The sequence below is a fragment of the Nuphar pumila genome, chromosome 11 (genome assembly GCF_984573655.1).
Source record: "Nuphar pumila chromosome 11, dmNupPumi1.hap1.1, whole genome shotgun sequence".
Taxonomy (NCBI): domain Eukaryota; kingdom Viridiplantae; phylum Streptophyta; class Magnoliopsida; order Nymphaeales; family Nymphaeaceae; genus Nuphar; species Nuphar pumila.
This window is the reverse complement of record NC_143259.1, coordinates 3,415,979-3,488,067: the sequence shown is the minus strand read 5'-3', so window position 1 is coordinate 3,488,067 and position 72,089 is coordinate 3,415,979. Positions and strand designations below refer to the sequence as shown.

General features: G+C 38.3%; 3 protein-coding genes across 5 annotated transcripts in view; 2 read left to right on the top strand and 1 right to left on the bottom strand.

The window, feature by feature from the left end:
* Positions 1–487, bottom strand: part of LOC149821657 (type III polyketide synthase A-like) — a 2,739-nt gene extending 2,252 nt beyond the window's left edge. Inside the window, exon 1 of the mRNA XM_089981113.1 lies at positions 358–487. Coding sequence (XP_089837239.1) covers positions 358–475 — 118 coding nt within the window. The 5' untranslated portion in view covers positions 476–487. The remainder of the gene's footprint in view (positions 1–357) is intronic.
* A 3,065-nt stretch (positions 488–3,552) lies between these two features.
* Positions 3,553–12,418, top strand: LOC149821656 (uncharacterized). Its single transcript, XM_089981049.1, has 12 exons — positions 3,553–3,576; positions 3,676–4,075; positions 5,030–5,095; positions 7,010–7,142; positions 7,649–7,720; positions 8,127–8,207; positions 8,293–8,385; positions 10,663–10,741; positions 10,843–10,892; positions 10,992–11,086; positions 11,177–11,461; positions 11,860–12,418. Exons 2-12 carry the CDS (start codon positions 3,995–3,997, stop codon positions 12,346–12,348), a joined length of 1,524 nt encoding a protein of 507 aa, XP_089837175.1. The 5' UTR covers positions 3,553–3,576; positions 3,676–3,994; the 3' UTR covers positions 12,349–12,418.
* A 3,833-nt stretch (positions 12,419–16,251) lies between these two features.
* On the top strand, positions 16,252–57,474 carry LOC149821655 (E3 ubiquitin-protein ligase BRE1-like 1). Of its 3 annotated transcripts, XM_089980863.1 has the most exons (19): positions 16,252–16,659; positions 19,158–19,319; positions 19,407–19,467; positions 20,499–20,726; positions 20,845–21,012; positions 21,306–21,499; positions 21,584–21,667; positions 21,868–21,987; positions 22,099–22,285; positions 22,397–22,557; positions 22,695–22,766; positions 24,956–25,032; positions 27,167–27,361; positions 27,533–27,605; positions 27,707–27,793; positions 55,184–55,321; positions 55,402–55,604; positions 55,786–55,954; positions 56,880–57,474. In XM_089980863.1, the coding sequence occupies exons 1-19, from the start codon at positions 16,555–16,557 to the stop codon at positions 57,009–57,011; spliced, it is 2,616 nt and encodes an 871-aa protein (XP_089836989.1). In that variant the 5' UTR covers positions 16,252–16,554; the 3' UTR covers positions 57,012–57,474. The 3 variants fall into 3 exon arrangements, with proteins under 3 accessions (XP_089836989.1, XP_089836988.1, XP_089836990.1); XM_089980862.1 differs by lacking the exon at positions 56,880–57,474 and having other exon boundaries at positions 55,786–56,141; XM_089980864.1 differs by lacking the exons at positions 16,252–16,659; positions 19,158–19,319; positions 19,407–19,467; positions 56,880–57,474 and adding an exon at positions 19,652–19,790 and having other exon boundaries at positions 55,786–56,141.
* The last annotated feature ends 14,615 nt before the right edge of the window (positions 57,475–72,089 follow it).

The window sequence follows — 72,089 nt, the reverse complement described above, 5'->3', positions numbered from 1 at the left end:
ACTACCTCGAGATTGGCTCAACCAGACACAAAATGAGCCGAGCTTGAATACCTCATGTTCGGTTCATTCAGCTGGTTCACCAGCCCAAGCTATGACTTCTCACTTACAAGCATGCAGCTCAATCAACCTAACAAATAGCTTTTGGCATAAATGTTCATAAACACATATGCTTGTCTTAATGAACCTACATGAGCCAAGCCAAGCCAAGCCAAGCCAAGCACCTCTTATCCATGTTTAGCCTGTTTATACTAAATAAGCTGATCATGGTTCGGCTGGCCAAACTTACTTGACGAGCCTAAACAAGCTTTATGAACCAAGCCATGATCAGCTAGCCCCACACTAGTGATCTACACTTACATAGCCTCTCTAGCTTCTCCTTCATTGCTGCATCTTCACATTTGGTGTCGCGGAAATAGCCCTCGACCAGGCATTCCTGAGGGATCAGTTGGCTTGGGAACGCCTTGCCCAGTGCCATGATTTTTGCAGTCCGTGGCCTTTGACCATTTGTGCTCGGGACAGAAAATTGAGTCTCATTGATGTCGGTCCCCATCATACTAGATAAAACTAAGGCCCAGGAAGACTAGTAAGACTTCTTTATTTTTGAGGAACACACATCTCATTGCCTTAGAGACCTTGATTTAATATGGTGGTATATTGCTGTTTTTGGAAGGAATTTGGTCTAAAGAATCATATGCATGAAGAAACAAAAAGCTTATTTTAAGAGTGTGGTTGGTGTATATCTTGGTGGTACATTTCATGCTTGTGAGCCATGGTGATGAGATTGGTACAACAGCTCTAAGCATACATTTAGCAGATGAAACCTAACTTTGAACAGGTTCTAGGAAACCATGCTTTTAGTGATGAGCACTTTCGGTTGTCACCACAATTATCACATAATATATGTTTTTTTTTTGTGTGTGACGAGGAACCGTGGCCGAGAAGTGAACCACTTAATGAACCCGCCCCCTACCGATGCAAACCCCGGGCAGGGCTCACAATCACCCTGCCTTCATCTACCCTCTAAGATATGAAATATATGTAAGATATATGTATTACGGCCTATAGGGGTTCCACACATCTGGCTAGGTGGATCAACCTAGGACATTCAGCTTGGTCCAAGGCGAGTGGGTTTTGAGCCATTTTTCGATTGGACAATGACTGGCCCGAGCCTAGGCCCAACTTGCTAGATGCTCAGGCAAGCTAATTACCGATTAAATGAAGGTTGATTCAGACCTTTTTTGGGGGGGCTACCTTCCAACCAACTTCCTTTATCAAACTAAAGTATTTATGCGTATCACAGGCCACTCACTCAACCAAAGGTCCAAAATGAAGCACTTTACCATCCAAGCTCATTTCAAGCAGTAAGCCCAAATCCAAAGTAAACCCAACGAATTGAAATTGAGAATCCAAATCCGAATTTGATAGCATGATACTGGATCCACTATATAAGCCTGAAAATGTGTGTGTGTTTTTTTTTTTTGGATAATCCAAGGGAACCCCCCCACCCCAAAAAAAACAAATCACCGGCTGTAGATATGGCAGTGGACCGGGGGTAAAAACGGGGCCCTGCCCTGCTTAGCTCTGTTTGGACAAGGACATGAAACGGGGATGGTGGCGAGGATGGAGGTTAAAATCAAAACCCATGTAGGGATGGACTTACGCTTTTCCCCGCCCCACCCCATCCCTGTCCTCGATCTCTGCCTTGCCCCGCTCCGCCCCATCCCCGATCCTTCTTTACAGATGGCAGTAGACCGAGGGGAAACGAGGGCCCGCCTCGCTCCGCTTGGACCAGGGATGGAGGACACGAAACGGGGATGGAGGTTAAAATCAAAACCCGTGTAGGGATAGACATGGGGATGGCGGGTAGGATTTTAAGACGGGGTGGGGGTGGAGACCTTGTCCCCCACCCATGCCCCTGTCCACTGCCATCCCTAGTGGGCTGGCAAAACCTTTGAGGTCGTCCCCCCTTGCCCACAGGGGACAGAGGAGTACACCTAGCTTCAACGTTGAGGCAAGGGACACCACCCTTGGGTTTCGAACTTGTGACGTCCCCACCAGATGAGCAGAAGCACAAAATTGATATTCTGTCATCTGCAAAAGCCGATATTAAAAAACGTGATATTTTTCAAACTATCGCTTACTTTGCAGATATCATGTTTTTATCGTGATTCACTTTTTGCATAGGTTTTGTATTCATTCATTTTCTTTTTCCATTTATATATACCAATACTTCCCAAATATTTTCCAAAAAAAACTTTATTTTTTAAAATATCATGAAATCTCCCCGCTGATATTTCCCGTCAACTTGGTGACATTCACAAGTCGAGAAGCACAAAATTGATTTTATTGTGACATCTGTAAAAGCCGATATTAAACAAAAAAACGTGGTATTTTTCAAAATATCGCCTACTTTGCAGATATCAAGTTTTTATGGCCATACACTTTTTGCATAGTTTTTATATTCATTCGTTTTCTTTTTCCATTTATATATACAAATACTTCCCAACGATTTTTTGCGAGAAAAACTGTATTTTTGAAAATATCGTGAGATTTCCTCGCTGATATTTTCCAGGCTATTCGTGACTTAAGGTAAAGTATGCAAGATTCATGTCCAACAAGGGGTGCAAACAGATCTGACTCGGTCGGACCTGAGATACTTGTCTTGGACATGGGTCTTAAATTGGATTGGACTTATGTGGTCAGAAAAATTTTAATCAGATTTGGATCTGAAACAATACTTTCTATCAAATCTATATCTGGATCTGGATTAAGTTAGATACATTCATAATTCTTGCATAAGATTCTTGTTTCCAGCTGGGGTGCAAATGGGACAATGTCGGGCCTCTGATCCAAATTCAACACATTAAGCAAGGAGATGGATCTTAAAACAAGATTTTGATGCACATTTGGACCAACATTGTGACTTATGTTATTGGACTCTTTATATTAGGATTTGGATTTGGATTGGTACTTTTTCAGGATCAGATTCAATGTGGATCAAATAAAATTAATTGGCGCTTTCTACATGTAAAACCCTTGTTTTCGACCTTTTCTTATCGGATCTTTTATTACCATTTAAAGTTCTCACCTGGATTCTTATGTTACATCACATGACCCAGCATCATCACATAAAATTAGGACACGTGTTCAATCTAACATCATCAGATCTTGTTTGGATCCGAATTTGGAATCGGATATATTTCTCGGGAGTTCGGGTTCGAAAGATTGATGACCCGCTTAGTTCATTATCCCGGGTTTGGGGAGATCTCGGCCCGAACCGAACCTATCGCAGTCGTGGGCCCCACACTTTCGGTTCCCACCCAATCATATACTTCCTCGCGAAGGAAACGTCGGTTCCCTAATATTCTACTTTTACCCCTACATAAAAACAAAATCTCGTGCCGTGCTAAACATCAGCAACGTGGAATTATGTTGCATTTAGCGGGTGAGGCAGTAATTTAGCGGTCTTTGTATTTGATCCACAAGGGCGTCTCCTTCTCCTCCTCGATCTTTCCATTATTATCGCGAAGTTGTGATTAATGAGATCCCTGCAATTTGCTGTCATCGATCGCCAATGTGAGAGTTTAATCACTTTTTTTTTTAATTTCTGCTCTCTTTTTTAATCTCAGAAGCATTGTTTGGGTTAGTTTTGAACGATTCTCTTTGAATTTTTAGGGTTAGGGTTTGTGTTAATTGTTGTTTTGATCGAAGAATCGCCTCAGTATTTATCAAATTTGGCTGGAAAATTGATATCGGAAGGGTTATTTCCTTGGAAATTGGGGTTGTCTTTTCGTTTTGATCGGATTGAAGATGGTGTTGTGAAAATCTTATTCCTATTGGGGTCATTATCGGCGAATTCGGAGTGTTGGAATTTGAGTTTCTGCGGGGAACTAGCCGTCGGCAGAACCGCTACTTCACGGAGTTGGTGGTTTGACAATGCCTAGTTTTGGAAGAGTTGTTTTTTGCCGCTGAATTGGCGGAGTTGGTGGAACCCATGAATCCCGTGTTTTCGTTGACGCCTCGGGCTCAATTATGCCGGATTCCGGTTAGCGGGGCATGCCGGAATCCTAAACGGGTTGGTACTCGATCGCAGTCGGTTTATCAATCCAGTTGTCGAGATTTGTTCTTTAATTGTTGGTTTGGTTGTTTTGGGAACCATTGGTCATTTTGGAAATCGGTTTAAAACTGTGGCTAAGGAAGAAAGAAAATACTATTTTCTTCATTTCTGCTTTTGTATATGCATGTGTTCAAGGCCTGTGTTGAACATTAACCGCAATGAAATGGTTAAGGGAAACAATGTTGTGGTTTGGATTGCAATATAGAAGAACTGTGGAATATATGGTTGGTTATTCTGAACGCATTAGGAGCACACTGTACCATTCTGACTTGCTTTTCTGCTCAATCTGCTATGGTGACTTCAGTGTTCTTTGTTGGGGTATTTCTTTTATTTGTGTCTATCCAATGCAATACAGACGATGTCGGTAATCATTATTTACATTTACAAAGCTTTCTTTTCCAAAAATCCAGAGGATCCATTTATCAATGAACGCACTGGGCACCTTGTGTTTTTAGAAAGAAAAGTTTGAGAGTTGTTCTGTGAATTTTGGTCTGAAAGATCATTTAATATGAAAGGGGCTTCCAGGAAGAAAAAGAATTCTTATAGAAAATTTGAGAAAAAAGAAAAAGAGTTGGAAAAAGAAACCGTATACCAAGCTATGTTCTTTATTTATTTGATTGAATCTCATATCTCTTCAGAATTGTTTCATATGCTGCTTTTTTGCTAAATGGAGTCATCCACACCTTACAAATAGGGCCATGCTGTTACAGCATTCTTGTCCAACTTGCAGATTTATGAATTCTCGGTGCAGCAGATGATTTGTCTTTATCTTTCTTATAAATATGTAAACATAGATATCTCTTGTATAATGTAGATACCAATCTTCATTATTGTAAATAATGCATTGTGTTATCTCCTATTTCTTCAAGCATATTTGTCCCAAAACTGATTATCTCTTCTTGGATTCACTAGAATATTCTTGTTGGGGGAATGGAAGGCACATCTGCTGGCAAGCGAGGCTCTACCACTGGTCCTGCTGTAAGAATTGCATACATATATGGGGTCGTAGGAATTTCCAGATAAATGACTTTATCATAGTAGTTTATTTTTATTAGTTTCTTGCTTTCATCTGTCTGATCGTTAGCCTGATGATTTAGGCTCTATTTGTGAATTTGGCATCAGAAGGAATTGAGTATTTGGAAAAAGTGAAAGCCCTTCAATTCCTGGAATTGGTGGTATTTGCCAACTCTGCTTTTGGGTGCAAATACAAAGGAGTAAACAAGTACCTCCTGAATTCCTGAAATGCTTTTTTGGTGCCTTTCTCCAAACAACCATTGCCGTGTTTGACAAAATTCTAACCCCATTCCTAAACTTCTAGACCACCAATGACCCACTCCAGACAGTGCTTGTGAGCTTTATTTGAGTTTTACGCCGCTAAGTTAGTCTCTACTTATTCATGTTCTGTATTCTGAGGAAAACATCCACAACTTTGGTTTATTCTGCCAGTTGATTACAAAAAGTTGTTGAGCATAAAGAATTGCCTTGGAAGACATAAGATTATGTTTCTATACATACTCCTAAGGTTGGGCATCGGGTCAGGTACCTGAGCCAAGATAGGCCAGGTTTGCCCGCCTACTACAGCATGAGACCGATAAGAATTGGACCAGACCCGGCTCAACTAGTAACAGGCTGGGCTTGAGTAGGGACAAAATAAGATCTCATTGGAACCCAACCTGACCTACCTAGGCCTCAGGGTGGTAAGAGCCAGGCCCAGCCCAAACCTGACGAGAGTTAGGTCAGCTTCGGCAGGCCTGGGTCTGGGTTTGGTGTCAGGTTGGATCGGGCTGGGCCAGTCTGGTGCACACCTTTGCATATTCCATCTTGTTAATGGTACATAGTCCAATTCAAGTTGAATAAATGGTATTTCTCAGCAAGTCAAGCAGTCAGTGCTAAGACTATGATGCTTGGTATGCAACATCCATGAGAAGCTTTTGTAGCTTCTACCACTGATTTGCTCTGTAATTTCAAATATTCCAACAGACAATGCGTTACATGCAGAATGATTGTTGATGCTTAAGCACATGTATTTACATGTCTTTGTTTTCCTTTTCACTGTGCCTCTTTAATTTTGTTCCAAATTGGGAAGGAAACTAGAAATTTGGCTAATGTTGGTCTACTGTGACTGTCGTAATGCTAGACATTCAACCTTTCTATTTCATATATAACTTGCACCATGATTTTCACATCTTTCCCTTTTCATTTGGGTTTACTTCACTATCAGCAAAACATATGAACAAGGGTTTCTGGTCTAAAATTTCCTCTGTATTTCATCTTTAAGAAAATAGTAGTATATGTTTGACCTCTTTTAGGCAAAGCTGAACTGGTAAATTATTGGAGTTATTCAAAGTAAATATATACATGCAATGCAATAATAACTTGCATTGAAATGGGATATCCAATTTGACGGTGAACGTGCATATGTACAATCAAGCAGGCACATAAATGCAGTAGTGGCTATGCTGATGCTAATCCATGGTACCTATTATTATTTGGCTTACATTGATCTAGTCACCATGATATGAATCCGACCTATAACCAGTAAGGTACAATATTCATTTTTATAGAGTACAAGAAATTGGATATTTATAGCACTTCAACAGAACCATTATCAAAATAATGGCTTGAATATTATTGAACTCGACCTTCCTATATAAAAACGTCTAATAGGTTATGGAAAACATATTCCAGAGTTTAGCTTTGGTTGTTGGTGTTTGGATCTTTATGATAGGAAGAATGCATCACCATATGCTTCATGCTTCAGAAGCATTGCACATACATGTGTGCATCATCATCACATGATCACATTGACATACATATGGGGATCTCATTTCTGAAAATCTATGTTAATTATTTTATTAACCTTTTTGACTTTGAGATTATGTGATACATTAGGTCCACAACAATGAGTTGGTGAATGAAAGGCTCATCCCTCAGCTATTTGCTTCTGTTCCATCCATCAGTGAAGCTTCTTCATACCTTGCACAAACAAGTTCCTATTTAAGCCGCCGTTTCTGCAATTTTGCTGGTGTGGAACATTAAAAGTAGCACTTCTTCCTTCATTATTATGTTATCATGCGATTTAACAGATTTAACTAGGCATGAATCTTGGATGAAACAAGATATGGATGTAGTACCCTTCTTTTCTTTTCTTTTCTTTTTCTGCGTGTGTGTGTTTTCTTGCACCATCTCTTTATTTGTTTTTGTTGCTCAAATTTCTGCTAATGTGCAAACAGCTTTTATAGGTTGTTTTTTGTTGTAAATACATGCTTAAATTACAGAGGACATTTAATAACATGTTTTTCAGGCAGCTACTTTACTATTTTTAGCTTTTCTTCTTCTCTTTCTCTTCTCCAATTTGTATAACTTGATCTATGCTGCATCAAGGATTAGCTTTAAGCCCATGCCATTGTTTCAATATTTCTCTTTTATTTCTTTGATTATTAGTTTCTATAAGGAAAAGAATGCTAGAGATGATATGCTATTTCATTTTTGTTTATCTCAAGGAATTTAAGCATGTTCTTGACATCACAGGAGAAAGACACCTATATCATGGAGGTTCCATCCAACCAATTTCATGTATAGAAATGGCACGCCTGAGACAAGGTCATGCCTTTCATGTACTTGCTTCCTTTACCTTCTAGTGATTCACTGCCTAATGTAAGGATGTGAGGGTTGCACTAGTTTTAGCTTACCAAGATTTGGGCTGAATAGGGCTGCCCTAACTCCTACCAGTTGGTATTCTTATAAAAAGTTATCGAGTAAATATCGACTGTAGCAATTCATGCAATCTTGTAAAGTTGGTTTGGTCTAGTCACTTCACTACTTTATACAGGTGTTACTTGCACTAAGCATATACTTATTGCAATCAGTTTAGTTATGGTGCTTTGGCCTACAAAATGCTTTGAATAGCATGACGTGTCATTTCCATACCCATTTCTGCACTATGCTGCATATGTGTTAATTAGTACAAGCAATTCCACAATATTCATAAGTGAGTTGTGTTTATCAGATGATGGCATGTTAAGTGATGATTGGGGTGAACAAGAATTGCTTGCCATATCTCCTGGACAACAGAGAACAAACCTTTCAGGTGATTTTCAATCTACAAGTAATGGTTGTTCTACATCTGGGCCTTCTTTTGGATTTAGCAATGCTTTTTCCAAGTTTGATAGAAGGGAGAGGACACATACTGGAACATCTTCTAGAGATACAGCAGCAGTTGTGGTTGCAGCTCAGAGAAATGGTACCAGAACGTCCATATTTCAAAGGTATGATTGTTGAAAATGGAATTTTTTAGAAAGTGTTGGTTATTCTTAAAGTGAATTCATCATGAGAATGACGTTATAAAAAAATAGGCTACTGAAAGGTGCCCCAATCAGTTTTTTGCATGTCTCCTTTATGTTTGTAGCATGAATTGCCAAGTAGGTTTTAATAACTATCATGTTTTTTAGAAGCTTTTACATGGAATAGTTGTTCTGTTGAGTCAAAGTATTTCCTTTTCTGTTCGGCTGATTGCTTGTGCCTGAGATCCTCTGGATGTTCATGTTTGTGTGCACAAAGAGAGTTACAGTTTTTTTGTCTACCCTGATGTAACATGTGAGATGAGGAGAAAGCCACAGACAACACTTTTGAAACTTAAGCATCAATATTTTGGATAGTGTTCTGCAATGTTAGATTTTAAACCTGTACCATTTGGTATATGTGTGGGGTTTCAAGTAGTCATTGTTGATGATATTGTCCAGCAAAAAAGAAGGATAACACAAACTGAACAAAAAATAAAAGTTGAAACTGCAGTTTTATATGCTTTAAATTGATACATGTGAAGCCACAAGATGAGATGTTGTTGGAGTTACAAACATCTTTTGAGTTTATTGTCACTCTTAGTAAGAGCTTATCTAAACCAAAGTAGCCATTCTCTTTGTATAAGAAATGGGTCTAATTTGGCACATAGTTATAAGAAGCCTCAATATTAGCTTTACAACCTTGCTTCCTGAGCTCTATACCTAGTGCATCCTATCATTAGTTTTTCACTCCAGATGATAGTTTTCATATGTTTTTTCTTTCTTTATCCACTTAAACATTTGTTTAGAAACCAAAACTCAAAGTGCTCCTCGGATGGAAAGGCTTGCTGCAATTTTCTCTCACCTCTGTCTTAAAGTGGTCTTATTCTGCCTTATCACGTTTTTATATGAGTTGATTTAACTTTGAGTCTGATCAAGTTCATCATTTCTAAGCTATCTAGTAGACATGCTTCCCATCCATCAACATCCTATTGACTGATAAATCCACTCCTCATGTTGCCACTTGCATCATCATATGACCTACGAAATGCATTGGTCCTGTGTGATCCATGTTGCATTTCAGAAAGCAGTTGGAGCAGGGTGATATTTCTCATGTAAATCCTTTCATCACTTTTCACATCCTCTGTTTGCTTTATCAGTTAAATAACTTAAATGTGATGGACAAATAGTTAGCATTTTTGCATCTAAATCAACTTGGGTTTACAAACATTTGCCAACAAAATAAAAAGGTTCAACCAACCTAATTAATGCAACTTGGGTTGTATGAACTGTCGCTACTATATTCTAATTGACTTGAATTGCAAGTTTTTCTTGCCATGCTGTTTCAAGCCAACCTTTGCTTTTGGCATACGTTCCGGAGACGTGATAATGATTTGTTCTCTTGTTTCCACACACACGCATGAATACTTGCACCTCATGAACCATAAAGATGATCTTTGTACCTGTCAACTATGTTCTGAATCCATTAGTCTGCCTATGAAATTGGTCTCCTATGCAGCTTTGTGTAAATAGCAAATGGTAAATTCCGTCAGAGATTGAAAAGAAAAAATTTGTTAAATAATCACACTCACTGTATTGAGACCCCATTTAATGTTTATAACTTTATATACTTCATTGAAACCCTCTATGAATGTTTGACTGCTTCTCAAACCAAAACATCTGTTAGATATAGTTATGACTAGATTCTAGCGTCTGCTTGATGCATTATTAAGAACTAGTGTCTATGTGATGTATTATTAAGAACCAAACCATGTTGCACCTTTCTGTCGGCAGTCCATTATGATATTAAAACTCAAGATTGTCATAGAAATATTCAGGTTTGTGGACAAATCTCAAAATCAATGTCTAACTTTTGTGGAACTTTTTTGGTTCAGCCTTGGTAATGTGCATACTGCTTGAAGAGCATTAAGAAAATTTAATTGCAATCTGCTTGCTTCCCTGATTTTTTTTATTATTTATTGACAACCATATTTTTATCCTTCCACCCGAGAGAAGAGCGGATGTCTTTCATTTGTAAATTACTCTGAAACCTACCAGTTCTAACTTTTGGGGAATTTTTATAGATATGTGTTCCATATAGTAGATAAGATGGCCCCTTTTGCTTTTTAACCTTGTCTTTATCCATAATAGTTTAGACCATCTTTATGGGTTTTCTTTATTTAAGAATGACAAATATTTACCTTTGGACCGGCAGTCTAATTTCACTTGTGCAAAAGACTCTACGCTGATCTTCTGAGGATATAGGTTGGCTACAGCGTGAACCTGGGATGACACCAGTTGAGGATGGTACGGGGAGATTCATGGAATTGCTTAAGGGTATAAGGTAGTATTTTATGATATACTCAGATCTTCTATTTCAGTGTCATATAAGTTTTATTCCTATTGTTCTTCTATCTCCTTGGTTTAACTTGTCCTCACTTTCAGAAAAGGTGAACACAAACTACCAAACACTATGGTCTATTTGCTTATTCCAGGTAATGTTTTATAAACTTTCCTTTCCAAGGTTCTGTTGAGATTATTAGTAAAATTTTCAATTATACTGATTTCACTATAGTTCTTTTCTACTCTTACAGGCCTTTTTAGCAATCACGGCCCCTTTATTTTGTTAATACAAAAGTTTCCTTTTCAAAAATGGGACTGGCTTGTCACATTACTAAGATTCAGTGAGGTCAGAACTCATTTCCTGTTTGTAGACTTGTAGATCTGTGCTTCTTGATTTTATTATTTGCATCTCACAACTTCAGGTCTAAAATGCCAGGCTTCAGTTGAGAAAAATGCCAGTGAAATAAAATCATACATTGAGGAGATTTATTGGGGAGCCAAGAAGCGTGTCCTAATTCTTGGACACAGCAAGGGCGGAGTAGATGCAGCAGCAGCACTGTCCTTATACTGGTCGGACTTGAAGGACAAAGTTTCTGGTCTGGCTTTAGCACAAAGCCCATATGGTGGTAGCCCAGTCGCTTCAGATATATTACGAGAAGGCCAGTTGGCAGATACCGAAACACGGAAACTTTTGGAGCTGCTGATTTGCAAAGTCATCAAGGTAAATGCTTGTGACTGAAGCCATTTGATCGGCCATGAAAGATAAAATAAAAAGTTAAAATGACCATCTGTGCATTTCCAGATGCTAGCTTCAGGATGTTCTCATCTTTAAATCCACCTAGATCTTGATTGTAAGGCGTTGAGTTTATATCATGAACATCTATCTTTCTATCGAATCTTTCAAGGATTTGACAGTTCTAATTGGCCCGAGGTCAATCTATGTCTGTATCACCTCAACCTGTGCCCCAACCATCATGTCTAACTGGCCTCAAGTCCATTTAGAACCCTACTTTCCATGAGTCTGTAGTCAGGTCTGCATTTTAAGCATTGCGAAGTCTAGCTTAAACTCCTGTTCACTTTCTTATTTATTAATGGTGGCTCTTATTTCATATTCTACAGGGTGATATGCAGGCATTGGAGGTTTTAACCTATGAGAAAAGAAGAGATTTCTTACGTAAACACAAATTGCCAGCAGAATTGCCCGTGGTTTCGTTCCATACAGAAGCTAGTATTGCTCCCAGTGTCCTTGTTACATTGTCACATGTTGCACATGCAGAGCTTCCTCGCTCCCCTTTGCCTGTTTTCAGAGCAGAAGCAGCAGCTGGTGGTCAATATGCAAAGCTACCAGTAATCTTTCCCCTTGCTGATGCTATGGCTGCTTGTGCACTGCAACTTCAGCTAAGATATGGTGGGAAGAGTGATGGACTTGTAACACGGAAAGATGTGGTCCGACCTGAGAAGAAAATGGACCATGGTTGGATGGTTTACTCTTCCTTGAATGATGACCCTAATGAAGCTAGCGCTTCTCAGGTGTGTGAAGCTTTACTTGCATTGCTTGTGGAAATTGGACAGAAGAGAAGACATGAATGTGCAGCTAAAGATGATTGAATGCTATTCTTATATAGTGCTTTGAGCAATTCTTTCCTGGGTCACTAAATAAAAGTGCATGATTCAAGTGGTAGTCAATGCTAGCGTGCTGTTTCTCTCAATGGCCGGCTGGGGGATAGCCCCTCGGGGTGGGGTGGGGGGGTGGCGCGTCCAAACCTAAGTCCCATCGTTAAGATAATGCAACTCTTTTGTGGTTAATCTTGCTATAATGCTGCTTGTGCTAGTCATGATTATAAAAACTTTGTTGCAATTGAAAAAAGGGTAGAAATCAACAGGCAATTGGCATCGCCAATGGGCTCCAATTAAGAGAATTAAGAGTTCAGTGATTGGAAAAGTCTAATTTCATCAGGAAATACTCCTAAATTAGATTATTTCAAGCATCCCCTTTAGTGAATTTAGTGACATACACTTGGTTATTGGCAAAGGGCAACCGAAGATGATATGATGAGTTTGAAGAGAAACACGATAATTAAAATCCTGTGTCCACATTGACTTGCTGCGGCTTACTATCAAGGTGGAGCATGTGAGAGTTACAGCACTTGATACCATTGAGGAGAAATCCTTCTCCCCTTGTTGGTTTGCAATCAAAATGTATTTCATGTCTCTCTTGGACATCTAACCTTTAAAGTGACAACCAATCAAGTCTATGTTCTGTGGTTAAAACTTATTCGATAGCATGAAGATCTACATATACAAAATTGGCTGGCCATCTATTTACATTCATTTTGTCCCTTCCTTTTCTCCCTCTGTTTTTTTGATAGAAAAACTGTGGGATCCCCCACTATGTGACTTTTAATGGGCTTCCTTGTCAAGATTCTGCAACTTTACCCTGTATAACAGGATCCATTCATCATATACTTTGTAATAACGAATGGTACGGTGAGATAAAGGTTGGCATTTGCTATATAGCTCCACAAAACAAGCGCTTCTCTTATGTTTATCTGTTTGAACTTTACAGTAAACATAAGTTATTTTCTCTCTTCAAAAAAATTTATGTTATTTTTAGTTTATCAGTAAGAACTATATTGTACAAAACTTTGATTTTTTCCCTATTTTTCTTTTTCTTTCTTTTAGGTTGTTCGGTGTCACGTAGAATTTTTTAGCCACCTGTTAGATTTTATTAACTTTGAGTAACAGATGCCTGCTGATGGGAAGATGAGAGAAAGGTAAGAACTGACAAATGTGACATAATGTGATGGAAAGCCATAGTAAATTGTAAGCAAATTCTTTTGATGGTTTGCTTCCTTACCCAGTGATCGACAGGAGGCGGCTTTATATGTGTGTTGTAAATGCCCACGTAGATATGGATATGGACATGGGTGCTGCAGATACTAGTCAAATCTAATTTCAACCCATACATGTAATTTGTCTATATTTTACGAAGATTAAAAACAAAATAAAGGTGCAAAGCACAAGTGGGCTGCTTATAAGTGGATATGGTGACCTAGGTATAACCTAGACAGATAGTTGGGCTGAGTGAGAGTGTTTAAGCTACCGTTTGGATGACAGGGGCTCAACAACCCAGGTTTTCCTACAAACCGGGTTTTTGGCAATCCAGGTTTGGAACTGTTTGAATGACCAATTTATCTCGAAAAGAAAAAACTGTTTGGATGACCAAAAACCTAAAAAACCTAAAAAAACAGGTTTTTGGTCACCAAAAACTAAAAAAATGGGCTGGCCATTTTCCGGCCGGCTACCAGATGGAAAATGGCCGGCCGGTGTGCTGATTTATGAAAACGCAGGTGGGACTCAAATAAAGAATGTAGGATATGTTTGGAAGTGTTGTTACACTGGGTAGTGGCGGACTCTAACCCAGATTAAGTTGAATCCATACCCAGATGTGACTTTGTAACAACTGACTGAACCAGCTCCAGTCAAGGACTCTTTTAGGTGAGCTTGGATCTCTGCATAGAGGGGTAAAAACAAATGGAGGCTTATAAAAAAATAAAAAAAGGTATAAAACCTTTCTTTTTTCTTCTGGAGGGCAACAGATGAAAAGTTCAAGCCTTAATCGGTTCTCGGTTAAAGTCAGGTTTAGGTGAATCAAAATAATTGGCCCTTCTGGATCTGAGCCAATTAGATTGTGAAACCTGTTACTGCAGGTCCAGGTTTAATTAGTATTAGTTTGGTTCGGGTACGGTTGGGACCAGTTCCAAATGTCTATGTGCGGGCATGTCGTCCAATGTTGGCAAGATCAAGATACAGTTCGACAGAATATTTTGGGTATTATACCTAAGTTGTCCAAGGAACAATTAAAATATTGATATTAACCTGTGCTAAACTGGGAGTCACTATCCTCAACTTAAGGCATGTTGTGTTTTTCTTTGAAAGGCAAGCTGAGGTTAGGCAGACTCTACCAGTTATACAACTATACCATTGGATTTTGAACCTGCAAAGTCCCAAAACAAGATGACGTGCACAAACTGCTCCTGCCAGACAAGGAGGGGGCCCTTGGTAAGGTAGGTTGTGCTTGGCACACAAGGACTGCCTTTTTTGGCTAAGGGCTCATGACAATTGGGGGTGATCACCATTGGAAAAATGCGAGATGCCACAAGGTCGGAGCTGGGTGTACTTTTTGATGGGCAAAGGTCCTGCCAATGCAGCATTGGATGATGGGGTTTTTTCAGGGGTGTCAACTGGTTGGGTTTACGGAGACTCGACCCATATTAAACCCCATAGGGTCCAGGTATGGTGATAAATAAGAAGACCCGATTAAGACTAGGGTCTAGACCCAAAGGTCCTATTAATACATGATGCCTGATATAGTTTGTGAAATTTTATACCAGCTTGACCCGAGCCAAAATTTCAATGTAAGTAAAAATGATAAAAAAATATTATTTTATCTTGTAGGGCTAGGGTTTGGTTCATGTAATTCTTATCGGGTTTGAGTATGGTTTCTCTTATGATAGATCCGATTGAACCCGGGTACAGACCCAATACCATACTTAAAAATTGGGGCCAGGTCTGGTTTCACCTGGGTTCGAACCCAACTCGAACTGTTGATACCCCTAGTTTTTTCTCTTGTCCTACCTCCCCCTTAAAGAGAGAGAGAGAGAGAGAGAGAGAGAGAGAGAGAAAGGGTAAGTTGTGCTTGGCTTTCATGCTTTTTTTACAAAAGAGACTCTCTTTTCTAGGGGTGGCAATGGGGTCGGGTTGGCGGGTCAGAATACCTCAACACGAACACATCCCGTTTATTAAACGGGTCGGATGTGGCAAACACGAACACGACCCATTTATTAAACGGGTAACCCAACACGACACGGTTAACCCGCGGGTTGAGTCGACACAACATAATTACTCGACACGACAACCCGTTTATTAAACGGGTCGACTCGATAACATAGACACGATAACTGCACAAGCGCACACCACCACTGGAGAGGAGAGGTCTCAGGTTCTCGACTGCGACTGGGTAGGGAGGAGTCAGGTGGGTGACTAAAGTGTAAAGTTAGGAGTTAGGGTTAGATAAGTTTTTATATATATATATATATATATATATATATATATATATATATATATATATATAAACGGGTTGCAGGTTCACGGGTTTGTATAAACAGGTTGATCTCTGCCCACCTAACCTGTTTATTAAATGGGTTGAAGACCCGTTTAATAAAAGGGTTAGGCAGGTCAACCCGTTTACAACAGGAACCCGTTTAAGCCAAACCCTAACCCGGCTAAGAAGCGGGTTGGAGGGTGCCACCCCTACTCTTTTCTCATTGCTGGCTTTGCCTTAAAGTAAACTAAAGAGTATAAATATCGCTGATTAAATATAGGAGAAGAGTTCCTGTCTTTGAGCAGTAACTCCTATAGTTTTTTTTAAGTTCCAGACCCCCTCTCTCTCTCTCTCTCTAAAAAAATCGAGACTATAAAAGCACAGTTGATTCCTAATTTCCCATTGTCTCTCTTGCCTCCCACAGTCCCACTTCTCCGAACTCCAACTTCTTCTTCCCTCCCCCCTCACACACTTCCACGTTCCCACTTTCTCATAAAACCATCGTCTCCCGTCCTCTCCTTCTCTCCCTTTGTCCTCTTCCCAAACTCTCTTTTCGCATTGCTCGCTCTCTTCCGTTACGGTTTTGAGCGACGGAACCGAGCCCTAAGGCCCCAGAGAAAGTAAGGCAACAAGCGGGGGAGACCGATTCCCTGTTTGATTCTCCTTATTTTCTCTCTAATGAGAATTGGGTACTGATAGCCAGGGGCGTCATGGGTAGCGCCGGCGAGCCCGACCGGAAAAGGCGCCACTTCAACGCTCTCTCGCCCACCTCCACCAAGAAGCACCCCATCCTCTCCTTGTCCGAGGACAAAAAGGCACGTTTTTTTTTTCTTTCTCTCTATTTCGTTGACCATTTCTCGGTTCTCATCTTAGTTCGTCGTTTGCTCGATTCACCTCTTGTTTCTGTCTTCCCATTGATTCGTTGGGTTCGATTTAGTTACGGTTTGAGACTCTAGGGTTTGCCGACTGACTCCAAAAATTTCAGGTTTCGTTTCGTTCTCTGGCGGTGCGGCGTATTCGATTATGTATTGTCTGTGGCACTTGTGGTTGTTGGCTATGTGCATGTTGATTGTGGGATTCATTAGAGTTTCTTGTCTCAAATTAGAGTTTTGTGTGCTATTTTTAGTGTTTCTGGCCATGAGATTGTTTGATTTCGTACTGTTTGCGCAACAAATATTTGGTTCGCGTGCACAGATTCTAGTGTCAGACTTTGCCAGGGTTTTTAGTTGTTCTCTTTTCAGAAATAGGTCTTTCACACTTCTGTTTTTTTACTGCTCTTGGGATGCGGCACGCTTTGTTTTTTGTATCTCCTGTGTCATGAACGTTTTTCGTATGCAAAATCTGTTAGGGTTTGGTTGCTCCTATTTAAAAGTTGATTTTTCACCTGTTTTTGCTTTTTCTGGCGTGGGTGTGTTCCACAAAATTTTATTAGTTTTGGAGGAACACTTTTAGAGAGTCTACTTTCTCTTTTGTTTTCTTTTATGTTCTCTGTTTTTTCTGAACTTTCGGATGAGGGATGTATGCATGTTGGTATCCGAACTTTTTGGGCTTCTTGTTCTGTTTTTCTTATTTACGTATTTCTCTGCCTCTCATTTGCTTTAGATATTGCGCCTGTTGGATCTCATGTTTTAGGGCATGGCTGTTATTTTGTGCATATGATTTTGTAGTGGAATTTGTAGGGGGTTGAATTGCTCTCTTTTGGAACTCTTGTTCTTTTTTTCCATCTTTGGCAGTGCAAACTCGTTTTAATTTTGGGTTTTCGTAGCAGACGAGTTTTCTTTGGGCATATCTATCTTGTCAATGGCAAGTGTTAGTGTTTGGTAGTTCAGTTGTTGAGCTTGTCTGTTTATCTTAGCCTTCGTGTTTTTTTCTAAATGCAACTGTACTTTCTTGGCAGAGCTTATTAAGGTTTGTTGCATCTTTTACTGAATTAGGTGCTCTGTCTTTTCTGATTTCATTTTTGTGCTGTTGCACTGGTTTGATTTTGTATCTTTTGCAGCCTTGCTGTTTGTTTAGTTTATAGTTGTTAGGGATTTTTTTTTTGTATCTTTTTCATAAGGTTGATCTAATTGTTTTGTGGTGATTGTTGTTCCTCATTAAACTAGTTCCAGTTTTATTGTTTCTTGTTGTCAAAGTATTGGCAATATTTTATGATAATATTTGTTCAGATGTTCATCCTTATAACGTTGTTATGTACTTTTTTCCCAAAGATATGCAAGGAATGTTATTTCGAGGAGCTTGTTTTGAAGGAATTTGTTGATTGTTTTCAGAAAATAAATTTTCTATGTAGGACTTTAGCATGCTAAGAAAACAGAGATGTACGGAAATTCTTTTCAAGGGTTGGTATAATTTCAGGATATTTTTATGATTATACATATGTATGTATTTATTTTTGTGTGTGTGTGTCTCAAGAGTTGGGACTGAAAACAAGTGGGTTTACACTTGAAAAATTATGCTTGTTTTGAAATTTGAATAGAAGTTTTTTTTTTGAAAATCTCAGGAAAATATTGTGATATTATCATGATAGGTTCAATTTTTAATTTATTAGGATATTTTGCAATTTTTGGTTTTTCAGGGTTTTTTTTGAGAAAACAATAAACTGAATGAAATCATTTTGGTGAGTGCACACACATGCATAAGTATGGTGGGTAGTATCATAATCGACACAGGCACCTGGCATTAAAGATGCTACAGATTGATCTGGCTCTGAGAAGCATATTTGATGCCATAAGTGGTTGTCGCTTATATGTTAGCTAATGGGCTTCAGTTGTTTGTTTCATGCACCTTTCATTTATTTGTGGTTTTTGTCGAGAGTTTTATGGTCATTCGAAGCCTTTCAGTATGTTTCTCTGCATGATAAATAGGTTGCTAGGATCCCTTTAAAAGAATAATGGATACTAATTGCCTGGGAAATTGATTGTGCCCGTACAAGTGTAAATCTTTCAATATTTGCTGGTTACGTAATTCACTTCTCCCTAGTTATGAAAGAAAAATAATTTCCTTATAGGCAACAGTTCATTAGTAGTTGGTTATTTTCTGTTCACAGTTTCCAGATGCCATCTGGCCGTTGGATTGCTCTGTGCAGCACAGAAAGAGACCTAGAACAATCCAACAGCCAACTCCATCTAATCATGAATCTTGTAACATGGTTGAAGTCCTTCCCACTCGAATCCTTTGACATAGAATATGATTGACGGGGAGCTGCATTAGATGTCATCTTATCTCCAATATTTTCTTAACACCATTTTTAGTTTATTATTTCGCTTGTTCCTTCTTCTTTACTTAATATCACTTGCTGATTACTTGTTTCCAGCTTGATGCTGCTGTACTTGAATATCAAAATCAAAAGCTTGTCCAGCAACTAGAAGCTCAGAAATCTGAGTTTTCTGTGCTTGAGAATAAATTCAGTCAGCTGAAGGAAAAACAACAAGATCATGACAGTACATTGCTTGTTGTAAATAAAGCTTGGGAGCAGGTCTGCATCCTTTTGAATATTCTCTTCCCCTTTTTCTCTCATTCCTCTCTTTGATGATAATTTATTACTAATGCACTCTTCTGGCAGCTGGTAGATGATTTGGAATCTATATCTATCCGTGCAAGAGGAGCATCAAATGGTGCCCATGGTATGAAATCCTCATGGATCTTAGATTGTAAGCCATATTTATGATACTTAGTATCCTGTTTATTCAGTTTTTTTTCCTTACATTACAGCGCATATTGCTTAGGAGTTCAACAAAAAAAACTATCAGGAACATGATGACGATGTTGATGAGGACAAGTAGTATTCAGTATTCTAATGGATGGTTGGTGGATTGTTTTGGTGTCTTTGTTTGACATTATGTCCTTAATTGTGATGGCTGAAATGAGTGCATAGTTTGTACATTGGACAACCTGAAGCATGGTATATTGAAGAGTGACTGGCCCAGAGTTATCAAAAGCTTCTTAGGTAGGGGGAAGTGTGCTTCCCGGAAACTCACTTCGGAAGCATGATACTCTTCTCTTCCGAAACTTGATGGGAATCTCAATTACCCTACGCCTCCACATGCATTGTCCATGCTTCGCTACATGCTTTCTATATGCTTTTCTTACATTTCTATTCATGTTTTCCATGTCTTCCTCTCACGCTTCCACTCACTTCCCATGTGTTTTCTCTAAATTGACAATCATCATTGTTAGATTTTAACAAAAAATGAATTATTTTACTGAAAAAACGTGAAATATAAGAATAATCAAATTTTTATTTTAGTTTTTATTTCCTTCTATTCCTATTCAGTTGTCATATTGCTTCCTTTTTTATTCCTCTTTCGCTTTCAAATTGATACTTCACTTCTTGTTTCCTATAAATTTTAAAATGCCTCACTTCTCGCTTTCGCTTCCCGTATCAGTGCATGTGATTGCAATGTTTACTTATGTGAACGTAGTTAAATTGTATCGGCTATTACTGTGCTATATGATATGGTTTTAAAGCTTCTTAAACCACAGATAAATTTCTTAATTATCTATATTAAATAATCTATTTCTCTAAGCTGGAGGATACTTTCTTGTACATACATCAGATATCTGCAAATGTTTGAAATTTTGCATGCCCATTTCATGTTTATGCAAGTATATCAAGCATGTAGTCTCATGAGGTTTTGTTACTTCTTGTTGGTAGATGGGGCTTCATGTAGACTAGAGGATACTTTCTTATGCAGACTCCTGGACACCGGTGCCACTGATACTAGCTCTGCCACTGTACCCTCTAACCAGATGGAATATGATCTGGGTGATACATGTGCATCATCCAAGATTATTCTACAAAACATAATGACTACAATTGATGAATATTTGGAGAAAAATGGTGTATTATTTTCTACACTTGAAAGGTTTTTACCAGATGATGGTAAGAAAAAAGATATCTGTGTGGTTTTTTTCTCATTGGATCACCTTATACATGTATATAGTTTTTTGTTATAAGGTTGTTTTTTATGTATTTTGATATCTTGTTCTTTCTCAAATAGAGTCAAGCAAACAGTTGCAAAAAGCTGTGAGTGATTTAAAGTTGGAGGTTAGAAGCTTAAGAATCACACTAGGTGATCTTCATTTGAGGCACCGGTCATTGTCAAATGAAGTGTATGCCAGAAGAGATACTAGTGCCAGGAATAAATTGGAGCTTAAACGTTTAGCAGGTAATGACATTATTCTTGGATGTGTAGTTTGTTGCATGCACTTTTTGCGGGAGGGTTGCTGTTCACTTTTCAGTAACTGCGCAAGTGCCCATGTAGCAAAATTCTTTTTGTTGCTGGAACATATGTTTTTGTGTTAGCTAGATTCAATTGCATGTAGTGCTATTGTCATGAATAGCATTTGGTGTATGATTTTTTTTCATTGCATTTTATATTATTTAAAGATAAACCTACTAGTCAAGTAAACATTCACAGATAACAAGGACTGATGTAGATTTTCTGTGCCATTTGTGAAGGTGAGCTGGAGGATACTATTTCTGAACTTGAAGAAAGCAACTGTAAACTGGCACTGCTGAAGGCTCAAAGGGAATCTGCGCAAGGCGCTTTTTTCCCAGTCTTGAATTCAGGGACCAAACATGCTTCTGGAGAGAAGGTCAAGGACAAATCAAAGTTTTTGAAAGATATTGAATCTGCTGTCAAAGAGTCTACAGTAAGGAATGCATATTAATATTTGTAGCCAACACCTGTCATATATTGTATGGTAGCTCAGACTTGTATTGCATGATTTAAACAGGATTTAGCATCAAGTCGATTCCTAGAGCTTAGGAGTGCGCATGAGGAAAGGATAAATATCTTAAGACAACTAGATAATTTACAGGTCGATACTTTTATTACCTTTTTTTATTTTGTTTTGGTAAATCATGTTTGCAATCCTTGGTTGTTCTATTGAACTGTTTCATTGTACATCCAAGTATTATTGATTTGATATTTTATTTGACTTTAATGATTGTGGTTCTTATTGTCCCCTTGAACTGTGTGTAGTGGTTTTTCTAATGGCATATGGACATGTTTTGACAGGCATCCTTGAAGGATGTGAGGCACATCTCTTCATCAAATGCTTTTCGGTTGTTAAATGATGAGCTTGAAAAGTCAAAAGCAGAAGTTGAGCAGTACCAGACACTGCTGGAGAAACTTCAGGTGGTAACTGGTCTGTAGATACGTTTAGAATCTGTTGCCAATATGGTTATATTGCTAAAATTTCAATGTAACATGGGGTGTTGACCATATGATTGGGTCTTGGTTTGATAGGCTGAGAAGGATATTTTTTCCTGGCGAGAGAAAGAAGTGGGCATGAAAATAGACCTAGCTGAAATTTCAAGAAGGGCCTCTGTTGTTGCTGAATCAAGGATAGATGATTTAGAGAAGGAGATGCAAAGGCAAACTGATGAAAGAAATCTGCTGGAAATTAAACTAGAAGATGCTGCAAAGGAACCAGGTACAGAAATCTAGACTAGGGATTGAAATCATTTTTAGATCGCCTCATTTCCCTTGTTTTGGCTTGTCGTACTGTAGAATGGTTTCTGGGGACATTCTTTTGTTATAGCAGGAAGGAGAGACATAATTGCGGAGTTCAAGGTCATTGTTTCCTCACTGCACAAAGACATGGATATGATGCAAGTAGAACTGAACAAATATAAAGAAGCTGCCTTGGATATTCATTCTTTACGTGCAGAAGTTCAATCATTGTCTAATATTCTTGATAGGAAGGTATGTGTGGATAAATCTAACTTATTTGCTCTCCAGTGCATACTGGTTCCTTATTTATGAATGCACAAATTGAATTTTGCTAATATGGTTTACAATTTATAATACCATGGAGGACTAAGAGTGACTTTTCTCTGCAGGCTAATGAACTACAGACGTTATATGACAGGTCTGCTGGACAAATTGCTGAAATAAAGAAACTGCATGCTTTGGTATGTTCAATTTCTTTTATCATGTATAAAATATGCCTTTCCAAATGTCAAATAATATAAGAATAATCACATTTTTTTGTTTATGGAATTGAATAAATGGATTTAACTCTTGGAAGACTTGAAAGCTGATGAAAGATGCTGTACAGGCATCTATTCAAGATCCACTCTGCCAAACAATTCTTTAACAATCATATTCATCACGTGTTACTCTGATTTTGTTTTCATATACAACCTGTTGTTGGCATCCTATCATTGCAGAATCCTGCCTAGCACTGTCTTGGACATGATCTTGCCCTTTTAGTTCTCTTTCAAACTCTTCATTTTAAGAGGTGCATGGGATGGTAAAAGGGCCATCCTTGAGGGCTCCTTTGTATCAATGGCAGGCAAGGGAAGGGCCTTTTGTACGAAAAACACACGTTTTGAAGATGCCATTAAAAGGATGGCGGGGGGAGGGGATGCTTCCAAGGAGGGAGATGTGAACACATTTTCGAAGGAAACATGCCATTTCCTATGGAAACAGTAGGGCCTATGTGTGTTTGTTTCAGACATGCTGGTAAATAGTGATTTATTCCTTTCAATATTCCTATGGGGCACCCTGGAGCGAGAAGATTCAGTTGACCCACAATACGTTGCATGGATGCTCATTTATGTATGAAATGGGGCATTTCCCCACTTTTTTTGGGTCAAAAAATGGGCCTTAATTGTGTGCAAAGATCATATGAATGCCCATTTTAGAGTGTGGAACTGATATGGCTTCATATTAATTGCTTGTTCATTCTATTCATGATGGTGGGTCTTGGGCAGTTTTGAATTTGTGCTGCTTGTTAGTGGGTTGTGGAAGACTATAAAATTAGAGAAACCTTTTCCCGAACCTCTCACCTGAGGTGGTAGTTTGCTTTCTCAACGATTCAAATAATGACTGATTAGGAATTAATTAGCTTGCTCACGATGTAATTCATGTTAAACAAAGTAAAATTAGATGAGCCCCTTTTTCTATTTGCTCATTGAGTTGGTAACCATTTTTGGCAAAGATTTAAAATTTGACTGATTCAGAACTCATACAGGCTGAGCCAGTTCCTGTAGAAAATTGTAATGAATCAAATGATTCATTTGCCTATGCAAATATTTGCTCAGCAGTAGAATGATAAAAACTGACATTTTGTCCCCTCTTTGGAGCATATGTAATGACTTTTTGTTCATTATTCTCCAACAATCGATCTGCTAAGTGGATCTTGCAGAGCTATTAGTGCTAGTATTGCAAAGAGATGGAACTGTCATCTGAACATGGATGGCAGTGGACCGGGGGAAAACGGAGCCCCGCCCTGCCTCGCCCCGTTTGGACCAGAATTTTTAGATGGGGCGGGGGTGGAGACCTTGTCCCCCACATCTGCCCGGTCCACTGATATCCCTACTGAATCATGATGGTGATTGTGGATTTTTTGAAAGATAATGTTATAGTAGGATGCAAGGAGGTTCGTATGGGAGCAACATCTGGACCTTGGAGAAAGGTTAATGCTACTATTGCAGAAAGCTGGAACAATCATCTAAACATGATGCTTTTATTGTGGTTTATGAAAAATATTACATCAGGGAAGGAGGTCTATTGATCCAGCTGATTTGGCAACCGATGAATAAGATTTACTCAACCTATTAAAAAGACTGTGGGATAAGGAAAATCGAAAAACTGAAGCTACCCTTTTTTTATATGTCCATGGCTGGCCAATTGTTAAGGAAAATTATTCATGTTGGTTGAGGTTCTACTGAGAAGAAGATATCTTTGTATAGGATACCACTTAGTTGTAGATAATCTACGGATCAGGTTCAAAGTACCTAGCTTATGTTAATTTTTTTTTCAACTTTTCTTCATGGTTGGCTAAGATGTTATGCCCCATTTCTTCTGTCAAAATCAGGAGGTAGTTGTTGACTTATCTTTGGGAGTTGGTATCTATTGTATTGTATTGTAGTGCTGTGCTTTTGGTTTGCATTTTCCTGATGGTTTGGTTTGCATGTTTATGGGCCAATAGCAAGGACTTAATTCTTTTATTTATTTATTTATTTTTAAAATCATGGGATTATGTAACCTGATATCCCTTTCTTATGTTACAACCCTAGCTATTATGTGTTCATGCTTAATTTTTTTAATCTTCATGCTGGTTGAATTACTGTTAATTCTGTGGTGTTTGATACAGGTTTATGATTTAAGAGAGAGCGATCAAGAGTTAAAGCTGATATTGGAAATGTATCAACGTGAATCCACAGACCCAAGGTCAGAAACCATTGTGTATTTTGCTTTCTTGATCTTGTATTTTTGTTACTTAAGAATGAATTTTAATGTCATTTTCATGTTAGATTAGCCGAATGATTCTCTAAAGATAAATGCAATTTAAAAGCTTCACTTTAGGCACAAAATTCCAGCTTTGAATCTTAGTTGCTGATCTTTGCATCGCATCGAATGATGCATATACTGCTGGTCATTTCTTACAGTCCCTATTTAAGATTACTCTGACGCAGGGGCGGAGCTACATTGGTGCCAGGGTGGGCATGTTCCCACCCTGACTTGAAAATCCTCTAATAGAGGGTAGACCCGGAATGCACATGAGAGGCTTGGGACAGGGTGGTCATTAACTGTGCCCGATCCACAGGCCTTTTACGATGTGTGCCCCCTCTCTCTCTCTCTCTCTGAAATGCCACCACAGCTCCACTCCTGCAGAGCTTTCGGCCATTTGCCATCTGGTGGCGGCCTCCGGTGCACGGGCAGATCTCTCTCTCTCTCTCTCTCTCTCGAAACTCTGCTCAGTGCTCAGGCCAGGTCAGAGCCTCAGCCCTTAAAGCTTGCCGTGACTGCTGCCTGTGGCCTCTGCGTCTGGCCGTCCACTGTCTGACGGCCTCTCCAGCATGGTGAACCCCTTTCCCAAGCCCACTCTTCCTCCTTTACCTTTGGGGTTGCTGAGTGGACTTGGGAATTATAGGGTTTATCAAACGAGAAAGGGAAGCAACGATGATTCCTGCAGGAAGCAGTGTAGGCCGTACTGAAAAGCCTTGTTGAGCCCGTCTACACACCGATCCTTCCTGATCCTGATCTTTAGACGCCTCACAACGGGTTAATCTCTCAAGATCCCTGATCAGAATTAGTGTTGGGATTTCTCCCGATGTTTCCATGCTCTTTTTTGTGTTACCTCTTTTTCTTCTGGTTCTTCCTTGATGTATGTAATCTCTCTCCATGGCATTTCTCAGTTTTCAAGGTTTTTGCATGGAATTGAGCAGGAAATCAAGCAGGTTTCACCTTTTTTATTTTGATTGCTTGATCATTATGTGGACAAGCTGTTATTTGCTTTGGTTTCTGCCATTTTTCCGTATTTCAGGGTTCCTTTGTTCAGTTTGTTCATGAGTAGTTTGTTATAGGATTGAAACTTTTTGTACTGGTGCTTTTCGTTGATGAAAATTGATATGGTTCAACTTTTTATTTCTTCATATTTCATGGATTAGAAAAATCAGTATCTCTACATCATCTCTTCCTACATGTGTTCTTCATAAATCATATTCAGGAAGAAAATGAAAAATGGAACTTCTGTACCGTATACTCCAAACGATACATTGTTGTTCATGTTGGTTTATATATTTGAAAAGTTTATTTTCTATTGCAATTTTGAGTTCCCCATTCATGGTTTGCTTATTTAATCATATTTAGTGAATTAGTGTGGTTGTGCTTTGCATTGGTTACATGCTGCTTTATGGCTGATCCTTCTTTATGGTTACTTATTCACCATACAGATTGATTTACAGAGAGAATTTTGAAAGAATTTGAATAACTATTTGACTATTTGGAAACATGCTATTAGTATAGTCTATTAGTAATTATTTTTCCTTTTCACTGTGAATTTGTGCCCACCCTAGTTTAGATTCCTGGATCCGCCCCTGCTCTGACGTGCCCAGACTTGCCCAGTGCCACTCCTACTTGCATTACTGTGACTCTGTATTTTGAACAATGAACTGATGCATATTGATGGTGAATATCTTTTTCCCTCCTATTGTCTTTGAAATTTGTTAGCTGGAAATAGAAATGGATGCAATCAAATGAAAACAATTCCTTGACTTTTTTTTCAATGCTCTATTTTCTAATGTCAAGCAAAGTTGTAATCATGATATGTAAATGACAAACCTGCTCAGTCTATGAATTAGCGAACAAAGTAAGCCTTGTGAAACACGACTGGCCAGTGGGACATCTATTTTCCCATCGCACCCTCCTGTGTAGCTTTGCTACATTTTTAATGGCTTAATTTGGACCGGTGGGTTGTAAAAGTGCACCACTCAAAGATGAGACTTGTGCCTTTGTTTGTTAAACTAAACCTTTTTGTTTTTCATGTTATATTCTGTTTTTCAAATTTCTCTTTTTATTGCAGATATATTATGGATGCAAGGGACTCAGAGTACAAAGCATGGGCACATGTTCAAAGTCTAAAGTCCACTCTTGATGAACATAGCTTGGAGTTGCGTGTCAAAGATGCTAATGAAGCCGAAGCAATATCACAACAAAGGCTAGCTACTGCTGAGGCTGAGATTGCTGATCTGAGGCAGAAGTTAGAAGCTTTTCAGAGGTCCAGTCCTTAATGATTAGATCCTCTGTTTTTCCTATGTAAACCATGGCATCTTGATTCAAGTTGCAACTTTTATTTTCCTTTAATTCACTTCGTATAGTTGCATGAGTAAGCTGCTTGAATGACACAAGTGGTGTACTTAAACATATTGCCTCTGGTTTTCTTCTATAGGAAATTAGTTGAACTTAATGAGATGCTGAAAACAAAAAATGAGGGCAGCGAAGTCTATCTGTCTGAGATTGAGGTTTCCTTTCTGGCCTTTTTCTTTATGTGGGTAGTCATGAAACAATTAGAACTTTGGCAGGTACCATCAGACTGATTATTATAACGTTTTGCTTTTGGTAGACAATTGGCCAGGCATATGAGGATATACAGACACAAAATCAACACTTGTTACAGCAAATCACAGAAAGGGATGATTATAATATTAAGGTAAAATAACATGATGCCTTGTCGCATTTCTGTTTCTTGGTGTCATGTACCATGTGCTTACAATGAATGATGATATGCGATGACCAGTTGGAATAAGCATATTGTTTGATCACCTAAAATTTTGCTGTCTATTAGTTTAGCTTCTTTTGTATTTTCATGGTTGACTTTATTTATGTGATTAATATCATGTTAGTTATTTATAGACTTTTCTTTTTGGGTGTTTTTTTTTTTGCGGGAGGGGGTTGCGGAGGGAATGGGAACAGTACCTAGTGAAGCACAATACAGAGTGTCCATTGAAGAAAATGACTATAGCATGGAAATTCTGCAGAATCTACAAGGCTCAGTCGAGTATGAAAGGTTTGCATCCACTACAGAATCCTAAGGCAGTTGCTGTTGTTTAGGGAAACTAGCCAGTCAAATATGCCTTAGAATCTGCAAGGCTCAGCAGAGCATGCAGGTTAGGACTTGGGAGTATTACCTTCTGCAAGTTTGCATCCACCACAGAATCCTAAGGCGGTTGCTGTTATTTGGGGAATCTAGCTAGTCAAATATGCCCTAGAACTTTTTTTTCTTTTATTGGCAAAGCAAGAAGTGCTTTTTCATTAAAGTTACCATTTTGATTTGTGGAAACAAGGAAAAAGCCTCATGATTCTTCTCCAGCCCATGGGAGCAAATAAAGTGCTTTGATTGAATGCATTTGTGGTTCTTTTGCATCCCTGTGTGTTCTCTATCTCATGCTGGGTGGTCATTATGAACCTAATGGCTGTAGCCTGTAGGGCCCTCTACCTTGAGCATAGTAGCTGTGAACATACTGAAGAAGGGAGACTCAAAGTCAGACTACAAAAAGGTCTTAGGACTACAAACCAGTGAAAGTGCCACTAGAAAGGAGTGATCCACCATACAACCTGGTCATGGTGATGATTTGTCTTGTTGATTTGGAATGGGAGAATTAAAGAAAGAAGTGTCTGATTGAAATCTCACTGAAGCAGAAACTCTTAATTGTGGTTATATTAAGGCTACCGAAAGCTGAATACAACAACAACAACAACAACAACTACGCCTTCATCCCAAAACAATTGGGGTCGGCGATATGAACCAAAAAAGAAAATCATTCTGGGTCTTCCACATGAATACTTCTCCTCCAATCATTTCTATCCAATGCCATGTCCTCGGTGAGGTTCAAAGCATTCATATCCTTTCCTATCATCTCCATCCAAGTCTTCTTAGGCCTACCCCGACCTCTTTTAACTAATATATTTTCCCATTTCTCCATCCTTCTAACTGGAGCATCATTAGGCCTTCGCCGAATATGTCCAAACCACCGTAAATGATTCTCTCTCATCTTATTTTCGATGGATGCAACACCTACCTTCTTACGTATCCCCTCGTTTCGAATCTTATCTTTTATTGTATTTCCACACATCCATCTAAGCATACGCATATCCGCTACACTCATTTTTTGAATATGATGTCTCTTGGCAGCCCAACATTCCGTACCATATAGTAAAGCATGCCTAATAGTCGTCCTATAAAACTTTCCCTTCGACCACAATGGCATTCTACGATCGCACAACACTCCAGTTGCACTTTTCCATTTCATCCACCCAACCTTTATCCTATGATTTACATCTCCATCAATTTCTCCATACTTTTGAATGATAGATCCCAAATATTTGAAACAATCATCCACCGATATTTCTTGCTCACCAAGCTTCACTACACTCCCATCACTACTTCGTTGCTTACTAAACCGACATTCCATGTATTTTGTCTTACTCTTAGTCAACTTAAAACCTCTTGCTTCCAATGTCTGTCTCCATAATTCTAACTTAGCATTAACCCCAACTCTAGACTCATCAATCAAAACAATATCATCAACAAACAACATACACCACGACACATTTTCTTGAATTGATCTCGTAAGCTCATCCATCACTGTAGCAAATAGGAAAGGGCTTAAAGCAGATCTTTGATGTAACCCAACCATTATAGGAAAATTGGTTGTCACCCCTCTACAAGTGCGGACATTGGTTACTACTCCTTCATACATATCTTTAATTATTCTAATGTACTTGAGAGAAACACCTTTCTTCATCATTGTCCACCAGAGAACATCCCTAGGTACTCTATCGTATGCCTTCTCCAAATCAATAAAAACCATATGCAAATCTTTATTCCTCTCTCTATTTCTCTCAATAAGTTGTCTAAGAAGATGTATAGCTTCCATAGTTGATCTTCCGGCATAAAACCTAATTGATTCTCCGATATCATGAATGGTCCTTGAAAATCATTTCTTCCAAAATTGTGTCTTCGCTGACCCCTTGCTTTACTTGTGTAACATCTACCATGTCAAGGAATGTTGTACAAGATATATGGGCATTACAACTACAGGGCATGCCATGGGGAGGGTGGGAATGGCTGGTTTCATAAACTAACTCTTGCAATGAGGCCAAAACTCTTCACATAAAGTTTAAAAAATAATGGATGACAGCCTTTCAAATTTGTGCCAAATTTTAGGGACAAATACTGTTTGTATTTTTAGGAGGGGGGGGGGGCATTCAAGAGGCCAGCCACAAAGACATTTATTGTCTGTTGAGGTTTGCAAGTTGATTGTACAGTCATTTCTACATGCAGTTTAAGAGAAAAAACTTTTTTCCACTTTTTTTTATATATCTAACCTTGAAAAAGGATGGTCCAAAGTGTGATCCCTAGCAAACAAACCATGCTGAACACATATGTGAGGTCAGATTGAGTTGATACAACTTGCACCTATGATTTTCCAACTAGATTGTAGATACAGCAGAAAACAGACACACACACACACACACACACATATATATATATATATATATATATATATATATATATATATAGAGAGAGAGAGAGAGAGAGAGAGAGAGAGAGAGAGAGAGAGAGAGAGAGAGAGAGAGAGCATAGGTGCTTGCGATATGTGCTTGATGGGGTTTTCAGGTTCTTTTCTTTTTATTTTTAAATTCTGACCGTACAGATGTGATCTATGTACTTGATTTTGTAGGGATCAACTCTTGAAGTGTTCGATTCCAACACATGGGTGGGTTTTTATAAGGTTTGAAAAATCAATGGCCCAAAATCTTTATAAAGTTGAGGCTTCAAATATCATTTTTTTCATCGAAAACACATGATCCAGGTGTGGATTCCTCATAAATTGACCAGGCCGAACACATTTATGGGATTGTAACTGCGAAAAAAACACCGAAAGGGCAGAAAAACCCATCAAGCACGTATCACAAGCACCTACGCTCTACTCTCTCTCTCTCTCTCTATATATATATATATATGCATGTGTGTAGCCATATCCCCGTACTTGAGGAAATTCCTCTGTTGTACCCCATATACCCTCATCCATACCTATGTGACATAGGAAGATGTACTCAAAAGAAACCATGGAAATCAAATGGAGGTCTATTCAATGTAATCTGGGTACTTAGAGTTTTCAACTTTGACAGGAAGCACACAAGTGGTGCCATTGATGATACATTCAATTTTGATTGCAACCAACTTACGGTGAGTCAGTAATCCACCCTCCCCCTGAGCAAAAGTGTGCTCATATCCACTGTGACTATATTAGGCTTCCTTCCATTGTACAAAATAAATGGAAGGAAGCCGTGAGTCTGGTGAGAGGAAATGTTAGAGGATTTTTATTTCACTAATTCTTCATCTATTTTGTGTCTTTTGGTGGACAACAGAGCCCAGCGGTTTGACCATGAAGTCATCTGAGTCAACCATCTTGGCTATCCTTCAGTACATAGATCCAAACTAACTGCAATGAAAGAGAGAACAGATGAAGTGGGCCATGTTATTTTTTAACTTTTCAAGTTAAATCAGGTAAAAAATTTTGAGCAAGCATGGACCACACCCATAAAGTAATGGGTTATTTGGAGAACATGCCAAGATAATTTACACATTTGTCTTGGTTAAAGTACAAGGATGACGTGAGTTTTCTGTGACCCCTTTTACCAACTAACCTTGACTGCATAAATGGGTAGGGTCTGGATGCGTCTTGGTCTTTTAATTCCTCTGGTGGAAGTGAGCCTACGAAGGTTGGTCCTTGAATCAGTGCCTACATGGTTACACAAGCACGTGTCAACAATGAGCTGATTTGCACCTTAAGTCACAAGTGACAATGGATTAACTAGAACAGACCTGTACCTACTCACTAATTTTGCCCAACCTTTATGAGACAAGCTGACTGATTTCATTTGGATATCGGGCCATCTAAGAGAGAGAGGACCTCAAATGCCTTAGCTAACAACCTGGCCTGTCAATATTGTAATAGAGCCCATATAATAGGTGGTGTAACCCATCAATTCATGGGCCTACTGTAAGATGCAGTTCCTTAGTTTACAACATGAACATATTGTATAGTATGATATAGCGACATTTTGGTAATTTTCATCTGAAAATTGTCAAATATTTGTTTTGCACTTCCAATAAGACGTTTATTTAAGACATCTTAAGTCCCTATTTACCCTATTCATAAGCCAGTATAAAAAACTTTTCTTGTAGTTTATTATCATGAATATGTAGGACCTGACAAGGAAAATATGGGAATGAAGCAAATGATTTTTTAGTGAAAAAGTATTGATTATTTTACTTTATACTTGTGATTAGTAGGAGATGTTCAGAAACATTTTTTTTTCTTTTTGTTGCTTTTTACAATCTGTAGTATAGCTTATTACTTTATTTCATATTTATTATCAAATGTTCTAATCTTAGACACTTGTAATAGACGTTACAATGCATTTTTTTTATAACATTGCAATCATGGTTGTTTAATTATTGGTGCTATATTTTATTTACTAATTGATACACATTCATGTTCTGTTCTTTCACAATTAGTGTTGATATTGTAGTTTTATCACTTAGATGTCCCTTTTTCTCTTTGTGGTCAATTTTCTAAAGAAATCTATAATATTTTTAGTGGTTAAATTTTTATTCAATTGATTTTTTTTTTGTGTATTTTACAATACAGTATGTTATGGTCTGATAATCCTTCTGTTGCACCTTGGGATATGCTTTAATTAAACAACAGTACAGCGCTAACCAAATTCAAAATACTCAAACTGGATTAAACTTGCACTAAATTCTTTTGTCATGCTACACTGGTGGAGTAGGTACTGATGACACTGCTTAGCGCCAACCACATTTGCACGTCACATCACATCGCCTTCACCTGATTTTAGCTTAATCGTGGCTCATCTTCAACCAACTATATTAGCCATAACCTTGACTATGATCATGGAAGATATTTCCTTTTTCTCATTTTTTTGTCAAGTCAAGCTAGGTGATAAACCCTCATGGGATTTAGAGACCCTTCATTTATGATAGTATGTTCTAACTGTTGATTTGTACGTAAATAATTATAGTCAAAATCTGTCCAGAATTTTACATTTTATTTACTCTTGTATTACTTATGTTTTGAGGGGCATTTTATGCAAGTGATTATTGTAAAACTATGTCACATGGGTGCAGGTGCAGGTGCGGCACTTTCAAAAAACTTGGGTGCGGGGGTGTTGCAAAAAAAATATTATATATATATATATATAATTTTTAAGTTTTAACGGTTAACAACATTAACACTAATGAAATAAAAAACAATTATCACAATATCATCAAATCAATGCAATAAATCAAATTAACAATCTACAATTCTATTCCACATCATAAAAACCAACACCACAATTATAAAAACAATCAAACAAGTAAAGCAGAAAAGAAGTAAATTATATAGTATACTAACAAAAGAAACAAAAAATGCATAATTAAATAACAAAAGTATATCCTACACAATGTATATGACGATGAGGTAATGGATTCTAATAATTTTCTTCTTCTTCATCAAATGCATCGTAAGAAGGAAGACTGAGTTCAAATAAATCCATGTTTGTAATGCTGAAATCATGCTCTCCCTCTATGTCACACTCTTCTGGGTTTATATCCTCAAATTTGGATGATCTTTGGCTGTATTACAAACCCAATTTGAAAATGTTAAATACAAGTATATTTAAATGAAAAAATTATAAAATAGTTAAATAATTAAGAGAGCAAATTAGTATATGTATTCATCATTGGTTCACGAAATTAGTCAAAGATTTGAATGGACATATACTAAATCTTCTGCAAGCTTGTTGGTGAGTTTGTTTCTTTTCATGTTGTGGATTTGAGAATATATGCTCCAATTTCTTTCACAACATGATGAACTAGCAGGCTGGGATAGCAATCTCAATGCAAGATGTTGGAGAAGAGGTGTTTTTGATCTAAATGTTGACCACTATGTATTCGGATCTATATTATCCTCCTCTCTCGCGAGTAATGCTTTTCTATATAATCTCGAATATGCAAATTTTTCAAACTCTTGTATGACTTGATTTAGAATATGTGATTGTGGATAAAGTTTTGTCATACATATATTTCTATGCCTTGATAGCTTTGGGTCTAAATTTGGAGGGACACACCACCAATACCACCTTCATGTCACTTTTTTACATAATATTTTGGATTAAGAGAATGTGCCATGCAATGCAAAGGAAAGAGTGTTGCTCTTATCCCATCTTCTTACTAACACTAAATGATTATGGTTAAAAAAATTTGAATCATCCAATGCAAGATTTTTTCTTCATACTTGAAAACTACAACTTGTATTTTTTCAATCATATTATCCCGCATTTCATAAACTTTGTGAAGCATAGGCTCATCCTTATCAACTTCTCTCAACATAGTAAAATGAAGAAAATATACGACCATGTCCCAAAACTCATCATCAACAATAAATTTCTTAATTTCTTGAGCATTGACATCATCATCAGCACGATAGAATGTCCAATTCTCATCAATCTCCATGCTAACCAAAGCATTCTTCGCTTCTTTAATCATCTTCACCATCACAATGATGGGCACAAAATATGTTTTAGCGACCTTCAACAATTTCAGGTCAGAATGCCTATTTAATATAACATTAGCATGATGATGGTTGACAACAAAATTCTTAATGCTTTTGACATTTTTTTTAATTCTTCAATCCATGAACATAGAGCATATGTTGGTGAATTTTCTTCTTCTTTGGGGTTGCAGATGCTCTTAAGGGCCAAATTTAAGCTGTGTGCTACACAGAGAGTCAAAAAAATATGAGGATACTCACTCTCCAAACTCAATGCTGCACTTTTACAAACTGGAGCATTGTCTATGATGATTTGTACTACTTTCTGATCACCCACTTCTTTTATTACTTCTATATACAACCCCTTCAAATACTCAACATTTTTATATTCTCCTGATACATCAACTGTTTTCAAGAATACTGTGTCACTAAGCGAAAAAGCAATGAAATTGATTAGTGGACGTCTTTGAATATCTGTCCACCCATCAGAAACAATGAAAACTCCATTTTGCTCCCATGAATATTTTTTAATTTCTAGCAATCTCTCAACATTTCAAGAAGTGTGGTTCGTATTTTTTCTGAGCTCAGAGGTACATAGCCACTCAAATTACAATTTGCCAAAGAAGTAACTAAATTCTCCCAAAAAGGATTTCTAGCTGCATTAAATGAGAGTGAACTAGAATAAAAACACCTCGCTATTTTTCTATCCATCTCCTCCCTTCCATATGTATCTAATGATGCTTGTATCGTTCCTCTTCCTCTACCTCTACCTCCTACATTCACTTTTTTTTAGCATCTTCTTGGTGGCATAAAAATGACACACTAATTGCACAAGAATCACTCATTGTCTTCGTATTCTCATATTCTTCTTGTATTTTTTTGTATTATTTTTGCATTGCCTCGTCAACTCTTCTACATCCTGAAATGCCATGTTCTGGTATCTTCAACAAATGAGCTTTAACTCTTGTGTAAGACCCAACAAAATCTCTTTCACGTAGCTTGCATCAAAATCTTTTGTTTTCATCACCTCCTCCTCCAGTTTTTGCTAGCTTATCTACATGTACTCATAGTGGCCCCACATCATCACTATCACTACAACTATCAGCAACACTAGCAGCAGAACTCACATGTGAAGTCTTTTTCCTTTATCCGGCATTTTTGTCCTGAAAACACAAAAAAAGTTATAACTTATATTAAAATCAATCAATTATGCACACAATCAAGATTTATAATATTGAGTGCAAAACAGGAACCGGTATACGACAACTGAAAACAAAGATATGTGAGAAATAAAAAAGAATAAAAACCACATTGAGTGCAAACTTTAAAGCAATAAAAGTCAGTTTTAACAAGCATTACCAAAATTTTAGTTAGACAGATAGGCTAATATCAAAAAATGTGAATCAATTGGACAAATTCACATTCATTCTGAATTTTCAATGCACGTTCAAGATTGCAAGTCTGCAACAATAATATAAAAACATAGAATGAAACATGCACTATTGCAGTATCTTCTAAGCATATTCACAATAAACAAACTTTCGATATTGCATTCAGATGACAGAGAATGGACGAACACAATTTTAGATATGTATCTCAACAGGATTGAAAGAACAATAATCAGATTAGCAAAACAAATATTTTTTTAAAATCAAACCGTTCACTAGGAAGGACATAGGATCACTGTCAAACATTAGAGGACGTCAAAACTGAACTCCATAGAGAATCAGTTTGACAAGTACTAGGAAAACGATAACACTTACAAGAATCTAATAAAAAATATTTTATTTCAAGGAAAACGTTTAAATAGATTGTGTATACACAAAATTTTTTCTACTTAACGATCAATGTTAACAACCCGATAGCCAACAACAAAATCACATAAATCAGTTATAAAAAAAATCAAATCACAACATTAGCAAATGCAAAGTTCAGCCTCTTTCACGCACACGCGATTACAGGATATAGCATCATCAATTCATCGAGAAATTTCGGAAAGCCCAAAACCCCCAAATAACATTATTGATTTTTTTTTGGAATGCCCAAAACCCCCAATTGAAAATGAGAGAGAGAGAGATGTACCTGATGACTGAAAGGAGTGGGCGTCGGCGAAGGCTACAAGAAGCAAACTCGGGAGGATTAGGGCAAATTTTTTTTCCCTAATCCTCCTCCCCTCGGCCCCTTTCATTGGGCATTTTTTTTGTCCAAAAATTGGACACAAATGACCTTGGGTGTGCTGATCGTACCTAGGGTTCGGTTGACTGCACCGGGTGCCGCACTCGCATGCGCACCTGTGTCGCGTCGCGTCGCATCAACGCGGGTGCGTCCCCCGGTTGGCCGAATCCCTGTGACTTAGTTGTAAAAGGGGAGTCAACCCTTAGTACTTTGTATATTCTTTCAAAGAATGAATGAAGCTTCAAGGTTAAGTTTCTCCTCTCGCTTGTGCCTTCTTCCACTCGTAGCTGAACTCTTAGATGGTATTAGAGCCAAATCTACTCCTAGAAGAGGCTTCTGATTGCATTGGAGGAGGAATCAAAGCTTCTAACCTGCATTGAGTTCTATGCCATTACAAACGTCAACATCAAAGGAAAAAATGTCTTTGCAGGCCCAGGTTTGTTTAATCTGAGTTTAGGTTCTGGTAGAGGCGGATTTAGGAGTTCTGCAAAAAAAACCTCAGTCAATTTGGTGAAGTTTTGGATTTACTGTGTTTTTTCAAATATTTTCTCAGTTTAGAGCATAGTTTAAAAACTCATTGGGTTGACCCGTTGACTCGGCTCGGATCGCCCAGTCATTGGGCCAAAAAATAGGTTGAACTTGTCTTTTACAAAACTCAGCTGAGGCCGAGTCATGTATATATATATATATACATATATAATATATTTTATATATAATTACATTTATTATATGAAATATAATATAAATATTATGTATATTATATATAAAAATATGATTATACATGTATTAATAAAATTCTATATTAAATATATTATAAGAATATCATATAATGTATATTATATATAATATATTGGTAAAATACTATAAAATATAGATAGTAGATATATATATATATATATTTATATATTTTATATAAATTATAAAGTTAACATGACCCGGCCGAGTCACCGAGTTCACTCGGCCGAGTCACGAGTCACCGGGTCGAGTGAAAACTTGACCAAATTTTAAAAATCAGGTGAATTTGACCAGATTCTTGGTATTTGGTGAAATAGGTTAATTTCTGTTAACAACGTTTTTGTTGCCTCTATATAAGAATAAGGGTGATATACAAGATTGCACAAACTATCGTGGTATAAAACTCATGAGTCATACTATGAAACTTTGGGAGAGGGTGATTGAGTATAGGTTAAGGAAAGTTGTCATGATATCGGAGAATCAATTTGGTTTTATGCCTGAAAGATCAACTATGGAAGCTATACATCTTCTTAGACAACTTATTGAGAGATATAAAGAGATGAACAAAGATTTGCATATGGTTTTTATTGATTTGGAGAAGGCATGCGATAGAGTACCTAGGGATGTTCTCTGGTGGACAATGATGAAGAAAGGTGTTTCTCTCAAGTACATTAGTATAATTAAAGATATGTACGAAGTAGTAACCAATGTCCGCATTTGTGGAGGGGTGACAACAAATTTTTCTATAACGGTTGGGTTACATCAAGGATCTGCATTAAGCCCTTTCCTATTTACTATAATGATGGATGAGCTTACAAGATCAATTCAAGAAAATGTGCCGTGGTGTATGTTGTTTGCTGATGATATTGTTTTGTTTGATGAGTCTAGAGCTGGGGTTAATGCTAAGTTAGAATTATGGAGAGAGACATTGGAAGCACGAGGTTTTAAGTTGAGTAAGAGTAAGACAGAATATATAGAGTGTCGGTTTAGTAAGCAACGAAGTAATGATGGGAGTGTAGTGAAGTTTGGTGAGCAAGAATTAAGAAATACCGGTGGATGACTGTTTCAAATATTTGAGATCTATCATTCAAAAGTATGGAGAAATTGATGGAGATGTAAATCATAGGATAAAGGTTGGGTGAATGAAATTGAAAAGTGCAATTGGAGTGTTGTGCGATCGTAGAATGCCATTGCAGTTGAAGGGAAAGTTTTATAGGACGATAATTAGGCCCGCTTTACTATATGGCACGGAATGTTGGGCTGCCAAGAGACATCATATTCAAAAAATGAGTGTAGCTAAGATGCGTATGCTTAGATGGATGTCTGGAAATACAATAAAAGATAAGATTTGAAACGAGGAGATACGTAAGAAGGTAGGCGTTGCATCCATTGAAAATAAGATGAGAGAGAATCGTTTACAGTGGTTTGGACATATTCGGCGAAGGCCCATTGATGCTCCAGTTAGAAGGATGGAGAAATAGGAAAATATATTAGTTAAAAGAAGTTAGGGTAGGCCTAAGAAGACTTGGATGGAGATGATAGGAAAGGATATGAATACTTTGAACCTCACCGAGGACATGACATTGGATAGAAATGATTGGAGGAGAAGGATTCATGTGGAAGACCCAAAATGATTTTCTTTTTTGGTTCATATCGCTGACCCCAATTGTTTTGGGATGAAGGCGTAGTTGTTGGGCTGCTGAAACCAGTCTCTTGGCAACTATGTCACAAGGATTCGGCTAGCAGGGTGCCGCACCCGCGTCGACGCGACTCGACACGGGTGCGGGTGCGGCACCGGGTGCTGTCAACCCGACCCTGGGTGCGTTGACCGCACCCAGGGTCATTTTTGTCCATTTTTTTGGATTTTTGTTTAAATTTTTTTTTGCCCTATGAAATGGGCTGCGGAATTTAAAAAAAAATCTTTGGGGGACCTGCGCCGGGGGGAGCCCCCGGACCCCCCTTCCTGCAAGGGCAAAAACAATGAATCAGACTCCACAACTCATCACTTTCATCTTTGGGGACAACCATATAAGATAAAAAAATGGTAAAAAGCAAGTTGGGCACAGATTCAGATATACATCTAAAAAAAATCAATGCCTCTGCAAACATAAAACAAAAGGCTTCTCATGAAGAGGGATCACTCTAGGAAGTTAATAAGTGTGTTGACTTGACTTCCATAGCCATCTGCAGGTGTTAACACATGACCATAAAATACACCCTTGAAGTATAAAAATGACTTGGTGGTTCCATGCATTAATGGACACCAGTAGCTATTTTTGCAATTTTGTGTGAAAATAAGTTACACACTTATTAGATGTGCATTCAAAATGCACAATTATTAATATGTTTTCCTAATAAAAAATACTAAAATGTCCATAATTGTGACAATTAATACACCTAATCACCATATCAATTTTTAAATTTGTTAGGGGCATAAAATTGTGGTGAACGTGCTAACATGCATAAATGTCATGGACCTTAACAGCTACCATACATTCATACATATACACTATATATATATTACATTTTTTCCCCTGCCGCACCCCCGCACCCGGGTTTTTTGGAAGTGCCGAATCCCCGCACCCGCACCCGCACCCATGTGACATAGCTTGGCAATAGTTGGAGTATATTTTGAGATTTGTTGAATCCTGTTCATGGGCTAGCAGGCAGTACTTTGTTTTTTTAATGGTTTCATGGTATAGTGGCATCGGGTAGTAGTATTACTGCTGAATACAGCTTTGGCACAGTACTGCGAGTCTGGGTATTGTCTTTTTGGTTGTGTGACTCACTCGATTGGTGAGTGTTGTGGGTTATTACTTGAGACTAGACACCGATAGTCTAGTTCTTGGTTCTAATTGTGAAGGCTAGTTATTGGTAATATTACGTACACATATTGTGTTAAGTTGCTGCCTATATATAGAATATTTGGTTTTGGTTTCTCTGTGGATTGTTCATCGTACAACAAGCTGCTATTGTAGTTGGGAGTGGGGAATATGGAAAAGGGAGAACCCATACAATTAATTCCTGTGAAACTAGATGGGACGAACTACACGTATTGGGTAGATTTCATGTTGGCAGCTATGTCACATGGGTGCGGGTGCGGGGATGCGTTACTTAAAAAAAACATGGGTGCGGCAAAAAAAAAGGACCCGGGTCAGATTCAGATCCGACCCGGATTCAAACCCGATAAAACATATGCTGTGTGCTTTAAATAAGCACGCAGGGTAGGGTTTCTATTCGAGAAACCCTCCCCCACGCTGCTCACTCTCTCCTCGCTCACCTTCTCCCCCCGCTGCAGGCTCCCTCTCTCGTTCGTTTTTCGGCCAGCTGACGCTGGCAAGTCCCACGTCCGACGAACCTTGGATTTCTGGCCACCCGACGCCGGTCCTTCCTGTGCCAGCGATGTGACCTCCGACCCCCTTTCAGGTGAGCTCCCTCTCGCCTCTCTCTTTCCTCGTTGTCTTCTTCTTCTTCTTCTTCAGGCAAGCCTCCCTCGACGTTTTTTTTTTACATATCGGGTTGATCGCACCAGATGCTGCACCCTCACGCTCACCCGCGTCGATGCGGGTGCGGCATCTTGTTAGCCGAATCCCTGTGACATAGGTTGGCAGTAATAGAAGGGCATGGTCTTGAGGGGTACTTGGGTGGAACAAGTGAGAAGCTTAAACAAGGAGTGTTGGAGTATTAGAAGTTGATGAAAGAATAGAGGATTTACAGTGAGAAAGTGAAGTCATGGATACTCGGTTCAGTGCAACGTATTGCCATGAACCTTTCTAAGTTCCCAGAAACCAAGGATGCATATGCTTTCTTGGAACTAGTGTATAAGCAAAAGAATTGTGCAAGGGAGTAAGTATCAGCTGATGCAGGAGCTTAGGGCTCTCGAGCAAGAAAATAATACTACTATTGAAGGCTTCTTTTCAAAGATTCAACAAATATGGGATTCTCTTGCATTCATTGGGCCTAACGAGAGATGTGCAAAATTCCAAGATTGCAAGGAATGCATAGAATTGAGCAACAATTCTATGGAAAGGATCAAAGGACACATGTCATCGAGTTGTTGATGGTGCTACTATCAGAGTATGACAATGTGAGGAGCGCCATTCTGCACAGGCTATGTCACACAGACTCTTCTAACAGGGCACCGCACCTGCGTCACACCCGCACTCAGGCGGGCACGACACTTGGACACATCTTCTTTTGTGTTACACGAAGTCAACCACACTGAGGTCCATTTCTATCCAAAAGTAGATTCAGTTAACCCTAATCAAATCTATTTTTTATCTATGTTATATATATATAAATACATAAATGCACACAAATACACAGTGTTAACTTAAAACTGTTAAAAATTATATATATATATATATATATATATATATATATATATATATATATATATATATATATATATATATATATATATATATCCTCCCCGCACCCAAGTTTTTTTAAAGTGCCACATCGCCGCATCCGCACTCGTCCTCGCACCTATGTGACATAGTGCACAGGGCATCTTTACCTACTCTCACCTAGACGCTCTCTGAGCTCATAGAGACATGAGTTGGTGTTAGTAGTTACTAGGTTGAGTGGGACATGACGAGCTCGTTTAGGTTCAGTTGGGATGCCTAGAGAGGATATGAGTGATGTGAGATGCTATTATTGTAAAGAGTTAGGACACAAAGAATACATGCCCGATTCTCATAAAGAAAAACTGGGACAGCTGCTACTTCTCCAGCATCTGGTGCTGCAGTGGGTGAGAAAGGCTCAGGGAAAGAGGAGGTGGGATCTTTGGTGGTAGCTATATTATCTAGATCTCAGCAGGCGATTCACACTCAGCTATTAGAGGAAATGCAACAGATTCGACATTTGTTGGCTCAGTCTTCTGTTTCTGCTACTCATTCAATCTTCTTGTGCCCCTTCCACTTCTGATAGTGCTCTTGCAGCTATTTCTGCTATGCATTCAGGTTGGCTAATAGACTCAAGGGCCTCATGTCATGTGACTGCCTATGAGTCTATATGAACCAACGGTAGTCCGAGTGGTGGGGCGTTTCTGTTGGCTAATAGACTTGGTCTAAGCATGTGGAGTATGTAGAGGATCGCCCTTACATTTGTTTTGATAAGGAAGATGATAAGAATGAAATAGATTTTTTCCTTCTTGATCCCTGGTAAGTTGGTAGAGTTAGTAGATGTTATGTGTAGGAGAAAGATTGATATTTTATGTCTACAAGAGACCAAATGGGTAGGTGAGAAAGCAAAAGTGATAGAACCTTGGGGATATAAGATTTGGTATACAGGAATAAATAGGAATAGGAATGGAGTAGGGATTGTTATGAGTCGTGAGTTTATAGATAATGTAGTTGAGGTCCGTAGGAAGGGTGATAGGATTTTACTTATTAAATTAGTATTAGGTACGGATATTATTAATATTATTAGTGTTTATGCACCTCAAGTAGGTTTAGATGATTCCGCTAAGCGTCAATTTTGGGAAGATTTAGATGGAGTAGTATAAGGGATATCTTATGGAGAAAGGCTTTTCATCGGCGGTGACCTTAATGGGCATGTAGGCATTAGTAGGGATGGATTTGAGAGTATCCATGGAGGCTATGGTATAGGAAAAAGAAACGATAGTGGAGAAAGGATTTTAGATTTTGGTTTGTCCTATCATATGATCTTAGCAAACACTTGGTTTAGGAAGAGAGAGTCTCACCTTGTAACATTTAAAAGTGTGGTTAATACAAGTCAAATAGATTTTTTCCTACTTAGAAAGAAAGATAGGGGTTGTTGCATCGATTGTAAGGTTATACCGGGAGAAAGTGTAGCTACACAATATAGAGTCTTAATTTTAGATCTTAGAATTAGACAATGCCGCAAAAGGGATAGACATAGGATAGATCCTAGAATTAAGTGGTGGGCACTGAAAGGAGCTAAACAAGGAATGCTTGTAGAGCGGGTAGTTAAGGAAGTTGATTGGTATCTCGAGGAGGATTCAGAATCTATGTGGAATAAAATAGCGGGTGGCATGAGAAAGGTGGCTAAGGAGGTATTGGGTGAGTCTAAAGGCAGTGCACCGCTAGGTAAGGATACATCGTGGTGGAACGAGGATGTCAAATTAGCTATTAAGGTTAAAAGAGAATGTTATAGAAATCTAAGTAAAAGTCATGATAATGAGAATTTGGAGAAGTATATGATAGCAAAGAAGGAAGCTAAAAAAGTAGTTCGGAACGCGAGGGATAAGATATATAAGGAGGTTTATGACAAGTTGGATACCAAAGAGGGTGAGAAGGATATTTATAGGATTGCAAAAATGAGAGATAGGAAATCGAGGGATCTGGGTATGGTTAGATGTATCAAAGATGAAACGCAAAGGGTTTTAGTCAAAGATGAGGAGATTAAGGAGAGATGAAAAAATTATTTTGATAAGCTATTTAATGAAAGTCATGCTCAGGATCTTGGAGACTTTTCCATTCCTTTTCATGAGATGAATCGTGACTTCATGCGCAAGATTCAAAAGAAAGAAATTGCAGAGGCGTTAAAGAAAATGAAATCAAGAAGGGCAGTTGGCCTCGATGGTATACCTATCGAGGCTTGGAAATGCTTGGGAGAGAAAGGTTTAGAATGGTCGACAAATCTTTTTAACAAGATTTGGCGGACAAATAAGATGCCTAATGAGTGGAGGAAGAGTACTTTGGTGCCTCTATATAAGAATAAGGGTGATATACAAGATTGCACAAACTATCGTGGTATGAAACTCATGAGTCATACTATGAAACTTTGGGAGAGGGTGATTGAGTCTAGGTTGAGGAAGGTTGTCATGATATCAGAGAATCAATTTGGTTTTATGCCTGGAAGATCTACTATGGAAGCTATACATCTTCTTAGACAACTTATTGAGAGAAATAGAGAGAGGAACAAAGATTTGCATATGGTTTTTATTGATTTGGGGAAGGCATACGATAAAGTACCTAGAGATGTTCTCTAGTGGACAATGATGAAGAAAGGTGTTTCTCTCAAGTACATTAGTATAATTAAAGATATGTACAAAGGAGTAGTAACAAATGTCCGCACTTGTAGAGGGGTGACAACCAATTTTCCTATAACGGTTGGGTTACATCAAGGATCTGCTTTAAGCCCTTTACTATTTGCTATAGTGATGGATGAGCTTACGAGATCAATTCAAGAAAATGTGCCGTGGTGTATGTTGTTTGCTGATGATATTGTTTTGATTGATGAGTCTAGAGTTGGGGTTAATGCTAAGTTAGAATTATGGAGACAGACACTGGAAGCAAGAGGTTTTAAGTTGAGTAAGAGTAAGACAGAATACATGGAATGTCGATTTAGTAAGCAACGAAATAGAGATGGGAGTGTAGTGAAGCTTGGTGAGCAAGAAATACCGGTGGATGACTGTTTCAAATATTTGGGATCTATCATTCAAAAGTATGGAGAAATTGATGGAGATGTAAATCATAGGATAAAGGTTGGGTGGATGAAATGGAAGAGTGCAACTGGAGTGTTGTGCGATCGTAGAATGCCATTGCGGTTGAAGGGAAAGTTTTATAGGACGACTATTAGGCCCGCTTTATTATATGGTACGGAATGTTGGGCTGCCAAGAGACATCATATTCAAAAAATGAGTGTAGCTGAGATGCATATGCTGAGATGGATGTGTGGAAATACAATAAAAGATAAGATTCAGAACGAGGAGATACGTATGAAGGTAGGCGTTGCACCCATTGAAAATAAGATGAGAGAGAATCGTTTACGGTGGTTTGGACATATTCGACGAAGGCCTAATGATGCTCCAGTTAGAAGGATGGAGAAATGGGAAAATATATTAGTTAAAAGAGGTCGGGGTAGGCCTAGGAAGACATGGATGGAGGTGATAGGAAAGGATATGAATGCTTTGAACCTCACCGCGGACATGGCATTGGATAGAAATGAATGGAGGAGAAGGATTCATGTGGAAGACCCAGAATGATTTTCTTTGTTGGTTCATATCGCCGACCCCAATTGTTTTGGGATGAAGGCGTAGTTGTTGTTGATCCCCTTTCCTGAAAATTCTGCTATAGAGAAGGAAAATAGACTTGTAATCTATGTAACAGGGATTCGGCTAGCAGGGTGCGGGTGCGGCACCGGGTGCGTTGACCGCACCCAGGGTCATTTTGGTCCATTTTTTTTGGATTTTTTTTTAAAAAAAATTTTGCCCTATGAAATGGGCTGCGGAATTTAAAAAAAATCTTGGGGGGGGAGGGGCGCTGCCCCCTATAACCCCCCGCCAGGGGCGGCCCCCCTTGGACCCCTGCCCGTTCCGGGGGGAACCCCTGGACCCCCCTTATATATATATATTTTACATTTTTGCCCCTGCCGCACCCAGGTTCTTTTGAAGTGTCGAATCCCCGCACCCGCACCCATGTGACATAGCTTGCAATCTATAGTAGGAGAACACTTGGGATTTGAACCTACACCATTTTATGATCAACATATCAAAGAGGTGGAGGATTCTCCTCAACCAAGTTCAAATACTTCTCTTGCTGATCCTAATCAAGCAGTTTAGGATCCTCCTTCACCCCAGGTACGTTGTAGTGTAAAATGTATAGTTATTTGTAAATATATATTAGGTTTCTATGTATTTATTTTTTTGCTCTTTTATTATGTATTTCATTTTCGTACTTTTATTTTTTTTTATTTTTTTCATGTAATAGTTTGTGCCTATTAGGGGCACTTTGGTCATGTTTTATCGCCATTGGGCTAGCCCCAACGGCTAGTTGAGCTCCCTCACTCTATTCTTTTGTATATATATGTGGGCTTTTTCCCACATAAACTATTATTCTCTTAAGCATTTTGAGATAATAAAATTATTTATTTATGTGTTATAGCCCTTTAGTGGCGTGTGCTTGTGCTATCTTTGGTGACCTTGTTTTTTGCCCACAAATGGCTTCTTGTATTTGTGCACACATTTGTAATTGTGTATCCCTTAGTGACATCTATTTGTGCACTCTTATTTCATTACATGTTTTTTGAGCATTGAGCTTTTGAGATTGTGGATTCATGTGATCATGGATCGTGTGTTGGTGGTTCGTGAGATTGTTGCTTTGCAAAGTTCAACCATTCGTCATCCACCTCATTATCTTCCTCTTTTCCTTCACCTCTTTCATCTCTTCTTCCTTTCTACATGGCCGACAATGAAGTTGTTACGGTTGTTCCCATCAAGTTTGATGGAAGGAACTACAACATGTGGGCCACGATGGCGAAGATAATTCTTGTTGTTTGACTTATGGCAATATGTTGCTTCTTCCTTTCTACATGGTTCTCATCAAGTTTGATGAAAGGAACTACAACATGTGCACCACAATGGTTAAGAGAATCCTAGTTGGCAAAGTATTTTGGCATGACAATATGTTGATGGCTCCACACTAGAACTTTGACCTATTCTCACAAAATCCGTGGTGGGGGAAGATGGTACATCAAAGGAAGTGAAAGAAAAAAGGCTCTATTGGACTACAAGAAAGCTCATGAAGAATGGGAGGTTGGTCATGCCAAGATTTTTTCTCTCATGGGAAGTATGAACGAAGAACCATGTGCCAACATCCTCGAATTTGATAGAGTCGATGAAACATGAGTTTTCATTAAACACACTTACACTCAAAAGGATTTCGCATATAAATGGGACTTGTGACACTGCATCCATAATTGCAAGCAATGAGATAAATCCTTTAGAGTACTATGGTACTCTTAAAAGACCTTGGGATCAAATGGTCAAGTTGGAGCTTATTTGGGAGACTCTTAATGACGCTCTTCAAAGGAAAAATCAAATCCTTGAAGAACAATTATTTCAATTCATGAAGGGTATTAGGACAAAGTATAAAAGTGCAGGTCACTATCATCCATCGCAAGAAAATTTGGCCGAAGTATGCATGGAAGAGGCAAGATTGAAAACCATGTCCGAATCCAAGGAGACCAAAGATAATGTCTTAGTCGTTTCTAGTCCCGAAGCCCACAAAAATGAGTACAAGCCTTCTCACTTCACCAAGCCTCATTTCGGGAGGCCACATAATGATGATGATAGAAAGAAGATCATTTGCCACAGTTGTGGACAACCAGTGCACATCAAGCCCTATTGCCCAAAGTTCAAATGAAGGGATGAGAAGAAGGTGATATCGGTAGAAGCTTCCCAAGAAGATACAAATGGAACCAATGAAGATTCCAAATTCATTGGAACCATGACATTGTCCTAATTGGTGCAAGCTCTACAACTGCTTCTCAAAAACTCGTCATCTTCCATTATGGGTGACACAGTTTCTACCTCGTCACCTCCTGGTAAGGTTTCTTGGCTCTTGGATTTCAGAACCTCCTTTTACATGACCCCAAATGATTCTTTGCTATCTGATTGTGGTACTAATTTAAGTAGAACCTATGTTTTTACCGCCGATTGTTCTTCTCTTGACATAAAAGGAATTGAGAATTTAAATTTTTTTCTAACTTCTCTATTCTTAAAGTTAGATTTGTTCCAAGATTTAAACTTACTTTCCATTTCACAAATTGAAGACCATGGTTTTAGTATCTCCTTCTCATCGGACTGATGTTGAGTGTAGCATCTTGAGTCTGGAAAGCATATTGGGGAAGACCATAGGGAGGAAGGTCTTTACTACATGGATAAGTTGATTATTCGAAAAGACACATTTTGTTAATGAATACATTTTTGTGACATCAAAGGCTAGGACATCCTAACACATCCAAATTATCCAATGCACCTCATTTGAAATTTTTTTATAATGAAAACTTTTATTGTATCTATTGCATTATTGGTAAAATGAAAGCTCTATCATTTGGAAAAAAGATTTCTTCTCCACCAAACCACTTGAATTAGTACACTCAGATGTTTAGGGTTTGGCTCTTGTTGTCTCTAAAGGTGGTTATGTCTATTATGTGATATTTGTGGATGATTATTCTAGATATACTTGGATTTACTTTTCTAGGCCCAAATATAAAGTTTTTTGAATCTTTAAAGCTTTTCACAACCTTTTTAAAGACTAATTCAAAACTAATATATCTATCTTTCGCTCGGACTCTGTGAGAGAATTTATGTTAAATGATTTCAAAGAATATTTGGAGATTAACTGTTTTTTGCATTAAAGATCTTGTGCCAATAGACCTCAACAAAATGGGTTGGTTTACACATAATAGAAACTACTAGAACTCTTCTTATTTCAAAAAATGGTTTAAAAGAATTTTAGGCCGAAGCTACTCTCACCGTTGTATATCTCATCAATAGAATCCCTTCTACCAAACTTCAAAATATTTTTCTCTTTGAAAAACTCTACAAAATTTTCCCTGATTACTCAAGATTAAGGATTTTTGGATGTAAATGTCTTGTTCTTATAAACAAAAATAATAAACTTTCACCTAGAGCTATACCATGTGTTTTTCTTGGATACGATGAAAACCAAAAAAGATTTTGATGCTATGATTTCAAAAATGATAAACTTTATGTTTCAATGAATGTCTCATTTATTGAAAAAGAAAGTTTCTTTGATCAAAATATGCCTAAGAAAGCTAATGATTATTCATTTTTGTTAGAATTGCTACTTAAGAGTATTAGTGTGTGTGTGATTGATGATGTTATTAATGAAGAACCACAACTCAATATCCAGGTTGGTGAAAGTAATGGCATGGTTAGAACTGAACTTAAGATTATTCAATATAATAGGTGAGGAAATGATAGGCAACCTAGTGCCCTAGGAAAATACTCCAATCTAGAACCACAAGAACAAAGTACCTTTAGAAGATCTGATAGAGTATGTAGACCATAGATTCGTGTCATATGAATTATTTTTTCCTCAATATAGAGCATGTTTGGCTAAAATTCTTTTCTATTTTAAACCTATCACATACAACCGAGCCAAAAATTACCCATAATGTATATGTGCTATGAATGATGAATTATAGGCTCTTGTGAAATCTAAAACTTTGGAGATAAAGGAAAAAAGACTATAAGTTATAGATAAGTTTACAAAGTTAAGATCAAGAGTGATGAAACCTTAGAAAGATGCAAGGCTAGATTAGTGGCTAAAGGCTATTTTCAAGAGTATGATATAGATTTTGATGAAACATTTGCACCTATAGTTAGGATGCCCTTTGTTAGAACCCTCATAGTTGTGGTTGTTGTTAAGGGATGGATCATTTATCAAATGGATGTAAAAAATGAACTAAAAGAGGAAGTTTATATAGATGCACCTCTTGGATTTAAGGTTCCATCTGGAAATGTACTTTATTTAAGAAGAGTTTTATATGGTTTGAAACAGTCTCCTAAAGCTTGGTATGACAGGTTCAATTATGTAACGATTAAACTTGGCTACACATCTATGTCACATGGGTGCGGGCGCGGGGATTCGGCACTTCCAAAAAACCCGGGTGCGGGGGTGCGGCAGGGGCAAAAATGTCAATATATATATATATATATATATATATATATATATATATATATATATATATATATATATATATATATATATATATATATATATATATATATATATATATATATATATATATATATATATGGGATCGGGATTCCCCTCCCTTACGAATCTATTTTTTTTTTTAAAAGCAGCTGTCTGCTGCTTTTTAAAAAAAAAAATAGAGCAGCTGTCAGCTGCTGCTGTCAGCAGCTGACAGACAGCTGCTGTCAGCAGCTGACAGACAGCTGCTGTCAGCCAGCTGACAGAGCTGCTTTTTTAAAAAAAGAATCCAGCTGCTGTCAGCCAGCTGACAGAGCTGCTTTTAAAAAAAAAGAATAGCAGCTGACAGCTGCTGTCACAGCTGACAGACAGCTGCTGTCAGCTGCTGTCAACAGTTTTTTTTTTTAAAAAAAATTCGCAGCATAGGTGATAGGGCAATTTTTTTTTAAAAAAAATCCAAAAAAAAAAGGACTTAAATGATCCTGGGTGCGGTCAACGCACCCAGGATCATTTGACCGCACCCGGTACCGCACCCGCACCCGCCTCGAGTCGCGTCGACGCGGGTGCGGCACCCTGCTGGCCGAATCCCTGTGACATAGCTACACATCTTGTTATACTGACACAATTATGTTTGTTAAGAAATCTGATGTGGGTGTCGTTTTTGCTTCTTTATATTGATGGCATGATCATTAATGGAGGAGACAAACAAGGAGTTAACTATATCAAAAGTGATCTTAAAGAAAACTTCAGTTTTTCTTCTAGGAATTGCAGTAGCTTATTCTCCTCGTGAATATCTGCTAACCCAAACCCAGTTTGCTACTAATTTATTAACAGGTCAAGGATTATTGATGAGAAGATGGTAGACACTTTAGAAGTTATCAACACAAAATGAAGATAGATGATGGATCACCTTTTGATGATCTCACACCGTACCGTTAGATGATTTGAGTGCTCACATACTTAACTATCACTTGAGTTGATATAGCTCATGCAATTCATACTGCAAGTCGGTTCCAACACTCAGCACAATACATGAGTGTTGTGATGAAAATTATTAGATATTTACAAAATTTTGCTTCTAAAGATCTTATGTTCCTCCACTCCATTGGAACTAATTGCTTATTCAAATTCATATTAGGGGAGGAGATCATAACGACAAATGCTCAACTATTGGTTTTTGTGGCTGTTTATTCGGTGTCTTGGAAGTGTAAAAAGCAACAAAAAATATCCTTGGTTTCATTTGAAGCTGAATATCGTGCTATGACTACTACAACATGATTGAGAAGATTGCTTAAAGATACGAGAGTTCACCTACAAACACTCAAAATTATGATGGATAACAAAAACACAATTTATATAGTTGGCAACCATATTTTCATGAGAGATCTAAACACATCGAGATAGATTGTCACTGTGTGCATGAAGAATTTTTGAAGACCATAACTTTGCCTTACGTTACCTCAAAATATCAGTTGACCGACTTCTTCACCAAAGCGCTTCCATCCCCTTAATTTCACTTTCTACTTGACAAACATTTGGTGATATCACCGTAAGTTTGAGGGGGTGTTAAAATGTATAGTTATTGGTATATATATACATTATATATGTATATACGTGTTGATATTATGTATATTCATGTATCGATTTTTTGCTCTTTAATTGTCTATTTCATTTTTGTAGTTTTTTTTATTTTGTTTTCTTTGTCATGTAATAGGTAGTGCCTATTAGGGGCATTTCGGTCATGTTTTCTTGCCGTTGGGGCTAGCCCAACTCCTCTCTATTCTTTTGTGTGTGTATATATATATATATATATATATATATATATATATATATATATATATATGTGTGTGTGTGTGTGTGGGGGGGGGGGGTCACCCACATAAACTATGCTTCTCTTAAACATTTTGAGATAATAAAATTATTTATTCTTTTAATGTGTTATAGCCCTTTAATGGCTTGTGCTTGTGCTATCTTTGGTGACGTTTTTTTGTCCATAAGTGGCTTTTTGCATTTGTGCGCACATTTGTAATTATGTAGCCCTTAGCGGCATCTATTTGTACACACTTTATTTCATTACACGTAATACTCGTCCATTTGTGCCTCCTACCCATTTTGTTTCTTATGAAACTTTTTCTGTTACTCACCAAGCCTTCCTTGCCTTGATGCACTCTTATTATGACCCAAAAACATATGAAGAAGCAGCTGCAGATACAGAGTGGCTGAAAGCTATGAGTGAAGAGTTCAATGCTTTGGAAAGGATACGAGATTGGGAGCTTGTAAAGCTTACTTAAAGGGAAGAATGTAGTTGGTTGCAAGTGGGTGTATAAGGTGAAAACAAAAGCAGATGGAGCAATTGAAAGATATAAGACAAGACTTGTAGCCAAGGGTTACAACCAACATTATGACAGATTTTATTGAGACTTTTGCTCTAGTGGCACATATGACCACCATTAGGACTTTATTAGATGTTCTTGAAGTTAAGGGTTGGGATTTAACCAAGGTTTTAAAACCCGTGACTCGGAACTCGACTTGCTCTTTATTGACTCGTGACTCGGCGGGTCAACTCGGTGACTCGGACCGGGTTTTGTTAACTTTTGATTTTAAAAGAAAAACAATATATAATTTGTCTGAAACCATGTTTTTGAGTAAACATAGTCTCCAAATGTCTGTAAGAATATAAAAACAACTGCAAAGACCTATAGAGGTTTGCTTGAATAATTGAATTTGATATCTATACAAGCACTTTGACTAATTCATGACTTGAATTAGAGGATTTGGTCACCATGAGTTCAGTCTGCTACTGCCTAAGGTTCCTAAAATGGCCAATCATATATGCTAGCTTGTTTTAAAAGTTTTAATTCCCTCTCTAACAAATCCATAAATGTAAAACAGGGATATATGTGCATATTGAAAGTTTACAGAATGCCCAATATCAACATAAATAAGCAATTTTCTCTCATGTATAAAACTATGCAGGAAATATATTAATGGCACAAATATAAAAAGACTACTAATATTTGAATATGTACAATGCTTGTTCACATAACAAATGGATGATGAAACCTAAATGTGACTTCCCATAGGCACAATTGACCCGCCATATATAGTGAGAATCATTTCTTTAAAATATTTTGCTAGAATAAGTTGATAACACAGGGTGAACAGTAGTTCGAACAACATGGCGATTTTATTCTATGGATTTAAATGCTTTTTTATCTTTAAATGATTTTTATTTTCTTTTTTATACAAAATCTGGGGGTAACCCTTGTTAAAATATATGTACTTATATATTTCGAAACTGTAATTTGAAACTCAAAAAACAAATTTCAAACATCCCAAAACTCGCCCGAGTCAGGCCGAGTTTTGGCAAACCGAGTTTGCCTTGCCGGGTTGACTCGCTGGAGGGGCGAGCCGAGCCGAGTCAGCCGAGTCAACGAGTTGACTCGGTGAGTTTTAAAACACTGGATTTAACGCAGTTGGATGTGAAGAATGCAATCCTGAATGGTGATCTTGAAGAGGAGGTATATATGGAGTTGCCACAAGGAGTAGTAGATAAATAAGGAAGAGTTTGCAGACTCAGACGATCATTATATGGTTTGAAACAAGTCCCATGGGCATGATTTGAGAAGTTCAGTTCAGCAGTGGAGACTTAAGATTCAGACAAAGTTTTCATGATCCTGCTCTATTTTTATTTTGTATCTATATGTGGATGACATGATTATTGCAGGTTATGATGCTTGCATCATTGAGAATGTGAAAAGAAAGTTGGTCGAGGCATTTGAGATGGACTTGGGCAAATTTAAGTATTTCCTTGGATTTCAAATTGCATCTTCTAAGAGAGGTTACCTTCTAACCCAATACAAGTATGCAACTGACTTGATAGTCAAGTCAAGATTGGCAGATGCTTGTAAACATGTTAATACTCGTATAGATCCCAACGATAAGTTGCATCACGATGATGGTGAAGTATCGGAGAATCCAACCTGTGTCTAAACATTTAGTTGTGAGCTTGGTCTACTTGACTATCTCCAGACTTGACATTACTTTTGCAGTGCATGTGGTAAGTTAGTTCATGAGGAGCCCAAAATAGTACATTTGAGAGTATGTTATATTCGTGGTACCATGCATCATGGATTGTTTTTCTTAGCATCGTCAAAGTTGGAGCTACGTGGTTAATGTCAAAACAGATGACAATGCACACACATTAAGAATAAATGACTGGAGGTTTAGGACAAAGAAACAGGATCTGCATATTTTTTCCTATCAATGAATCAAATTTATCATATCAGGTTAGTAAGACCTGATCTTGGTGTCATGACCTATATAGGCCTTTAAACAACATGAATGCAAAGAAATGTCACACAGTATTGAAATACCCAAATATGACCTGAGACAACCCATGTATCATGAGAAAAAAGAGAGTATTTTGACTTCTTAGATAAAAGAGTAGAAAGCTGTAGGAAATGTTATCAAGCACATCTCACCAAACTTGGGATGATTATCTTTCCACCATCTCGAGTTTGAGGGGGAGTGTTGAAGGTTAAATGTAATATAATGTTGTACATGTGTATAATTAGAGTCAAAGATAAGAGTCAAATCTGTCCGGAACTTTACATTTTATTTACTCTTGTATTACGTATGTTGTGAGGGGCATTTTAGGCAAGTGATTATTGTAAAAGGGGAATCAACCCGTCTTTCAAAGAATGAAGCTTCCATGGTACGTTTCTTCTCTCACTTGTGCCTTCTTCCATTCATAGCTGACCTCGAAGACTAACCATGCAGCTATCTCATTTAACCCAGGTTACCAAAGATATTAGCTACAGTTTGTATTCTTATTCCTCAAAGCCAGGTGTTACATATTGTTGGAACTTGGAAGTATTGAAATGATTTATTTTCATTGATACCCCTAAAAGTTTTAAATTTAAAATGGATGCATACGACTACATGTTTGGCTCCATCGCACCCTAAACTTATGCTGAATGAGACTCGAGAACTAACAAATATTGCAGTTAGCTGGTTTCTTCTTCATTCTTGATTGTATTCTATGTTTTGGCTACATGATACCATTTTCTTACAAAGTTTGCTTACCCAGTATCATTTAACTGCCAGTTGGTCCTAGAAGGTTTGAAGGCAAGACAGATTCATGATGCTTTGCGCATGGATAAACAATCAATGGAAAAGGAGCTGCAGCAAGTCCATTCATCCTTCGATTTCTTCAAGCTTAAAGCTTTGCGAATTGAAGAACAGGTTTGTTTTAAATATTTACAAGAAGCCCAAGCAAACTTGCCCCAAATGCTTTTAGATTAAGCAAATGCTTCTTTTGTCAGACAAAGTTCTTCTCGGAGCAGATCGGCAAGCTTGCAGAGGATGGTTGTCAGAGGTCAGTGATCTTAGAGAACTCCAAAAGGAGAATTCTGGATTTACAAGGGGAATCCCATCAGCTGCGGCAAACATTGGACGAATGTCAATCCAAGGTTGAGAGAAGCAGAAATAATGTTTCTGAGATTCACGTAGAACTGGAGAATGAGAGGTAATGTGCTCTATTAATGCTTCAAGACCACGCCTGTGTCAGAATTTTCGCTGAACGCCTCTTGCACAGATTTTCACTTTTTGGTGATCTACTGTGGATATGACATCATGTTCTTCCATGTCTCCATTATAGCGCAATTAGTTTTCTTGTTTTTGATGTTATATACAACGTATCTTGCCAGGTATAAAAAGAAAAGAATCGAAGAGGAATTGGAAGTTTTAGATAGGAAAGCGGATCTACTTAGTGCACACACTGATAGTGGGTCATCAGTCTTAGAAAAGCTTCGGGTGGAATTTAAAGCATATGAAGCCATACTGAAGTGCAGTATTTGCAATGATAGACGGAAAGAGGTAATTGTCTCTTCTCTAATTTGGGTGCCTGTTTTCTTCATTATTATCAATTATTATTCTTGGAATAGTAAGACGCATCATGGGAGTTCCATGCGTGTAATTGGTGATCGTCATTATGTAAGACATGCTTTAATTTGGTTGTTTGAACTTTGAAGGTTTGAATCAATCCTAATAATCATTAGTGAAAAAAGGTCACATTTATGCTTTCAAGATGTCACATGGATACGGCTGAGGATATGGGGATACAACCTTTTTATGATGTTTCCAATATGACTTGTATATAAGGGGATGGGAACGGGAGTGAAAATGGAGTTATCTGTGTGACATAGCTTTCAAGTCATGAAAGACTGAAAGTGCAAGCCAGCTTTTTTTGAGCAAGGATCAAAATCTAAATCCCCTGATTTCAGAACTTAATATGATGCAGATCTTGTTTCAAAGTTTTTGCAAATTCGTCTTTTGGCTGGTGTCTTTGAGCCTAGTTGCTTGATTCTGTGAAATGTGCAGCAGGTCTTTAGACTGTTCAAATGTGACTGGGTTATTTATTTATTTTTAGTCAACTGGCAACCGGATGGTCTCATAATACAGGCATCTCAGCAGCGGTTTCGTACCTTTTTGCTGAGATGGATATCTTGTATAAGCTGTAAATTCATCATCAGTGTCCGTTTGTTTCCTTTCTTCAAAGATATTTGGAAGCAAAGTTAACCTCAGTGAATTGACTTGGATCTAGTTGGTGCATGACACTTTGTTCTTCCGCATCAGGGAGTCAATTCATTGGATGAGTGACAAATTAAAACACAACCCACAAATCTTAGAATTTGGAATTGAGAAAAAAAGGCCACTAATCTTGATCTTAGTACCCTATCTTTTTCACCCTGTTCATGTACAATGAAGTCCAAAATTTTTATCCCTTGCTCTGGTATTTCAGGTTGTTATAACAAAATGCTACCACCTCTTCTGCCAGCCATGCATCCAAAGAGCTCTTGACAGCCGCCAGCGCAAGTGCTCTATCTGTAGCACAAGCTTTGGGCCAAATGATGTCCTAAAAGTCTACTTCTGATAGAAATGGTAGACTAAGCCTTATACAGAAACAGAACCAATTGCCCCAGCAAGAAGATTTCTTTGCTGCCGCAGGTTCGCTCGTGCCTTTGCTTGATTTTTTTCCCCATGTAAGATATCTTGACCGGGTGGTTGCTCCTTGGTGTCTGGAGGTTTCTCTGGTCGGTGTGATTTGCCAGCCTTGCCTTAATATCTGTAGGGCTCTCTGACTCAGAGATGTAAATTCTTTTTCTTTTTCTCCTTTTTTTTTTTAAATGTGAGATTGGCTGGCCCCTGACCCTTGTAGAGTTTTGAGCACACTTTGTTCTTGCCAGTGAGGGATGATGATGAATCATTTGTAGCTTCAATTGAGAACTTTCCGTTCCCATGAACGATTGATGCAAGTTCTCACGGCTAAGGCTGAGTGGCTGAGCATTCAACAGTGAATAAAATTTCAAGAGAATCGTCCTGTGTGCTTGTATTGAATTGCTTCCTTGGCATAAGTTGCATGAATTTCTTGCTTACCGTTTTTGTATCTGTGCTGGTGCGTGCTGTGTGTGTGTGTGTTGTTTTTGAGGTGCCAGGACTATTCTCTTTGTGAAACGTTAGCTTCAGGTAAAATAAATCTGATTAAAATATATGAATGCTATATATTTTGTTTGAATAGCGTTATTATCAGAAACAATTATTTTCCATGGATTTCTGTTCTCTTGAGGTGCACACAGTAGTGGGCCCCGCAAAGGTTAGGACCAGGCATTACGTTAGGACATTTGGCCTCATCTAGAGTGTAGATTGGGGTATGAATTCGGGTTTTTGCTTATGCTGATTTGGAGCTAAATCGTGAACCTGCCTAGCAAGTTATTAGCTTGTGATCTTTCAATATTTATACATTTTTTTGGATATGGGTTTGGGTGAGCATTTGGATATATATACAGAATCAGAGCTGTCTGGAAACTCCATTGATTTTAAACTCATAAACGGTTAGTATTTGGTTTAGTTCCAGGTAAGAACTGGTTTGGTTGCTAAATTTGGTTGGGCTTAAACTGTGTAAGTGTAGAACAAGGACGTTTAAAAGTTTTTTATTAGATAAACTTGCAAAATTAATAACCTGTATGTTCATACAACAAACAACAACTATGCCTTCATCCCAAAACAATTGGGGTTGGTGAAATGAACCAAAAAAGAAAATCATTCTGGGTCTTCCACATGAATCCTCCTCCAATCATTTCTATCCAATGCCATGTCTTGGGTGAGGTTCAAATCATTCATATCTTTTCCTATCATCTTCATCCAAGTCTTCTTAGGCCTACCTCCTGACCTCTTTTAACTAATATATTTTTTCATTTCTCCATCCTTCTAGTTGGAGCATCATTAGGCATTTGCCGAATATGTTCAAACCACCATAAACGATTCTCATCTTATTTTCAATGGGTGCAACGCCTACTTTCTTACGTATCTTCTCGTTCTGAATCTTATCTTTTATTGTATTTTCACATATCTATCTAAGCATGCGCATCTCAGCTACACTCATTTTTTGAATAGTAAAATGGGCCTAATAGTCGTCTTATACAACTTTTTCTTTAACCGTAATGACATTCTACGATCGCACAATACTTCAGTTGTACTTTTTTATTTCATTCACCCAACCTTTATCCTATGATTTACAACTCCATCAATTTCTCCATACTTTTGAATGATAGATCCCAAATATTTGAAACAATCATCCACCGGTATTTCTTGCTCACCAAGATTCACTACACTCCCATCACTATTTCGTTGCTTACTAAACCGACATTTCATATATACTATCTTACTCTTACTCAACTTAAAACCTCTTGCTTTCAATGTCTATCTCCATAATTCTAACTTAGCATTAACCCCAGCTCTAGACTCATCAATCAAAATAATATCATCAGCAAACAACATACACCATGACACATTTTCTTGAATTGATCTCGTAAGCTCATCCATCACTATAGCAAATAGGGAAGGGCTTAAAGCAGATCTTTGATGTAACCCAACCGTTATAGAAAAATTGGTTGTCACCCCTCCACAAGTGTGAACATTGGTTACTACTCTTTCTTACATATCTTTAATTATACTAAGGTACTTGAGAGAAACACCTTTCTTCATCATTGTCCACCAAAGAACCTCTTTAAGTACTCTATCGTATGCCTTTCTCCAAATTAATAAAAATCATATGCAAATATTTGTTTCTCTCTTTATATCTTTCAATAAGTCGTCTAAGAAAATGTATAGCTTCCAGACATAAAACCAAATTGATTCTCCGAAATAACATGTATGTTCATGTAGGATTTAAATCACTTCATCTACAAATTTGCCATTTTTTTACTAATTCGAATATGAATCGGTTCCAATCTTGGTTGACAAGGGTTGTTACAGGTGCAAGAAGAAATGGGTTCGGGTATGAGCAGGTTCTTGTCCAAATTAAGGTAAGTTCCGGTCAGTTCAATGGCCACACTAAAGGACCAATAGGGTCGAGTACAGAAACAGGTTAGATGGAAACAGCTTCTGAGTTTAAATGTTTATACCCAAGAACCTGCTCGCCTTTTAAATGGATACAATGTTGATCCCGATCCATGGGTCTATTAGAATCAAGTTGAGTCGGGTCTAATAAGATCTGTTAGGATTGGGTTTTGTCCACTTGCACCCCAACCGGATTCACACAGGTATTAAGGCACATATTAGTCATTAAATGTGCATTATGAGAGTAAGGGGCATTACAAAATAAAACGGGTATTTGTGAGTGGATGGATTATTTTAGATTGTTTTTCATGAATTTTTTTCCTGCTAGAAAAAGGCCCCATGATCCAAATCTAAGCATGCCAATTCAAAGACAAGTATTTGTCTTCCAAGAATTGGCTGTATCCTCCTCATTCCCCCAACGACCCAGTCAAACCAATCCAACCCTACCACGGAATAACCATCCTCTCTCTCTCTAAATTCTCCTGCACATCCAGTCTTTGGCCTGGGTTCTGCTTCAAGACTCCCTCTCTCTGGCCATGGCAGACTACAGCCAGTACAGGACGTATGGAGAAAGACAGATGGAGATGGTAAGGGGGAAGCCCTTCAGCGCTAACCAGACATGGCTGGCGCCTCCTCCCTCCTATCCAGCACCTTCCGGCGGGCCTTCAACCTCCAACCGCAGCAGCTGCACCGACAAGGCCAAGACTAAGGGCGTCTCCCTCATCAGGGCATTCGCCTTCAACGACCCAGAGATGAAGCGCAGGAAGCGCGTCGCCAGCTACAAGTTGTACGCTGCAGAAGGGAAGGTGAAGGCCTCCTTCCGCAAGGGCATCAAGTGGATCAAGGTCAAGTGCTCCGAGCTCATTCATGGCTTGTAATTGAGATTCAAATGAACCCCCTTGTGTTGGTTGTTCCACTCCACCTTCCTCTCTTTCACCATTGTGTTTCTCTGCTGCTGCTTGTTAATTGTTATGTTTATATTTGTCGGTGTTGTTCATATGGCTTGAAAGAGAGGTGTAGATGCCCCACTTGAAAATCCCGAAAAAAAAAACAGAGGACAAAAGATGGTTTTATCAAATGGATGCAATTCATGGTTTCTCCAGTTTCTATACTAATGTATTATTTTCTTTTAAAAGAAGAAAAGTAAAAAAAAATTAATAATAATAATTGTTGGATTGTGCATTTCTGTTATTCTTGAGTTAATAAATAGAATTTTTTCGAGGTGAATGAGTGGAAACTGGAAAGTTTGCAACTTGATGTCTTAATGTGGCCTCCACTTCAGAAAGCCACCAAGAAAGCAAACGGCTGAGAGGAATGAATTGCAATTACAGATAAAACGTCCTATGGTTAAAGTCCTCTCATGTTTGGTGCTCTGCTTCAGTTTTTTATCCGATGGAAAAAAAAAAGAAAATGGCAATTGCTGGAGTTCTTTATTATTGGTTACCTAGTGTAATGGATCCCACTCAAATGATCTTATCAATTCTGGTTATTAATTTTTATAGTATAGAGTTATGATTACATCAATCTTATAATAATCTGTCAGTTTGGTGCAAGAGCTTGTTGATACATATTGTATGATTTCTGCTGAAATGTTAGAAATTCTGGGGATCACTTTAATGGTATTTAGTAGTCAAGTTGGAATATGTCACAGCAGGACTTCAACTAGTTTTAGAAAATGCCACTGGGATTCTATTACATTTTTTATTGGTTGGTTGCAAATTTGTCCTGTGAACGTGGATGGCTATCCAAACTGGGGTGATATTTCTTAGCAGAAAAGTTCCCAAGGGAAAGGCAGGGCTTTTTTCAAATTTCACTTTTAACTATTCGTTTTAGATAGAACCTTATTTAGTTCCATATTCTGTTTTAGGAAGCGGTTCATGATTTTTAAGTGAAATGGATTTGATTGAAAAAGTCGGATGATTGCTTCAATTTATTGTGGTTTCTATAGATTTGGATGGCTTGAAGTTAAAGTGAATATTAGTGCATTTGGGAAGTACTATGGATTACATTACATGCCACAGAATCCTAGATATATTAGCCTTTTAAGAGCCTTTGGGGTTCAAAAGGCGTGTAAACCATACTCGGAATCACGTATTCACATGGGTTTGCATGTTATCATCTTTTATTATATTATATTTCTCGCTTGTTTAGCATTGATGTCATGTAAACTTTCATGGTGAACATGCATATGTGATACCCGGCCTTAATGTACTGTTTGGAAGACCCCAAAACTAGGGTGAAAACCTGGTTTTGGTTGTCAAACAAGGTTTGGTGGCTGTTTGAGTGCCACCAAACCAGGTTTAAGGTAAACCTGGTTTGGAAAAAACTGTGTTTTCAAGCCAGTTTGGCAAAAGGACCCTCTGCCCCCAAGTTTTTTCAGCCTGGTTTATCGGGGCCTCCTCAGCCCCCTTCCCCCTTTCCTCCATACCAACCCCCACCACCCATTCCTAAGTCCGGCCATTTTCTGCCGGAAAATGGTGGGACTGGTACCACCCGGCGTGGGCTGTACCAGCTGACCATTTTCCAGCTGGTGACCGGCCAGAAAATGCTGAAAACCCTCCTTTTTTTGCATTTTTTCATGGCTGGCCGGCCATTTTCAGGCCAGCAACCAGTCGGAAAATGGCCAGCATAGGGTAACCGGACACAGGCGACCTCAGGCCGGCCATTTCCCGGCTAGTTGCTGGCTGGAAAATGGCTAGCCAGCCTTCAGTTTTTTTTGGCATTTTTTCAGGTTTTTGGGCTGACAGACCATTTCCCGGCCGGTGGCTGGACGGAAAATGGTCGGCCAACCATTTTTTTTCATACTTAACGGCCGGGCCATGTGAAGTTGAAGACTTGAGAATCATTTCACATGTTTCGTTGGCACTCGACTATGAATGATACAAGAATAAATAGAGAACAAAAAAGTTACAACAGAAAATAGATGCTGCTAATTATTTGTTACAACACAAGCCAGTTAAGGATATCGTGATATCTTAGCGATTGCAGATCTTTAATGATATCACGATATCCCTTCAAATGAAGATAGGGATTAGGTTGATATATATCGCCTCTCCTCAAATGGTTACGTTGATATCGTTAACATATCGCCTCTCCTCAAATGGTTACGTTGATATCGTTAACATATCGTCTCTCCTCAAATGGTGCTGGCATGATGAGTTGGCGAGCCTCCTCAAATGGTACTGGCGATAAATGCTAAGACCAGTGTTGTGAGAGGCGTACGCCTCAATACCTGAAGCGTACGCCTCATAGGCGAAGCGCACGCTCAAGGTATTGAGGCGTTGCATTGAGGCGTTTCAGGCTTGAAACGCATGCTTCACTCATGTGAAGCGCGCGCCACAAGTCGAAACGCGCTTCGCTTCTAAAGCGTATGCATCTGTGTAGTCCCTACAAACCGCCCCTTTCCTGCCAAAATCCGCCGTCGGGGACATTGACGAGCAGGTTGGCGCCGCGAAGCCGATGGCGAAGAGGGCAAGGATCCCGACGACGACAAGGATCACGATGAGAACCGCCAGGGAAACCTCCCTTGCACTTGCGCCGCCGGAGGAGCACCACTAGAGTGTTCGGGTTAGGGAAGGGTCGGACGCGCAGAGTTGGGGGTTCTGGAGGAAGCTCTGGTCGAACGCCGCGGTGTCGAAGGTGCTGGGGATCTTTCCGGTGAGGGCGTTGCCGAAGAAGTTGCGGAAGGTCGACTTCAGTCTGCCGAGCTCCGACGGTATCTCGCTAGAGAGGTTGTTCTCCGAGAGGTCCAGACTGTTTAGGGACGACAGGGAGGCGAGCGACGTGGGGATGCCGTCGTTGAGTTTGTTGTGGCTCAGATCCAGGATAGATAGCCCCTGCAACGAGCCGATCTCCGAGGGTATCTGGCCGGAGAATCGGTTCCGGTCCTTCTGGGAGCCGGTGAGGCAGAACTGGGTGAGGGAGCGGACGGTGCCGAAGACCGAGAGAGAGAGAGAGAGAGAGAGAGAGAGAGAGAGAGAGAGAGAGAGAGAGAGAGAGAGACGGATGAGGACGCCCTAGGGGTCCGGGTCTTGGGGGGTGAAAATGGATCAGGTTCGATTGGACCCGATTGATCATGAAGCGTACGCTCCAACGCCTCGAGGCTTACGCCTCGCTTCGTAACATGCTCAACGCCTCGCTTTGCCTCAGCGCATTTAACAACCTTGGCTAAGACTCCCTCTCAAACCGTGGCACGAATGTCTCGAATGCCTAGTTTGCAAACCAAATGCTGAAAAGACTTACGTCCAAGTGCTTTTGTGAAAAGATAAGCTATTTGATGTTTTCTGCGAATGTAACAAGTGTATAGTTCCAAGCATGAGTTGATCGTGAACCACAATTAATGTCAATGTGTTTGGTCCGTTCATGGAAATTTGGGTTAACTGCAATGTGAAGGACTGCCTGGTTATCACAGTAAATATTGATTGGGAGAGAATGCTTAACCCGAAGATCGAGTAACAAGCCTTTAACCCAAAGAATCTCACAAACAGTGTTTGCCAAGGATTTATATTCAGACTCAGCAGAAGACCGAGAGATTGTCACTCACTTCTTAGTCTTCCATGAAATGGGACTGGAACCAAGAAAAATGTAGTAGCTAGTAACAGATCGGTGAGTTTGAGGGCAGGCAACCCAGTCTGAATCACAGAAAGCGTTGAGTTGCAAAGTGATACTACGTTGAAACAGAAGACCTTGTCCAAGTCGAGATTTGATATAGCGTACTACACGAAGAGCTACATTGAAGTGTAACTCATGTGGTTGGTGCATGTATCGACTGAGAACATGAACCACATATTGTAGATTCGACCTTGTGATACTTAAATAAAGTAGACGACCTACTAGCCGATGATATTTTGTTGGGTCGGATATCAGTGGTCCACAATCTTCATCAAGTCCATGTTTTTGTTTCATAGGAAACTAGGCAGGTTTTGATCCCAACAAACCCGTCTCATTGACAATCTATAGAGCATATTTTTGTTGACACAAATAAATGCCAGATTTGGATTGTGCCACTTTTAGACCCAGGAAGTATTTTAAGGGTCCTAAATCTTTCATATGGAATTGTTGAGACAAAAAATGCCTAAGCTGCTCAATTTTTGCTGAATGATTTCCTGCAATAACTAGATCATCAACATAGACCAGTACAACCATAAAAATATGATCTTTGGAATAGACAAACAGGGAATAATTCACTTTTGACTGTTTAAAATCGAACTCTTCAAGAGCATGTGAGAACTTTGAGAACAAATTCTTGGGTGCCTGCTTTAAGCCATAAAAAAGATTCATTGAATTTACAAACTATATTCTCTCCATGTGTACCATATCCTGGTGGAATCTGCATGTACACATCTTCAGACAGATCCAGATGCAAAAAGGCATTATGCACATCCATTTGACTTAAAATTCAATTCTATGCAGCAACAATAACAAGTAGAGTGCGAACATTTACTATCTTGACTACTGGGGCAAAGGTCTCTGTATAGTCAAGACCTTCTTGTCGAGAGTATCCCTTAGCTACAAACCGGGCCTTATAACGTTCAATAGTCCCATTTGGCTTCAATTTCACTTTATATACCCATTTGCATCCAATGGGTTTTCACTCCGACAAGCAAGGAGGTAATAGTCCAAGTGTGGTTATCCCGTAGAGCATGCATCTCAGAATCCATGGCATCTACCCAATGTTTAAACTGAATGGCTTGATCATAAGACTCAGGTTCATGAAGGGTTGACAAAGCAACAACAAAGGCTTTATGAGAGGGTGAAAGCTTTGACAAGGAGAAATAGTTTGATAAAGGATAACGTGTACCTTTCCATTTTTCTGGAGTCGAATATGAGATTGGAGATGGTGAAGAACTAAAAGTGCAATAAAAATCCCTCAGCGAGGTGGAGGGTTTTCTTATCCTTCTAGACTGTCTACTTACTTCTTCATGAGGTGAACTTGGTTCAGGTTGAGCGAAAAGCTTAACGAGATCTTTAGAAATATTTTTAGTTTGAGCCAACACAATGGGTAACGTTTCAAGAATATTGCTATCATGGAAAGGTTGTAATTAGTTTCATCATCACACCTTATGGGCATAGGCAACACAGGTTGTAAACACCCAAAATTTTCCAAAAAATACAAAAAATTCCCTTTCTACCCCTGACCTCCGTCTTTTGAATAATCAGGTCAATTTTTAACCAAAATTCCATTCATTTCTCGGGTTCGCTGAAATCCAGACTCAATTTTCATTTCTAACCCAATTTCTGATCCAAATTGGACCTGGATCCATTCTGAAATCCCAATTTTCAAAATTTGACCCGATATTTTCCAAAAACCCCGTTTTAAGAAAACTTGCAATATTTTTACAAAAAAATCCTTCAAAACCTTATTTTGGATCCCATCTTCCTAAAAACACCCGTATTTTCCTCATATCTTTTAGAAATTTTGGAAAAAATTCTGAAAAATATAGCCTTCTACACCATTTTTTAGAAAAAATTGTAGATGGGCCCTCTTTTTGAAAATTTTTCAAAAAAGGGGACCATCTCTGAAAAAGCCCCTAACGACTTTCCGTTGTGAGGGAGGCCGCAGAGGTCTCCCGTGCTCTCTCCCTCGAGCTTTCCAAACCCTTCCCGATCCTTCTCCCAAATCTCTTTAAAAGGGGCACGCAGGGCTCCCGATTAGATCATCCAGCTTCTGCCTCTCCATGTGCTCTTTCATGATCCTTCTTCACCCTCATACCCCTCTTCTTCATCGACCTGCTCTTCACCCCTCCTCACGGCTCTAATCCTCTGCTTCTTTATTTTTTTTTTGTTCTGAAGGAAGTTCTACAGCCGAGCGTCGTTCATCTCCTCCTTCCTTCAAAATCCCTGCAACAATCAGGTAAGTAGCCCTCTTCCTCTTCTTTTTTTTTGGTTCTCTGACAAATTTTTTTTTTGGTTTTTCTATTTCTCATTAGATCGTTTATTTTCTTTGATTTCATTTCCCCTTTTCTTTCTTTTATCCAATGGCACCACGGTGGGATCGACCTGCGTATAGCAGGATCGACCCACCCTATGCGATATAAATGAAATCTACCGATTCCCACATTTTTTTCTCTCTCTTTTTTTTTTGGTTCATTAATTTAGTTGTTTATGTCATTTTCCCTATTGTAATTCAGTCATTTCTATTTGCATCCTCCCATTCTGGTTCATCTGCATCTCATTTATAGTAGTATTTCTGTCGTGTATGTCTAATCTCTGCCTCTGCTTTCACGCTCAGATGTTCTTATGTTACGATGCTTTGGTTCTCATTTTTGCAGGTTCTTTCATTTCTGTATTTTGCACTTTGAATTCGTTATTGTGCTAATGGATTTTATCCTTCTGTGGCTTTTATATTTCGTTTCTTTCTTTCTTTTTTATTCTGCATCCCATGCCATTACATCCACGACCCAATTATTTCTTGCATAACCCCACTTTGTTTCTGCACACACCACTTCCCCCTTTTCCATAATTTGATATCCTATTACTGATGTTCCTCTATTGGATATTACATTTCAATCATCTCCCGTTTTCTGCATCAATGGCATCCACTGCATCACTGTTCAACATCGTCTCAACATATTCTAATGGTCTCATTCATTCCTCTGTGTATCTCAATTTGGCATAAGCATGCTTTCATTTTGTTGCTTATCGATTCAGCATGTTGCTCATTTTTTTTTCTCATCATTTGTTCTGCAATTACCTCCTCAAATGTCATTTACACGCACACCCATACACATATCAGAAGGCTATAGATGTGTTTTGCTTCATCAGTGGTAAATCCACACTTGTGCAAACACTCTGCAGCATGTTGATCCATCATGTGGTCAGATTTTGATTGATGGGATTGACATCTCAACCATAGGACTGCATGATCGGGAGTCTAGAATAAGCATCATTCCACGAGAACCAACGATGCTTGAGGGGACCAGACGGACCAACGTTGATCCTCCTGAAGAATATTCTGATGAACAAATTTGGGAGGCTCTAGATAAATGCCAACTTGGAGATGCGATTAGGCAAAAAGAGAATAAACTTGACGCAACAATGACAGAGAATGGAGAGAATCGGAGTGTGGGTCAAAGGCAGCTCGTTTATTTAGGGAAAGTGCTACTAATGAAGAGTAAAAATCTGATGCTTAATGAAGCAACCACTTCTATCGACACTGCAATTGATGGCCTAATTCAGCAGGCATCGAGAGAATATTTTTCTGATTACAACATCCTCACGATTGCATACTGGATAGCATTTGTTCTGGACAGTGATATGATCCTTGCTTTGAGAAATAGCATTGTTGCCGAGTATGGCTCTCCAACCGAACTATTGCAAGGATCATCAGCTTCATTTGCAAGACTTGTCAACAAACATGCCGTGAGATCAATCATTAATTTGATGATGTTGCATAGATGTCCTAGATGCGAAAGGAAAGGTTTTCTGGCCAATGGAATGCGTAGCAATCAAGTCATAGAATGTTCTAAGATGGTAAAATAACAGTGGAGGGGATCTTTGTTTCAGGATGTCCTGCACAACAACACAAACCGTACCCATTACCTCCAGTACCTTGTACACTCCCCCCCTTTGCATTCATTCCACTGTACACATCCACTGTAGTCACTTCTAATTACTCTCTGCAATCACCACTGTAGCATCCCATATCATCGCACTTCTTCACTACAGCACCATCCTCACAATCCAGGCACATATATCCCTCCACAACCTTCCATCTGTATTTCACTTGGTGCATTAGCCTATGATTCCTCCACAGTGACCTGTGTGTGACACACAACGCATTGTCCACTGCTTATCACCACCATCTACTGTATTCTTTCACCACACTCATGCACCTTTCACGGTCCATGCCTTCATCTCCTACATCCCCTTTACATAGTATGTGCACCCTCCGTTAGGGCAGCACTACCATCCCCACCTTCATATCAGCCCTTACCCCAGCCATATACCTATTTTCTTTAGGACCATTTGCCTGCAATGCATATAGTATACATTACACTGTAAAAACTCTGTGCACTTTTGCATAACATTCACCATCCCTGCACATTTCAATTTACACCGTCGGCATTCACTTTAATTCCCTTTTACCTGCTCCTTGCATTTATGAGAAATATCTCCATCTCATTTGTTGTGGTTCTAATCTTATATTTTGTTCTAGATATTGCTTATATTTTCTCTTCCTTTTTTTTTTTCATAGCTTGTTGGTCAAATGTTTTGGTCCTTTAGTATAGCATTTGGTTTATATTTATAAGCATATTCTAACATGAAGAGGCTTAATTAACTCACCATCTCCTGCAATATTTCTAGAATAAACATCAGTTGGAGACCCATGGACAGCGAGACTATTTGCAGTTATAACTTACAGATTGTGATGCCCCACTAGATGTTACTAAGGATGACCTTGGATAAGCCTGTTGAGCATGTGGCTGAGTCAGGTATTGACCTTGAGCATGCTACTAAGCCAGTGGATTTCCAATTCTGTTCAGAAGTCACACCCAATGAAATTTCAAGCCAAGCTATTGATTCAGCAAAATTATTCCACTTCTTATCGATAGCCAGCCTAAGGTTTCCAAAAATTGACAATCCAGAGGACAGTGATGGTCAGGTCACATGGGTTGAAGGCATACTTTCCTCATTGCTATCACTACCTACAATAGCATTTCCCCTGCTATTTGCAGATAGCCGGTAACATGATGCCATTTCCACCTTCATGCATTACTTCGTTGTCCTAGGTGCCCACTTACATTGGCAACTACTGTATATTTTTTTGTCTTACCTTCAGTACTTTCATAGTCTTCCCTATACATTTGCATAACATCCACTCTATATTCTATTGCCCAGCACATCTCTGCACTACTGCGGGCACCTCTTGTGCCTCAATAGGGCTGCTGTAGCTTTCCTGACCCCTGTAGCAATAGCCATCATCCACCCCTACACAGCGTACATGTTGTTGATGCTTCCCCTGCATTTTCTGCGAACATCACTATTCACCTTACCTTAGAAAACATATCAGCAGCTTCACCCACTCTCACCATTACTGCACTGCTACTTCAGCAGCACCCACTGTACCGGCAACATTATTTGTCCAGTACAGTTTCCATCTCCTTTCATTTAGTATCTCCCATCCACTGCAACTGTAGCAGCCTCCATTACTTTGCACCACTCTGCATCCTCCAATACAGCCACCACCAACCCTCTTCATTACCTTATCATCACCTGCTATGACTCCCATAGTAGCACCTGTTCAGCATTACTTAGCTTACACTGTTTTTCACAACATGACCATTTACCCTATCTTCACCTGTTTATATCCTAATTCATCTATCACCACTACACAACACATCAATCTTCACCTACAACACCCTCTTAGCATCACTTCACTATGCTCTACTTCCTTGTATGTCTTCACGGTACAACAAAGTATCCCCTGCATATATACAGTTGTGCTTTGCACAACTGCAATTTCCTACATTTCCCATTACCTACATGGATCACCCTCATTTCCCGATATAGCATTGAACATTGCCTCTTCAGCATATCTATGCAAATTTTCCATCAAATTTATACATAGTATATAAGTCTCATTGTGTGCATTCTCTCATCAATTTATATGTGACATATAGATGTCATATTCATATTTTCCAATTGAGTTATGTATTATGCTTAAGCATTACCGGTATATTTTCTTGTTAGCACATGTATTATATTTAGACAATCTAGATACATTTACTCATTAGCTCATGCATTATGCTTAGGCATCATCGTGTGTATTCTAGCATCGGTATACCCTTTCAATTTCATTTCATATTTCATATTTTACATCATACTAACTCTGTTTTGCAGGAATTATGTAGAAAGTTTGTTTGTTTTCTTTCTTACTTTAGGAATTTTTATTTTCATTCGAATTCAAGTTTGTAATAACCAGATGTTAATGAGAATTTCTCTTTTCCAACTCTAGATTAGAATGTATGAACATATGCACTTTCCATAAATGCATGTTTCATATCATTTTTTCCAAAAAATTCATAAATGGGAACACGAATGGCACGTGCACCATTCTAATAGAAGGTGATTAATCCTAAGCAAATGACCCACATTGATGGCCATAGTCAAAATGTGGACAATGCTTAAGATTTTCATCTTTTATAGAATAATACTGGATCCACACTGGACCCCTCTTCAAAAATCATCATATTTTCTTCTTTTATCAAGGTTTAACTTAAAATTAACTCAAAATATATATCAATGGTCATAGTTAGGATATATTGAGGGTTAATTTCATTTTAAACTCTATAAAAGCACCAAAATATGTTTCATTCTTCACCTGAATCTAAATATGATTATTATATAATACATTCAATGACCATAGTCAGGGATGTATTATATCTTCAATCTTATTTTAATTCATTTAAAGAATGAAATATGCTTATCAAAATTCAATTTCAAAATGTCTTCGATTCATTCATTATTTAGGATAGAACTGCATCATATTTTCAAAATTCTTTTCCAAAATCCAAGTGATCTTGAATATCTTTCTTCAATTTCTATTTCAATTCATCAATTCTATCTCATTTCAAAAGTTCAAAATCTGATTTCAAAGTCCAATTTGACATTTGAAATTTCAAAATCATTTTATATTCAAAACTTCAAATTTCAAAGTTCAGTTTAACTTTGAAATTCCAAAGTTCATTTTCAGGATTCAATTTCAAATTCAATTAACATCTCAAAATTCAAAGTTCAATTTAACTTTGAAATTTCAGATTCATTTTCTGATTCCAAAATTCAAATTCAAAGTCCAATTTGACTTTGAAATTCATCTGTATATTCAAAGTTCAACATCAAATTCAAATCAAATTTCAAAGTTCAACTCAACTTCGAAATTCTAAATTCATTTTCAGGATTCAATTTCGAATCCAAATCAACATCTCAGATCAAATTTCAAAGCTCAATTTAAATTCCTGATTCATCTTCTAAATTTAAACTTCAAAATCAAACTTACTCTTCATCTTCAAAGTTCCACCTAAAAGATTGAGTCTTGATTCTCTATTCAAAATCAAAGTTTTGAGATTGATTCTGAATCTCAAAATTCGATGTTTCCTAAGTTTTAAATCCAATCTGGGTTTTCAACACCCAGATCCATCTTTAAAAGTCTCATTTGGACTTTTAAAATCCAATTCTAAAATTAGAACCTAATTCCACTTTGGATCCAGATTTTTAAATCCAATCTCCATTTTGGATCCCAGACTTCGGATCCAATCCCCTTTAGGATTCTAGATCCCAGATTCAATTCTATCTTGGATTCCAAACTTCGGATCCAATTCCATTTAGGATTCTAGATTCCAGATCCAACTCCATCTAGGACTTCAGATTTTAGATCCAAATCTACTTTTCAAATCCTATCTTGGATTCTAGATCCAATTCCATCTCAGATTCCGAATTTCGGATCCAATTTCATCGTGGATTCTAGTTCCACTCCCAATTCCATTTTCAGATCCCATCTGGATTTCTTAAATCCAATTCTATTTTCAAAATTCCATTTGGATTTCTTAAATCTAAAATTCCATCCTGATTTCGAATTTTAAAATCTGAAATTCAATTCCATTTCAAATTCCAT

What these genes read in the sequence shown, in the direction of transcription:
- LOC149821655 (XM_089980862.1), top strand. Translation starts at nt 16,555, where the DNA reads ATGGGTAGCGCCGGCGAGCCCGACCGGAAAAGGCGCCACTTCAACGCT. An exon ending in CTGCTGTCAAAGAGTCTACA is followed by an intron (nt 21,500 to 21,583) that starts GTAAGGAATGCA and finishes TGATTTAAACAG; the next exon opens with GATTTAGCATCAAGTCGATT. An exon ending in CACTGCTGGAGAAACTTCAG is followed by an intron (nt 21,988 to 22,098) that starts GTGGTAACTGGT and finishes TTGGTTTGATAG; the next exon opens with GCTGAGAAGGATATTTTTTC.
- LOC149821656 (XM_089981049.1), top strand. Translation starts at nt 3,995, where the DNA reads ATGAATCCCGTGTTTTCGTTGACGCCTCGGGCTCAATTATGCCGGATT. An exon ending in AATGGCACGCCTGAGACAAG is followed by an intron (nt 7,721 to 8,126) that starts GTCATGCCTTTC and finishes TGTGTTTATCAG; the next exon opens with ATGATGGCATGTTAAGTGAT. An exon ending in GAATTGCTTAAGGGTATAAG is followed by an intron (nt 10,742 to 10,842) that starts GTAGTATTTTAT and finishes CCTCACTTTCAG; the next exon opens with AAAAGGTGAACACAAACTAC.